General features: G+C 35.5%; 4 protein-coding genes across 13 annotated transcripts; 2 read left to right on the forward strand and 2 right to left on the reverse strand.

Moving 5' to 3' along the window:
- Positions 1-7,800: 7,800 nt before the first annotated feature.
- Positions 7,801-8,883, forward strand: LOC140875876 (probable glutathione S-transferase). The gene is made up of 2 exons (XM_073279699.1): positions 7,801-8,131; positions 8,403-8,883. Exons 1-2 carry the CDS (start codon positions 7,820-7,822, stop codon positions 8,760-8,762), a joined length of 672 nt encoding a protein of 223 aa, XP_073135800.1. The 5' UTR covers positions 7,801-7,819; the 3' UTR covers positions 8,763-8,883.
- A 2,895-nt stretch (positions 8,884-11,778) lies between these two features.
- LOC140867710 (cysteine synthase) lies at positions 11,779-16,515 on the reverse strand. 3 transcript variants are annotated; one of them, XM_073272763.1, is made up of 11 exons: positions 16,413-16,515; positions 15,863-15,916; positions 15,582-15,691; positions 15,375-15,432; positions 14,486-14,749; positions 14,107-14,244; positions 13,923-13,974; positions 13,253-13,332; positions 13,073-13,132; positions 12,863-12,943; positions 11,779-12,146 (listed from the first exon to the last, which is right to left on the reverse strand). In XM_073272763.1, exons 2-11 carry the CDS (start codon positions 15,893-15,895, stop codon positions 12,054-12,056), a joined length of 969 nt encoding a protein of 322 aa, XP_073128864.1. In that variant the 5' UTR covers positions 15,896-15,916; positions 16,413-16,515; the 3' UTR covers positions 11,779-12,053. The 3 variants fall into 3 exon arrangements, with proteins under 3 accessions (XP_073128864.1, XP_073128868.1, XP_073128875.1); XM_073272767.1 differs by lacking the exon at positions 16,413-16,515 and adding an exon at positions 16,137-16,198; XM_073272774.1 differs by lacking the exon at positions 16,413-16,515 and adding an exon at positions 16,059-16,081.
- Positions 16,516-27,837: 11,322 nt separating this feature from the next.
- LOC140891532 (tRNA-specific adenosine deaminase TAD3) lies at positions 27,838-34,028 on the forward strand. Of its 8 annotated transcripts, none has more exons than XR_012152560.1 (11): positions 27,838-28,128; positions 28,227-28,278; positions 28,394-28,467; positions 29,289-29,443; positions 30,023-30,105; positions 30,180-30,318; positions 30,746-31,195; positions 31,397-31,509; positions 32,692-33,602; positions 33,695-33,782; positions 33,901-34,010. XR_012152560.1 is itself a non-coding variant. In XM_073300062.1 (9 exons), exons 1-9 carry the CDS (start codon positions 28,026-28,028, stop codon positions 32,921-32,923), a joined length of 1,401 nt encoding a protein of 466 aa, XP_073156163.1. In that variant the 5' UTR covers positions 27,838-28,025; the 3' UTR covers positions 32,924-34,028. The 8 variants fall into 8 exon arrangements, 4 of the variants coding, with proteins under 4 accessions (XP_073156163.1, XP_073156182.1, XP_073156191.1 ...); XR_012152561.1 differs by having other exon boundaries at positions 32,692-33,488; XR_012152556.1 differs by having other exon boundaries at positions 33,695-34,028.
- Positions 34,029-36,792: 2,764 nt separating this feature from the next.
- Positions 36,793-44,930, reverse strand: LOC140875622 (uncharacterized). The gene is made up of 8 exons (XM_073279353.1): positions 42,544-44,930; positions 41,696-41,828; positions 41,454-41,536; positions 40,795-41,030; positions 40,003-40,089; positions 39,265-39,364; positions 38,753-38,945; positions 36,793-38,596 (listed from the first exon to the last, which is right to left on the reverse strand). The coding sequence occupies exons 1-8, from the start codon at positions 44,539-44,541 to the stop codon at positions 37,251-37,253; spliced, it is 4,176 nt and encodes a 1,391-aa protein (XP_073135454.1). The 5' UTR covers positions 44,542-44,930; the 3' UTR covers positions 36,793-37,250.
- Between the last annotated feature and the right edge of the window lie 27,159 nt (positions 44,931-72,089).

The raw sequence follows: 72,089 nt of genomic DNA on the forward strand, positions 1-72,089 counted from the left end.
CGAATAAGGAAATTCAAGAAGTTATGATGTACTTGAAGGAAGAATTTGAAATGAAGGATCTTGGAAAAATCAAGTATTGTCTGGGTTTGAAAATCAAACAAAAAGAATGTGAAATTTTTGTTCACCAGACAAATTATACAGAAAATGTCCTTAAACGTTTTAATATGGATAAATCAAATCCATTAAGTACTCCAATGGTTGTTAAATCATTAAATATAGAAAAGGATCCATTCCTTCAATGTGAAGATGATGAAGTTATTCTTGGTTCAGAAGTACCATATCTAAGTGTCATTGGTGCCCTTATGTATCTTGCAAATTGTACTAGACCTGATATATCTTTTGCTGTAAATTTATTGACAAGATTCAACTCATATCCAACAAAGAGGCACTGGAACAGAATTAAACATATATTTTGTTATCTACGAGGAACGACATATTTGGGACTTTTGTACTCAAAAGACATCAATCAAAGTATCATTGGTTATGCTGATGCAGGATATTTATCTCATCCACATAAGACACGTTTCTAAACCGGATATGTATTTACTCGTGGAGGCACTGCAATTTCTTGGCATCTACAAAAACAAACACTCGTAATAACTTCATCAAATCACGCCGAGATTATTGCGCTACATGAAGCAAATCGTGAATGTGTTTGGCTAAAATCAATGAAACAACATATCCAAACTTCTTGTGGATTATCAGTAGACAAGAAGCATATGCCGCTGCATGAAGATAATGTTGCATGTATTGCTCAAATGAAAGAATGATACATCAAAAGTGACAAAACCAAACATATCCACCCAAAGTTCTTTGCCTACACTCAAGAACTTGAAAAGAACAAAGATATTGATATTTGTTACGTTGAATCAAGTGAGAACTCATCAGATCTCTTCACAAAGACACTTCCTACGACAATATTCAAAAAGCATGTATATAACATTGGGATGCGCAATTTACGGAATATGTGAAGAATCACTCGTGTTAACATGAGGTGGAGTTACCTGGCTGCACTCTATTTTTCTTTCTATGGTTTTTATCCCACTGAGTTTTTCCTAGTAAGGTTTTTAACGAGGCAATATAAAACACGTAATAAAGACAGTCATCATATCACGATCATCATCACAAGGGGAGTGTTGAAAATATGATATTATTATTATTATTATTTAAAGTTTAATGTTGAATGTTGAATATTGAGTTGTAAAATATGAAAAATTAGTGTGTGATGATGTAGATGATGATGTTTTAATTTTTGGACTAATCTCCAAATGAGATCTATAAATAGATCTCTTCATTTGTGTAGAAAAACACAATTGAATTGAAAGAGAAAAATTTGTGAAGTGTAGAATTTGATATATTTTGAGTTTTGGAGTTTTTATTTTTTACCATAAATTTTTATTTTTTCACAACATAAGTCAATTTTATAGATAAAATAATATATAATTTTTTAAATATTATTTCTGTTTCCTATTAATTTTACCCACTTAAATTATTAATGTAAAAAAGTCAATTTGACCTTAAAAATATTGTCATCCTTATTTGAGCGCTATCCAAATAACATAAATAAACACCTCGTATCTCACACGGGGGACATATTAGTTTATAAGTAATGAAATTGTTGTGATAAATCATAAGTGTAATGATTTGTGTAATTACATAATCTTCACTTCTCAAAAGTCGAAAACATAAAATGTTATTGTTAGAAGTTTTAAAAATATATAATATATTGTGTATCGACGTTGTGAAATTGATGGTTATCGAGATCATGGGCTTCATTTTGAATATTTGTTTGGTTTGAGTAGAGTTGTCAGAGGATAAACCCATTGCGAAGCGGGAACTATCATTTGGTTGGGTGGAGTGGGTCGGTCCACCATCCCAGTAACACCTCAATTTTGTTGAAGTGTTTAGTTAAAACTTAAAGTTTATTTTAATTTAATAAATAAATCAATATATTAAATAATATGTATTATTTTATTAAATCTTATATAACATAATATAAGTTTCTTATATTTTGTTCCAGCACTTTTAAATCCAATTGAGTTGGTAGCACTTAGTCGTATCGCGTCCAAATTAACCCAACTCAGATTAACTAAATAAACATGTAGTAGCGAGAGCAGAGATCATTACCACGAGGAAAGCAAAATTTATCGTGTTTTTAAAAATACTGAAAATAAATAAAAAGTGGATTTTGAGATTTTGAAATTAACTACTAATAATTAAAAGCAAATTAAATAAATTTTATCACTAGCATGCAAGAATTAAAATTATGGAAAAACAATTAATTAACGAGTCTTGGTATCGGTCGATTACACCCTTGAAGTTATTCACTCGATCATCGATTCTCTAAAAATAATTAATTAACAATTGAATATTCATCATTGAAAACTTAATTCTTATCTCACATTAATTTTAGTTAATTAGACACAAGCGTTCTAAATTAACCCTTACCAATGAATTAACCAAAATACAAGCGATTAAGATTTAAATCCAAGGTAGCATTCAAACTAGTGAAATTGATGAAGCTAAACAACACAAGAACAAGCGGTTGTATTTAATCTAGTCAAGATATGTTCCTACGAATTAACAAATTCACAAGCGGAAATTATTAATCGCAGTTGCTTCGCAAATTAGAGGGATCAAACAATTACGGATTTGATATTTAATTTAGCTTTAGATTGTATGAGAAAATTATCAGGTGATCAAGCCAACAATCAAATATACAAGCATATCAATCAATCCCAAACAAATCATGATACTCAAATAAAAACTAAATGATGAAAATCAAAATATCACAAGATAAATAAACTTCAAGGATTCGTCTTTCTCTAACAAGAACTAAAACTTAGAAGAATTGAAGAAGAAATTGAATCTAAGAATAAGGAAGATAAAACCTAGCCGCTAAGACCTATTCTCCACTCTTCAGCCGTCAAAAGATGATTAAAAATCGGGTTCTAAGAGTTATTTAAAGTATAGAGTTCTTCCAAAGAAAGTTTCCTAATTAAAATATAATTTCCGAAAAGCACGTCTTGCTCGCTCGATCGGTGAAAATATGCGGATCGAGCGAGATATTCTGTGTCTCAAAATTCTTATTTTCACATCTTCTCCCGCTCGATCGGTAAAAAGTTACCGATCGAGCGAAAACTTTTCTGCTCGAAAACTCTTCTCACATACCATCCTAGCGTTATCGCGCTTCTTAAAGGCACAACAACGATATGCCAAGCGCTTCTCACAAGCACTATCGCGCTCCTTTCTTCTTCAATAACGCTTCACTTCTTCTTTCCCAAGAGCCCTTCACAAGCTCCAACGCGCTTCTCAATCCTTTCCTTCCTTTGCTACAGGTAGAGCCCTTCATTAGAGCGATAGCACTCCTCAAGGGTTGTTCGTTAGAGTTGTTGGGTAGAGCTATTCGTTAACAGCACTAACGAACCGCTCTACTCCATATTCTTTCTTTGCTTCTTTTCTTCAATTCTTTTGTACCATTTTTCTATTTTCCTATATCAAAACACAAATAATGATTAGAAACTATAAAATAAATTTAATCAATGCAAATTCTCCTAATCATACAAATTAACACAAATAAATATAGGAAAATATAACCACATCATGAGTATCAAAATGTGTCTATCTTACAATGGATCAAAGGGATGAGAACTTTCATATAAATAGAGACCTTTGGAAGATTTAATTTCATACATTTAAGAGAAATTTCGTGAGTTTAGAGAGTATAAGTTGAAGAGTCGAGTAGAGTAGAAAATGAGAAGAAAATAAAGGGAAAAATAGGAGAAAATATTCAAACCTTGTCCAAAAATTCTCAAAAGTTTCCACAACAAACCTTTCCTACCTAGAAACAATATTGTTTTGGAGGTGTATCAAAATAGTGATCCAAATCATTCCAAGAAATTCAAGTTCATGAAGAACAATTTCTAGAGAATTTCCAGAAAATCAGCTTTAAGGTAACTAGTTCTTGCTTGTTTTTCTCATTTTTTTAATGAATTTCACTTCGGTTTCAACACAAAAGTTGTTTAAAATGTTTTTTAGTTTTAAAATATGTCGACAGATCATCCAAAATGTTTCCGAAAGTATTGTGTTTCAAGCCCAAAAATAGCTTGATCATCATTCTGGTTTTTCAAAATCTGTGCAAAATCGGTCGGGAATTTCAAAATTATTCGACATGAAAGTGTTAGATAATCAGAAATTACATCTACCTGCCAAATTCCGGCCACGCACTGCCACAAGCCCCGATGCGGCGGCTCTCGGTGGCCGAAGCTTTCTGCATTGTTTTTAAGTATGGTGATTTTTGGACTTGTATTTTAATTGTTATGAATTTTTAAAATTTTAATCAAAACTTTCCGATACATGTTTTGTCTAAAAATGAGTTTTAAAAAGTCCTAACATCCACTCTCAGTACTAACCAGTGTAAAACCACTCAAATTATGTTTATAAAAATTTGCAATGGCTTGGGCTCATAGACTGAACATGAACAGTAAGTTATTGAGGTGAGGTTTACAACCGATTTCTTCAATTATGGCTATTTTGGCATTTGACCTAGAATCTACAATAAAATTCATAAAGTACCAATTTATTCACACAAACACACATACATATATGTATATATATATATATATAAATTTATATATATATACTACATCATATTGTGCATGTCAAATTCATTTATCATATTGTCATGCATATTTGATCTCTGATTTGTTATTGGTTCCTGACTGATTACCGATTGGCTACTGACTGAATGAATGAAAGATTGAATGAATTGATCCCGGACAACGTTCTATGTGCCAGATTGCTCAGCTTATGCTACCTCACCCGGACAGTGCCCGGATGGGGATCCAACGGCCCGGATCACACAACAGATCAAATGATTTGATTTGTCACGTGATTCGGGCCGTTGATGCTGGCAGACCGGGCAGTGCCCGTCTGCCAGCATAGACTGAGCCATATCGGATTGCTAGTCCATTAAACAACATGACTTCGGTTCAAAAATGTGAGTGTGCCCGTCTGCCAGCATAGACTGAGCCGTATCGGATTGCTAGTCCATTAAAAAACATGACTTCGGTTCGAAAATGTGAGTTCACCTTGACTCGTAAGCCATATCGGATTGCTAGTCCATTAAACAACATGACTTCGGTTCGAAAATGTGAGTTCACCTTGACTCGTAAATGATCGATTTTATGGATCCTACTTGAGTACGTGGGGAAAAATACCACACCGAATATTGATAAGAACCACCTTTTTAGCCTACGATAATCACGTCAGAATCCTAAGCAGTCACTACATTTCACTTGACAGATACGTCGTACTGATACGTTATTATTGATTCATGACATCTTATATTGAAATATTGTACTGATATATTATTTGTCTTGTTATAAATGTATAAAGTCAATTCATTCCCTCGCTAAGTTTTTAATTAAAGACTTAACCTCTATTTTTTTTCTATATATTGTAGATTCCAGATACAAGATTACAGGATCTCGAATAGGATTGATATTATGAAAAAAAAAAATATTGGATTAGCAAGATTGTGAAGACACGAGTTTCTGTGATTGTATTAGTATTTTGACTAGTATTTGTGTAAATTCAATGATTGTACACGCTTCCGCTAGTGTAATTAAGTTTCTCTTATTACAAGACGGGACCCACAATCTCGACGGACTGAAAATTCCCAACCCAAAATGGATTACGGATTAGGCAGGTCGGCTCACAAAAAATAACAAAAAATAAAGAAAACTAAAAAAATCATGTAATTAATTAAAATTTTCTTATCATATATAATATTTATAAAAAATATCAATAAAATTTATAATCATTGATTTACACGTATACATTTTATATAAAGTAATTAATAAAAAAATCACAATTTTAATTAAAAAATATATATATCACCATAAATCCATAATGCAACATTTTTTTTTCAGGCCCTGTGGACCAACCCAAGCTCGCCTCGGACTAGCCGCCTAGGCCCACGACCTACGTGGGTTGGCTTTCTTTAAATGGGTTGAAAAATTTTCAAGCCAATCCACTTAAATTGTGTGGGGGCTGGACCCGAAGTGTGTTAAATTTGTCCTACATCGGTTGGGTAAATAGCCGTCCATAGTTGGTCTCACCCGTCCCATAGTTGGACCACCCGTTAATGTCTCCACGCTCTAGTCGTTTCATTCCTTGGCATGCGATGTGTGTGTTGGTGTGTTAAGTTTGTCCCACATCGGTTGAGTAAATAACCTGGGAGTTTAATATATAGACAAGAGCAAACCTTCCCTCTTGAGCTAGCTTTTGAGGTTGAGTTAGGTCTAAATTTCATTTCTTAACTGATATCAAAGCTCGGGTTCCACTGTTATGTGTTGGACGACCCATAGTTGGCCTCACTCATCCCATAGTTGACCACCCGTTAACATATCCATGCTCCAGTTGTTTCATTCCTGGGTGTAAGAGAGGTGTGTTGGTATATTTTGTGTCCCACATCGGTTGGCTAAATAACCTGTGAGCTCTTTATATAGACAAGGGCAAACCTCCCCTCTTGAGCTAGCTTTTGAAGTGAGTTAGGTCCAAGTCAACCAAATTGACGACTCTATGTTTGATACGATCGCTTGGTATATTTTTCTCATTTCAAATTATTTTAATTTGGATGTATTTTGATAGTTTGAGGTAACAGAAAAGTTATATAGTCCATAATATATATTGGGGCAATTTTTGAATCGTTATTCAAGAAAATAACAAAAATCATCTAATAAGTTTGCTCGTTTGTGTTTTTATCTTGTAACTATTCAATTTTGGGTTAATTGTGTAAGTTAAGTTGTTTTTTTTGTTTGTTTTTAGTCTTCTTTTTTTAAAGAGTATTGACTTAACGCTAAGCAAATCAGTAATTACCGATAACCGCTGATTAAGAGGGTGTTTGGGAGAGCTTATAAGCTCTTGAAAACAGCTTATAAGTTATTTCAAAGCTTATAAGCTTTTTAAATTTGTTTGGAAAATTTTTTGCCAAACAATTATAAGCTGTCAAAATAAGTTGTTTGACAGCTTATAAGCTGTTTTAAAAAAAGTAAGGTCACCTTTAATTTTTTAAAAAAATATCTTATTTTGATATTTTACTTTTTCATATTATCATTATATATTTTATTAACATTTATGATAAATTTAAAATTATTTTTTATATATATTACTATTTAAATTACTTTTATAGTGTTTTACCCTTTTTGTTAATTTCGACAATAAAAAGATCTTATAATACCAAACACATGAACGTCTTTAAGTTGTTTAATATAAGTTCATCCAAACACTTTAACAACTTATTTTTAAAATAAGATCTGACAGTTTATAAGCTCCTAAAACTTATAAGCTATTTTTAATAAGTTTAGCCAAACACTCTCAAAGTTCTACCTTGTAAACTTAAAACATTTTTTACAAACTGCTCGACCCAATCGGATTGGATCACATACCCGTTAAAAGTATTCTTTCAAAACAGCGACACCTCTAATTTTTTTTTAAAAAAAACACCATAAGATTTCCAAAAAAAAAAATATATAAGTTGTGACGCATATAATACATGTACATGGACAAAAATGAGTTGAATATAATAATTAGTTCATGTAATGTTTTATGGAGCAAGTCATCTTCCCTCGATTATAAATAACCCACACACACATCACAATTTTTTTTAAAAAAATATATGTACATAAAAAACGAGTTGACTTCTCATATATCAGTGGGTGTAACGTTTCATAAACAATTCAACTTCCCTGTATAAATAAACCATACACAACCTAGATAAAACACACACAACAAAACAATTACCAAAAAAGAAAAAATGGCAGAAGTGAAGTTGTTCGGACTTTGGGGCAGCCCCTTCAGCAGAAGGGTCGAAATGGCTCTAAAATTGAAGGGGATCGAGTATGAATATTTTGAGGAGGACAAAAAAAACAAGTCCCCTTCGCTTCTAAAATACAACCCAGTGCACAAAAAAGTGCCTGTTTTGGTGCACAAAGGCAAGCCAATAGCTGAATCTTTGGTGATTCTTGAATATATAGAGGACACTTGGGATATAGGGCCTCCTATTCTCCCAAAAGATCCTTACGAGAGAGCCATGGCTAGATTCTGGGCTAAGTTTATTGATGAAATGGTATTGCAATATCCTTTAACTTTCTTTTATATATATCAACATATGTCTCTACTATCATTATTTTTGTACTCGGATTCTCTACTATCATTATTATTTTTGTACTCGGATAAGGGATATAAGTGTCAAATGTATTAACTATAAGGAAGGTGAACGAAAAGAACTCTATATCGTATATTGCCCTTGTTTTCTTACTGATTTAGCTGTAGTATGAGCGATTGGTACTGTTTCTATATCGGCTCAAACTTAGATATGACATTATATTTACTACTAGTGCATACCTACAATTCGGAGAGCTTATTGGAGCGAAGGAGACGAGCAAGAGAATGCGAAAAAGGAGGCGAACGAACTGCTTAAGATACTCGACGGTGAAGTTGAGGGCAAGAAATTTTTCGGAGGCGACACTCTTGGGCTAGTCGATATCGCCGCCGGTTTCATTGCCTGTTGGTTAAAAGTTATGGAAGAATGTGTGGGATTTCAAATTTTGGACAAATACAAGTTTCCCAACTTATGCGAATGGATCGATGTGTTCAATAATGATAGTTTCGTGAAAGAAAATTTGCCTCCCAAAGACAGGTTGACTGGCAAATACAATGCTCATTATGAAGCAGTCAAAAAAGCCCGAACTGAATAACTTTGGTCATCTATATTCTATATATGCTTTGATGAGTCAACTACGCCCTTCTTTTTATCTTCTCATATTTCATAAATTGGGATTGTAATTGTAGTTGCAGTTAGCCTGTTTTAGATTTTAGTTTTATCCGGATTAAGGGAGTGTTTGGTATAACTTTTATGAAGTGACTCTTAGATTCTAGTAGTACGTTAAATTTTATTTTAGCTTTTACAATTTTTACCCAAAAACAAGAAGCACAAATTTGATGTTTTTTTTTGCTTTCGCTTTTTTTTTTATGGTCTAAAATTACAAGTTAACATTTATACGCTTAATAAATGACATTGTTAAATTTTATTTGTATATGAGTTTTAATAGTTTCTAATAATATTTATAAAATTTCAATCATATTTTATTATAAGCATTTATTTTTTTGAAAAATATATTGCATTTTCATAAATATTTTTGTATATATCTTGTGTATTAGAATCATACGAGAGTCGATTTTCTTATATTTTTGTCATTTTTTATATTTTTATTTTTATTAATCTTATATATTTTTTCAAGCATTCATGTTATAAAAAATAAATTATTTTTGATATAAAATTCATAATGTAATAATGGTCATATACACACATTTTTTATGGTGTGAGTGTTAAAATTTAAATAATTAAAAGAGATCAATTTTATATAGTTTAAGGGTATGGTTGTCATTTAAATAAAAATTAAGTTTGTAAGCAATTATTCTCCAAGCACTCAAATTTTAGCTTGTATTAGTTTTAAACTTCTTGTCAGGATCGATGAGCTACTGCTGCTGAGGTACAACGAGTAATGAGTTGCTACTGTTCTAGAACTTGTTGCATGAAGCAGTAGCTGACTGCTACTAGTGAGTTCAGTAGTGTTAGCCGCTGAACTCTCTTTTCTCTTAGATCTCTTATAGTCAACCAACAAATATATGGTTGTACGGAATAAGGTAAACTGAGAGATTGAACTTGCATCAACTGGCTCTACTGGTTGTGTGTGTGTGTTCAGCAGAAAATTAACAACACAAGAATATGTTTGTGAATATTCGGAGACTTAACTGCTCCTATATCACCCTTTCTTCTGTTTCCAGAAGGTATCATTAGAAGACTTTGACACAATGGCCCACCTCAGCTAAGACTTATCCCACTATCAACTGCTGAGACTCCTAGTTACTCTATTGATTTCAGCCCTTTGCTGAAATCAGGTTACAGAGGTTTGCATTACTTCAACTGTTACAAATACAACATTTTTACAACTTAACACTTAGCACAATATGATCCTAAAAGATCTGATAGACTTGATGCGTGTGCTGGTGTTCTTCGGCTTCTGTATGATATTCTATATAAGCGTTTGAACTCTTCTTCTGTGGATATGAACAATTGAAAGTGTTCAATAGTTCTTTGATAAGTTGTAAGTGATTGTGAGTTCTTGGGAGCCGAACAGTTATTCTGTTTGGCTGTGATATCTATTTATAAATGCAAGATAACGGTCATCTTTGATTTAAATGCATCCGTCAATAACTAGCCTTTTTTTGTCTTTTATTTCACTGCATGAAGATACACTTTGGCTGCGTATATCTAAGTCTAATGAGTGTACTAGAAACTTTTGGTTAATAGCTTTAAGTGGTTCATGGAGAGCATCTGCTGATCTGCTCTTTTGCTTCTGCTCTTCTTCATACTTCTTCTGATCTGCTCTCTCTTCTTCTTCTTCTTCTTCTTCTTCTTCTTCTTCTTCTCAAACTGCTTCCAATTGTTTATACATCAAGTTGATGTCTGAAGTACATTTTGTCAAACACTAAAACTTAGATATTTGATATCCTAACACTTCTATTTACAAACACTCTCTACTTTAGCTTCTCAACAGCTTCAAAATAATCTCTACAAGAATCACTTTTAAATAAGCAAAAACTCTACAAAACACTCTCTAAGTAGCGCAAGCAGGCTATCACCCTCGAGCCTCTCGTATGATTTCAAAAATGAAAATATATTGTATATTTATGCTAATTTGAGTAAATTTTTTTAATTTTTATATCGAAAATATTATTTTCATTATACGTAAAGACTAAGTATACTTAAAAATTGAGTCGACTCATCTCACGAATATAAATCCATAATATCGTTGCACAAGAGAGTTAATATTTGATCAATATAAGACACTATGTTTGGTTTGGCACGTTAATATTGAGAGTAAAAATTAATTATATTTTCATTTGATGAATAATTTGTATTATAAAACGTCATAAGACAAAAAAAATTAATATTTGAAATATTATTGAGGATGGTTCCTCTTATTTTCTGTTTGATAAAAAATAATAATTGAAATACTAATATAAATACGAAAAAACTAACAAAATATTAGATAGTATTAAACGTCGCCTCTTCAAATTAATTGAGGATGGTTCCTCTTATTTTCTGTTTGTTAAAAATCAAACATTATATTGTAGAAAACTGGCTTGACTGATGTAAAACCGAACCGCTTATCACAAATCTGTACATACATTATTGATTTTTAAATTTACATAACATAAAAGTCAAAAGTTTAACATATGGATATTATTATCAACATAATAAATAATCATAGATAACTCACTCTATTCAAGTTGATTTAATATTCTATGTTTTTATTTCAAGCAAAAGATAGCATCCCTGATCCCTTTGTTTTGGCTTCATCTTTGCCTCTGGACATGGAAAAGAACTTGAACATACTACAACTAACACAAAGATTCATCCCAAATTAATTTTTGTACTACATGATCCACCAGAAACTATTCAGACCTAGAATATGAATAGATATAGGGCTATCCAAGGCGTACGGAGGGCGGGTGGACCGAACTGAGGGGACGGAGAGAGGCAGAGAAAATTTTAAATGTCACTCACCTGGGTTCGTTTTTGTCGCCTTATTTCGAATATTGGGTCTATCCTACCCAATATGAATATATAGTTATATTGTGATTCGCATCGTGTAAACTGTAGTAGCTACCATCAGACATCAACAGAAGTTGGAAACTTTTTCAGTGTGTATAAATACCATGAGACTTGTGTATAAAAAACATTCGGAAAACACAGGCAGTTTATTGGAAACACACTAAAACCCCGGACAGGAGCATTGAAATGGAAATAATGCCAGATTCTTGAAGAGTTTACAATGGCAAGGCAACATGATATGAGCCACAAAACGGATGAACAATACCATTGATTAAAATTCTCTAATTCGAAAGAAGCAAGAATTATCCCTCGAGATTCTCTGAAGTTTCAGGATGTCGCAAACAGGGGATGAATTTGGAAACCTTGATCAGGGTTCGAAAGTCAAGCTCTCTGCCTCTCGTCTGACTGATTCAAAGAGCACGGAAGAAAGATATCGTTCGCCAAAGCTCGGGAAGATGACCTGAATCCAACCAAGTTGATTGTCAGATGTGTGCATCAGCACATTTGATATCAAACTGGAATTTAGACTAGTTTACGCAAATCCCACTTGCCATAATTTAGAAAATGAAAATATAATAAAACAAGTCGCAAAATTCAAAATAACTGTCGGCAATTCTTCAACAATATCATCAAAACCTGGCCTTTCCAGATACTGGTTCTTCTATACTAAGTAGTAAATCTGCTAGCATCCCAATGCAAGAGCAATCCGATTAACACACGGAGAAAGAAATAAAGCAACAGAAATTGACCTCAGTTTTGGGAACAACGATTAGAAAGCTTTTGATCAACCAAGTTAACAAACAGCAAACAGAATTCGACATCAAGAAGTCCTCAAAACTACAACTATGATTCTAACCACGAATCCTGCACATTGGTAGGTGCTTTTGGATTCCGTAATCAACAACTTTAGTTCATTACATGAGCCTTTGGTGGCCTTTACAATCAAATCATGCCATTTGATATTATTGTTTTGACGCCCCTCAGAAATTGTTACTTCCTATGATACTCTCAGCCGTATCATTACCATGATTGGATCGTGTGATTAAGATAATTGATGTGTTCCTAGATTTAGCCACACACAATAATCAACAAACTATTACGTTACATTTTTTCTTCTGTTCGAGAATTCACAGTTCCCCCAACTATCCACACAAAATGAGGGGGGGAAAGACTTACTACAAAGAGCTTTCCAGCATTCTCTGGACGCTTTGCAAGCTTAATAGCAGCAACTGCTGCAGCACCAGATGATATTCCAACCTGCAGAAATAGAACACATCAGATATGCGCATTAAGAGGGTGAGGTGAATATTTTTAAAAAAAATTAAAATTTGAAATCATTGAACATGTCATACTACTCATATGGTGACTAAAGCAGGTTAAACTCACCAATAACCCCTCTTTCAATGCAAGAAGCTTTGCCATCTCTATAGCCTCATCACTTGAAACCTGGAATAAATCCGCAATTTGATATTGCATGAATCTCAATGATTTATTGAAGTAAACCATGATCATCGTATACTTCACTAATCAGATTGTTGAAAAATTTAGAAGAAAAATGAGTCTTACTTGAATGACTTCGTCAATGATATCAACATTCAGAACACCAGGGACGAAACCAGCACCAATCCCTTGGATCTTGTGTGGACCTTGAGAATTACACATAGTTCATTTGTCAGGTGGATAAACTCGTACATTTCAAGAAATTTTATAGTTCACCACAAAATGCAAGGTAACAGAGATGCAAAAAAAAAAAATGAAATCCCATGTTTGTTTGGTCGCTCATGAAAGCAGAATGGAAAATCAAACAAATATATAAATTTTTTCCCAAAAAACAGAGTTTGCAATAAAATAAAATAAAATACCAAGGCTGTCATCTGATTATTCTCAGTACTTAATTTGGAAAACAAATATGGAAGTTGTTTTACTTTTGTCTGGTTATAAAAAAATCCTCTCCCTAAACGGACTTAATCGATGAAGAAATAATAAATTCAACTTTCGCATACAAAGACAAGAACGATCTGAAAGAAAACACAACTGACAGAGAGTTTCCAAATATTGAGGTCACACAAAGAATCACAATAGAATGGTTACTGATTGGCATAATATAATAATCACTATCATTTTGGGGGAAAAAAAAAAAAAAGCAGGAACAGAAAATTGCTGGTGTTCAAATAAAGGGGAATAAACAAGAAATATAAATGTATCAAGCACAATTTAAATCATCAACAGCACTCACCGGGCTTTCCTCCAGAAAGAATCGCACTTTCAACTGGTTCTACTCCATAGAGCTACACAACAATATAGAGGGATGAATAAAAACCAATTAGCTTGTGAGTTAGATTAAACAGAAGAAACAAATCAACAATCACAATGGTCCAGTATTAAAATTAATTTAAGTACTCGAGAGCCCTCAAGTCAACCTTTATGGCGGAATTTTGTTCTTTAAGGAATTTTCCAGCACCAGTAATAGTGCCACCTGTTCCTATTCCAGAAACAAATCCATCAATCTTTCCGCCGGTCCCTTTCCAGACTTCAGGCCCAGTAGTTTCGTAGTGTATCTACATATATATTTCATGTGTGTCAATAAATTCTTTCAACCAGCAATAACTTCATTCAAAATTCTTCAGGGTTCATGTAGCTAATATAAAAAGTAGAAAAATTGATATCAGAAAACAACCATAAATTTTCATCATAAATTATAAATAACACTTTATCATATAAAAATAAGAGGCAACAATTGACCTACCACACTCGCTGGGTCCACCTGAAATTATGATAATGGAGGTTAAACTAAACTACCTTTGGGTTGGCAGGATTTTCAAATTGTTGAAGGATGAAGGAATTGGGTGTCTTATCCCGTATCTCTTCAGCCTTTTGAACAGCACCTTTCATTCCCTTAGCGGGATCTGTGAGCACCAGCTCGGCACCAAAAGCACGAAGGATAATTCTCCGCTCAAGACTCATGGAAGCAGGCATGGTAATTATAAGCTTGTAACCCTTAGCTGCTGCCATGAATGCCAAGCCTATGCCAGTGTTACCACTTGTAGGTTCAATGAGGACACTCTTCAGCAAAAATAGAGAATAATGATCTTCAGAATGTCGCAAAACTCATAAAAATAAAATAAGCAGTATTCTTGCTTTGTCCACAATCATTGCAAACTTTTTTGAAGAGGAAGATCTGGAGCGGGGTGAGGTGAGGTGGGGAGGGTTGGAAATTCTTGTGTAAATTTAAAAAATAAAATTAAAAAAAAATTCCCCCTCCCAAAACAAATCCACTAGTCAGGTTACTTTGCCACCTCTCATCCCCTCTAACCCGCTCGCTTCACTTACTAGATCTACCTGTTTGTTTGGATCCAAAATTTTGTTGATCAAAGTGAAAATAAAACGAACAATAAGAAAAAAACTTGTTTCAATGCAATTGTACTATTAACAAGATCAGCAAAAATTCACAGAGCATTTCTAAAGTAGTTGAACATAATGAAATAAAGAAATGGACTAGAGCAAACTTAATAAAGAACCACTGCCGATAGGGTGCTAGTTTTTCACTACGCAAGAATAAACTTTTACTGCACTGTTTGTACAATTGAATCCAATATCTGTTCATAACTTAAACACACGATCAGAGAACATATCATTGCCTACTTTCAGAAAAAAATTTACTATAGAGGATGACAACAGATGTGAATACCTCCCCTGGTGTAATGAGGCCTTGTTTTTCAGCATCTGTGATCATACTGTAACCAATCCTGTGTGATTAAAAACATTGTAGTTAAAAAAATGTTATTCTACACTCCAAAGTGTGCTTCGATACTACGGAGTAATGGAATAATGATCATACAAATTCAAGTCTTGAACATTTATAATATTATTAATATTAATTATTAATCAAGTCTACCTGTCCTTAACACTAGAGCATGGCTCCATGGTTTCCAGCTTAGCGGCAACACGTCCAACGCAGCCATCAACAACATTGTTCAAGTATACCAATGGGGTTTTACCAATCAACTACAACATAAGTCACAAAGTGAACCAGAGTTAACTTCTTCCTTTTTCCATTTTTTTTGAAAAAAAATACAACTTGGAACACATCGAACAAAGAAAAAATGAAAATTTAATCCAAGTCAAATTCAAACCATAAACAGACGACTATTGATTTGAATTTTGAGCAGAACTTACTTCGGTAACATCCTTTGCAATTCCATTCGCCATAATTGCTTATCAATATCAAATCTGCAATCAGATACCAAAGAATTTAATTCCCTTCAGATTCTAATAACAAAATTGTACTATTCAAAATGTCAAAAATGTGAAACAATCGAAATATGAACAGAAAGCAAGTATATCAAAATCATCACACAACGCCAATTCATACCCAAAATCAAACAGCAACAAAAGAATTATATCATCAAATTCCAGTAAAATTTCGAAGGGGAAAAAAAAGACGATTCACCAGCTTTCGGTCTTTTCACCAACTACAGCCATAATCACCGATGAATCACTAGCGAAATTATTATTTCAAAAAAAAAAATTTTAAAAAAAGAACTCTTTTCACACAATTATTTGTACCCCACAAGATTCAGTCAACAACTCGACCCAAAATTAACGGTTAATCAAATTTTCTTGCAGCAAATGCTCAAAAATTTCATTTTCACAGTAAATTACATTATCGATAAACCATTCCCGAGTACCACCAAGAAATCAAAAGGAAAATCAAAGCAATAAATACCTTTTCTTAGCGGAAATGCGAATTGTTTGACAAGTTACAGGAAATGACTTTGTAAGAACTCACCGCTGTATTTATATAGTAGAAATAGAAATAGAAATTCAAGGGTGGATTTGTTCTTGTTTATAGCACGTTAATCTCAATGATTATTTGATAATAATATAATAATTAGAGAAAAACTCATTTTCCCCCCCGGACCTTCTATTATTTATCATTACACTCTAAACTTAAAAACTTTTATATTAGTAGCCATATCATTAAAGTTCGTGTTCATCTAACGTCAAGTTCCTAAATTTTGGATAGAGTATAAATCTCGAAACCTAATTATAAAAAAACTTATCGTCCAAATTTTAAAAAATCAATTGTAACTTTGACATCATCAATTCACTGTATTGATTAGACATATTTCGTTGTATAAAAAATATATAAATTTTCAAAAAGAAAATAAATTCTTATCTATCGTTTAAAGAAACATAGTTATTATAAAGATTATAATGTTCACTTATTTAACATAAAAGGAACAAACAGTTAGAATCAACTTTCATTCTGTTTTTATGGGGAAAAACGAAATTCAGACCTTATTTCTTCCTAATATGTTATTTACTCTTTTCAATTTTTAATCTTATTTTTATTAAAAATTATTGTTGATTTCAAAAGAATTGAAATAAGATGGTCACTAAAAAAAACTAATAAACCTATCCGGGCGAATTAGTGCAAAAAATATAGGCTTCTGTGGCTATTTGTTAATCTTTTCAGTAAAATAGGAATTATATTCAAAACAATGCCAAGAAAGGGGGGAAATTGAGATTTTTCGTAATTAAATAAATAAGAACTGAATTTACTTATATATTTTTAATAATCCAATGAATATTGCCTTGAATTGGGCCCAAATACAAAAAGATTATTTCAATGTCCCCTACAAATTGATAGGTGGAAGTCACATGCTTGTTTTGTTGCTGACCTTCGTTATCATGACTTTCTGGTGAAAATAAAAATGGATTTTTAATTTTTTTTTAAAAAAAATTAAGTTAGTGTTTGACAGTGCTGTTAAGAAGCAGTTCTCAGCTTTTTTTCACAAAATTTCAAAAATATTAGGAAGTACTTCTCAGCTTTTTCTTCACAAAATTTCAAAATTTTTGAAATTTTGTTAATAAAAAGCTGAGAAAGCTTCCCAGAAGCTCTTTCAAACACTACCTAAATGAACTCTTTTGGTATCGGTGAAAATTATTTGAAAATGATAAAATGATACTCGTGAGATAGATCGATCAACTAACTAGCTCGTATTATTTTACTAATTTTATTTCGCATTTTATATTTTATTTGTACTCGGTTTTCATTCCATCTAACAGTGTGGTATCAAAATTTCAAGATAACAAAAAAGATCTATAAATTCTGTCCTTTCACGTCCTCAAAACTCAAAAGGGTGATATCCTAAAACGAAGATATTTTCTCAAAAAGATATGATTATATGTATGTATATATTAGCAATTGTCTCGTCTCATTCCTTCATACTTTTCCGAAAAGTTGATATTTTTTTATCACATTAAAGATTAATTTAGTGTAATTTGACTGGATATATAATATACTTTAAAAATAATCCAAATGTATAATTTAATATGTTTTTTGTTTTAAAAAATATTATCCCTCTACTGGATGTGACTCATACAGTCACGCCGGTCCTAATTTTATGTGCCTTCATATTCCATACTTGAATTATTATTATGACCAACAAAATGACAAAGAGCACCCAAACACATTATATTGAGCAAATTTTCCTCCTCTTGTTTTCAACTCCATGGATTGGCTTTTCTCAATATTTATTATATTGGGGATATTTTCATCGTTACAACACAATATACAAAATTAATATGTACTTTTAAAATCATATAAAATACTGTTGTGAAAAAGTAAAAATTTACGGTAAAAACTAAAAACTCAAAATTTATCAAATTCTACACTTTATAAAATTTTTCTCTCTTCACAATTGTGTTTTTCTACACAAATGGAGAGACCTATTTATAGATCTCAATTGGAGATTAGTCAAAAATTAATACATCATTAATTACATCATCACACACTAATTTTCAATATTTTACAACTCAATTTTCAACTTTCAACCTTCAACATTCAACAATAAATAATAATATATATTTATATATATTTTCAACACTCCCCCTTGTGATGATGATCATGATAGAATGACTATCTCCATTACGTGTTGTATACTGCCTCGTTAAAAACCTTACTAGGAAAAATCCATTGGGACAAAAACCATAGTAAGAAAAAAAGAGTGCAGCCACGTAAACTCCCCCTGATGTCAACATGAATGATTCTTCACATATTTCGTAGATTGCGCATCCCAATATTATAAATGTGTTTTCTGAATATCGCCGTGGGAAGTGCCTTTGTGAAGAGATCGGATGAGTTCTCACTTGATTGAATGTAACAGATATCAATATCTTTATTCTTCTCCAGCTCTTGAGTGTATGCAAAGAATTTAGGAGGAATATGTTTAGTTCTGTCACTTTTGATGTATCCTTCTTTCATTTGGGCAACACATGCGGCATTATCTTCATACAGTGTGATTGGATTCTTGTCCACTGATAATCCGCAAGAAGTTTGGATATGCCGAGTCATTGATTTAAGCCAGACACATTCACGGCTTGCTTCATGTAGTGCAATAATCTCGGCATGATTTGATGAAGTTGTAACAAGTGTTTGTTTCTGTGATCGCCAAGAGATTGCAGTGCCTCCACGAGTAAATACATATCCGGTTTGGGAACGTGCCTTATGTGGATCAGATAAGTATCCAGCATCAGCATAACCAATTATTCTTTGATTTGTATCTTTTGGATACAAAAGTCCCAAATCCGTCGTTCCTCGTAAATAACGGAATATATGTTTAATTCCGTTCCAGTGCCTCTTCGTTGGACATGAACTGAATCTTGCCAATAAATTTACTGCAAAAGATATGTCTGGTCTAGTGCAATTTGCAAGATACATAAGGGCACCAATGGCACTTAGATATGGTACTTCAGGACCAAGAACAACTTCATCATCTTCACATGGACGAAATGGATCCTTTTCTATATTCAATGATCTGACAACCATTGGAGTACTTAAAGGATTTGATTGATCCATATTGAAACGTTTAAGGACCTTCTCTGTATAATTAGACTGGTGAACAAAAATTCCACATTCTTTTTGTTCAATTTGTAAACCAAGACAATACTTGGTTTTTCCAAGGTCTTTCATTTCAAATTCTTCCTTCAAGTATAACATCACTTCTTGAATTTCTTTATTCGTTCCAATGATGTTTAAATCATCAACATATACAACAATAATCACGCATCCCGATGTTGTTTTCTTGATGAAAACACAAGGGCATATTGGATCATTTACATATCCCTTTTTCATCAAGTGTTCACTTAGCCGATTATACCACATTCGGCCGGATTGCTTTAACCCATACAATGATCTTTGTAATTTCACAGAATAAAATTCTCTGGGTTCTGAACTTTGTGCTTCTAGCATCTTAAATCCTTCAGGGATTTTCATGTATATATCACTATCAAGTGATCCGTATAAATAAGCTGTAACAACATCCATTAGATGCATGTCCAAGTTTTCAGACACTGCTAAACTGATCAAATACCGAAACGTAATTGCATCCATAACAGGAGAATATGTTTCTTCATAATCAATTTCAGGTCTTTGAGAAAAACCTTGTGCAACAAGTCGAGCTTTATATCTCACTATTTCATTTTTCTCATTTCTCTTTCGAATAAAAACCCATTTGTACCCAACAGGTTTAACACCTTTAGGTGTAAGGACTATAGGTCCAAAAACACTACGTTTATTTAGCGAATTTAATTCAACCTGGATGGCATCTTTCCATTTTGACCAATCCTTTCGAGTTTTGCATTCACCAAAAGATTTTGGTTCATTATCTTCATTTACGATGTCACATGCCACATTGTACGAAAATATCTCATCAATATCTTGTACATTCTTTCGGTTCCATATTTTTCCAGTATTAATATAATTGATAGAGATTTCATGATTCTCGTCAGTTTGTGGTTCTGACAGAATATTTTCATCATCGTGTGTTTCTTCTGGAACACCATTTTCTATTTTCTGATCATCATTTTTCTCTATGTATTTTCTTTTCCGAGGATTTTTATCCTTTGAACCGATTGGCCTTCCACGCTTCAGGCGTTTTATGACATCATGAATGTCTTCATTTTGTTTTTTTGGAATTTCAACTCGAGCAGGGGCATTTACAGCAGGTATATATGATTTTGTTACCCCTTTTGTGTCTACAAATGCATCTGGCATTTGATTTGCTATTCTTTGCAAATGCACAATTTGCTGTACATCTTTATCACATTGTTTAGTTCTAGGATCCAAATGTAATAATGATGGTACATACCATGTGATTTTTTTTTCGATGTGTTTCTTTTCTCCCCCTAACATTGGGAAGTTATTTTCATCAAAATGACAATCAGCAAACCGTGCTGTAAACACATCGCCTGTCTGAGCCTCAAGATATCTAATGATTGATGGACTATCATAGTCGATATAAATACCATTCTTTCTTTGAGGTCCCATTTTTGTTCTTTGAGGTGGTGCAATAGGCACATACACCATACATCCAAAAATTCTCAAATGAGAAATATCTGGTTCTTTGCCAAATATAAGCTGCAATGGGGAGTGTTTATGATATGCACTTGGCCTGATGCGAATCAATGCAGCAGCATGTAAAATTGCATGTCCCCATATAGAAATAGGGAGTTTCGTTCTCATAATCATTGGTCTAGCAATCAACTGCAGACGTTTAATCAATGATTCAGCTAATCCATTTTGTGTATGAACATGAGCTACAGGATGTTCAACAGTAATTCCCATCGACATACAATAGTCGTTAAAAGTCTGGGAAGTAAATTCTCCAGCATTATCAAGTCTTATTTTCTTGATCGTATATTCGGGAAATTGATTCCGCAATTTTATTATTTGAGCCATCAATTTTGCAAATGTCACATTCCGAGTGGACAATAAACATACATGTGACCATCTGCTAGAGGCATCGATCAATACCATAAAGTATCGAAATGGTCCACATGGTGGATGAATTGGCCCACAAATATCACCTTGAATACGTTCAAGAAATATGGGTGATTCCTTTTGGATTTTAGCTGGTGATGGTCTTATAATAAGTTTCCCCAGAGAACATGCCTTACACTGAAACTTATTATTCTGAAAGATCTTCTGGTCTTTCAGTGGATGACCACTTGTATTTTCTATAATCCTTCGCATCATTATTGAACCAGGATGTCCCAATCGATCATGCTAATTTGTTAGTATTGAAGAATTTCCAATAACCATATTTGATTCGATTGGACTTATATGTGTATAATGCAATCCAGTAGGGAGCATTGATAATTTCTCAACTACATATTTCTTTCCTGATTTATATGTAGTAAGACACATATATTTCTCATTTCCTTCGGTTATTGTTTCCGTATCATAATCATGAGAATATATATCATTAAAACTCAACAAATTTCTTTGTGATCGTGGTGAATATAAAGCACTATTTATCAAAAATTTTGTACCATTAGGTAACAAAAATTGTGCTTTGCCACATCCTTCAATCAAGTCTACAGGACCTGATATTGTATTCACCATTGTTTTTGTTGGTTTTAATTCCAAGAAATATTTTTCATTTCTGAGGATAGTGTGCGTTGTACCACTATCTGGTATGCAAACTTCCAGTGCATTATTTCCATCTTTGATCATAGCATTTTCCATAATGATCTTCAAAAACAATATGCAATAAAATGAATTAAGAAAGATACATGCAAACAATACATGCAAAATATAATATGTTTTATAAAATAAAAATTACATTGTTACATTCTTTTCCCACCAGTATATTTAATCAATATCTTCGAAATCATTCAAAAAGTAGGCAGCATCTAAATTCATTGAACCACTTGCATGGTCAATGTTTTCAGTAAAATTGGTCTCTTTTTCTTTCCCCTTTATTGAATCTTTATAGAGCTTACACAGATGCTCAGGGGCTCGACAAGTTCTTGACCAATGTCCTGGAGTGCCACATCTATAACAAACACTCTCAGTTCTTTTTGGATGATTTTCATTTTCACCCGTATTATCATGCTGCCTCTTTTGTGGGTGGTTCGTGACGTTTCTTTGAGATGAGTTATTGAAATAACTATCTCTTTTATTTTCAAATCCACGGCCTCGACCACGACCGCGATCATTTCTACGCCCACGTCCACGCCCACGTCCTCGTCCACGACCTCGACCAAAATCTTGTCTATATCTTTGATTTTGGTTTTCATTTTTACTTACGACATTTGCTTCAGGAAATGCCGTTGAACCAGTAGGTCTGGACTGATGATTTCTCATGAGCAATTCATTATTCTTTTCCGCCACGAGTAAACATGCGATGAGTTCTGAGTATCTTGAAAATCCACGCACTCTATATTGCTGTTGTAGAGTTATATTTGATGCGTGGAATGTGGAAAATGTCTTTTCAAGCAAGCATTTCCATCTCAGTAATATTATGCCCACAAAATTTCAGCTGTGAGACAATTCGATACATCGCAGAATTATAATCACTCACCTTTTTAAAATCTTGGAATCTTAAAGTATTCCATTCATCTCGTGCGGTCGGAAGTATAACTTCCCGTATATGCTCAAAACGTTCTTTTAACCCTTTCCACAAAATCATTGGGTCTTTTTTGGTCAAATATTCACATTTCAACCCCTCATCAAGATGTCTGCGTAAAAATATCATCGCTTTTGCTTTATCTTGTGAGGATGATATGTTATTTTCTTTGATAGTTTCGTTAAGACCCAATGACTCGAGATGCATTTCTACATCGAGGGTCCATGGCATATAATTCTTTCCGGTTATATCAAGTGCAATGAATTCGAGTTTCGCCAAGTTCGACATGGTGGTACTAGAAAATAACAATGCATTTTATTAGTTAATTTCCATAAATATGACAATACAAAATAATGGAAGAACGTAAATTACAAGTGCGTATACAAATAGAGAAAAAATATGTGTTGGAAAATCGCTGGTGAGTAAAAGACTCGTGAGCATGATGATCATAGTCGTTATGAAAAATATCCTTATAAATGTCATCATCTCCATCTTCGAAAAAACCGAGGATAAAATATTTTGAGAGAAAGAATGAATTTGGTGTGATTGAAAATGAGTTTGAGTGAACATATTTATAGGGCAAAAACTAGTCGTTTTGTTACCGTTTGTGACCGTTGGGGGTAAAGAAAAAATTGAGTATGTGTTGAATAAAAATTCGTGATAATCATGTAATGCATATAATGATAATCATAATTAAATAATTATGTATATCATATCACATTATTATAAGGTCAGTGTCGTAGACAGCTTTTTATATAATGTTGTGAAATTATACCAATATAGTTAGTATAAAGTCAGGTATAGTATATCATATCACATTATTATAAGATCGGTGTCGTAGACAACCTTTTATATAATAACATGAGATTATACAAATATGGTTAGTATATAAATACACAATAATATATCATATCACGTTATTATAAGGTTAGTGTCATAGACAACCTTTTATATAATAACATGAAATTATATATTAATATAGTTAATATATATATACATAATAAATATATATCACGTTATTGTTTAAAAACCTTAGAGGCTTTTATACTTGTCGTATCCCTTACCGGGAGTGTGGGATGTCGTCTTAACATCCTCCCAGGATTTATAACAAGTTTTGAAAAAAACTTATTTTTTCATAACATGATATTATATATTAATATATACACAATAAAAATATATAAACAGTAAAATAAAAATTCTTACTTGTTGAATATTTTTGACTTCTTCTTGTATTTTGGAGCGTCGGAAAATATAGAGAACCTTCGAGCGATCGTGCTGATAACGTGTTGTGAAAAAGTAAAAATTTACGGTAAAAAGTAAAAACTCAAAAACTCAAAATTTATCAAATTCTACACTTTATAAAATTTTTCTCTCTTCACAATTGTGTTTTTCTACACAAATGGAGAGACCTATTTATAGATCTCAATTGAAGATTAGTCAAAAATTAATACATCATTAATTACATCATCACACACTAATTTTCAATATTTTACAACTCAATTTTCAACTTTCAACCTTCAACATTCAACAATAAATAATAATATATATTTATATATATTTTCAACAAATACAATATTATTTATCTTATAATTTATTAATTATCTTTATATATCTTCCTTTTATCTTTATCGTTTTCATAATCAATCGATCGTTTATTTCACCTGACGGACTAAACCTTGCCTGATATGATAACTATTCCATTACTATGACAAAACATTTGAATCGCAAAAAATAGTCTAATTATGTGAGTCAGAAGATGTCAATCATATGGCGAAATGCTACATCCTATAGTAATTAAAACATACTACTAAATTTGCTGTCTTCCTTTTCATAGAGTATGTATTCCCATAAATCTTGATGACGGGTGCTGAGTGTGGAATACCAATAAAGATGCCGGAATCTTAAGAGATCTACCGTGTTTTGATGAGAATTTTTCTTATTTCATGCAGGGAAAATTGCACTTTTGATTAAATATATATATATATATATATATATATATATATATATATATATATATAATCACAACAAACTTAAAGATAAAATTTATAGGATTAAAATTGTCATTTTCCCATGCATATATAATTTGAGAAAGAATTTGCCATAACCAAGGAAAATTCATGTAAAATATCACATAAATGATCAATGATCTTAATTCATATTTCATTCTAATTAGTTTTGCAACAGAACTAGGCAATCAAGATCATTCCTGCATCCAACAAGAACTACAATTTATTTGAACACAAAGATGCAGTAACTAGCTAGCATGAAATTTACGTTTTTTGATATCGAGTTCTCAATCCAAAGACTCCACCATTTTTCGCTTTCAATCGTCTGTTTAATTCGGTTTCACCTTCACATCAATCCCACAAATGCCATCCACAATGGATTTAAGCACAATCCGAACCATCTTCTCCGATTTTTCCTCTCTTTTCGGAGTGTAGATCACATTAATTATATATGTATGTCATCGACCAATGCTCTTCGTGTCAACTCCGCATGCACCAACGTAGCACAAGCTAGCACTAATTCTGTTCTTAGTGGAGTACCCGGCCCAAGTCTTATTTCATGTCCTTGGAAATAGAATTTGACATGGCTACAACAATGCTAGTAGCCCGGTGAATATTGATGCTAGCACGTACTGAGCCGCCTTTCGATATGAATGCATCCAAGCAAAACGGCTCGTGATATGGAGCCGTTATATAGCTAGCTGGTTGAAAGTGCATGGGAACGATCTTTGCTTCTTCACGGCACTCATGAAGTCTCCCGGCCCAATTTATTAAACCGATCGATCCATCATGAATTTATTGTTGTCAAGCAACGATGATTCTTCAGTTTTATCCTTCTTTGATGCTTCTTCGACCACGGAAATGGATTTTGGATTTGAAATTTCTTTCTTCTTGTTGTTCTCTTTGTTTTTGTTTTTTTGTTTTTGTTTTTTTTATCATCAAAGATTTCCTCTTATGGAAATCAAATTTATACTCTTTGGAATCCTTTTAATTGGCTCATAAAACAAAGTTTGTCAGAATCCTCGTGTTAATTATTCGGATATAACCGAAAAAACAGATCGAAATTAAAATTTCGATTGGTTTTGAATCGATTTTCCGGTTTGTTTTTGGATATAAATATTGAGTTTTTCGGTTTTCCTATTTCGATTTTTGATACATAAGAAAGCCGACGAACCGGCCGTAAATTATGTTATATTACATTTAGTCCCTGGGTGGGTTGTTTTAATACACTTTAAAACTCGTGTCTCCTAGTTGGATATATAATTAATTTTCAACTTATGGATGGTTTATGTTTGCAGGTAATTATTTTTCATTTTCATTATTGTCTAGATTAGTCGATTATATGAGATTAATTTTACAAAATTTATGTGACTAAGAACACATTTAAACTTTAATTTGCAGATAATTGTTGCAAATTTCTCCCATCCGATTTTGTTAGACACTACACCAGATTATAACAAATGATGTATAATAAGAGGATGATTATAAATTGAAAATTGATCATAACAAAAGCATGTATTATTGTAGTATTAGAGCCAAATATTGGATGAAATAACCAAGAAACTTTATGTATATATCCTTGACGCTAGACTACTACTATCTTTTTGAAATGAAACGAATTTTACTGAATTTGTGGAAGAGTAGTGACATTTAGTTTACATTCTCACGATGAAATTTGTTTAAAAAAGTATTAATAATTTTTTTTATAAAACTAAAATTTCACTGCAGGGGAAAAAACCCAAGAAAGGAAAGAAATTATTTGCTCTTGCAGGTTCCTTACAGTCGACCTTAAATCTCACATCCAATTGTTTCTTGAGAAAATACAGAGTCGACCTTAAATCTCATATCCAATTGTTTCTTAAGAAAATAGAGAGTGCTGGAAGAAAACAAAAGAGAAAGGAAACTAGAAAAATTAAATGACCAAATTTGATTATTTGTTTGAATCTCTATTTCCCCCAAATTTGGTGCCTTTGAAGTGAAATAAGTTTTTTTTTTTTTTTTTTATTCTATCAAATCGATGAAACCGAACCGTATAAACCGGTTCGTTATATAGTATAAAACCGAACCGAAGTAAAATCGTTTGACTTCGAATTACATTTTTCATAAACCGAATCGAAATTGAACAAATTAAAACCAAAGCGACCGATAAACACCCCTGCTCATATCCTCAATATCATCAAAATCATGTTCATCTGCATTCAAATTCTAAATACCACCATGGTTCTCTTGATCGAAAAACAAAGGCCTGGTTTCAAATGCTTCAACCTTCTCATTGGCCATCCAAGCATCCTTTGAAACATGCCAGGTTTCATCATCCATGAGTTCGATCTTGCAGTCATCGTCATCCATGAACAATGGCGAAAGATGGATCCTACTAGTCGCAGAATATTCCCTTTCATGACCCAAAAATGCAGCGGCTCTCGCTGCAAAAAAATTGACCATAGCATGGGGACGAATGAGAATTCACCACCGATTTCAAGATTGCGATTCTTCTTGAGACTAGAGATACCATTGGTAACCGTAGAAGACTCGCTAAAAAGCCACAACTTTTATGGGATTTCTCTTTTCGACAATCTATCAAACAGTTGGTGGTCCAACAACACATAGAGCTCAATCAGATGTTGAAATAAAATACTTTCATCAATAAAATAAAATTATATAACTCCTCGAATGTAAGGAGTGATAATTTTCCCTTTTCTTAAGGTCGAGTGTTCATCAATAAAATAAAATTATATAGCTGTCATTTTAATTGAAGTTTATTTTATCCGTGTTTTTAGAAAATACAATGATCCCAAACAGAACTGTACAAGTCTAGCCCAAATCGGCAGCCCATGCACGAATAGCAAAAGCCCGAAGCCTTTTCAATTACCTAACTTCATTCTAAATCAGTCTCCCAGGCCCTCGGAGAAAAGAACAATGAACGGCGTAAGTGATGAAACGCCGACAGACTTATCGCAGAGCTGGAAAATCGTTCACGTTCCGGACAAACCCCCGGTTTCTCCTCACCTACAGGAGACTGGTATATATATAGACATGATGAGTTTCATTCATTTCAAGCTGCTATAATTTCTTTTCTTTTTTTTCGTTTTGATTGACAGTTTGAACTGGTTTCTGCAGTGACCATGTTTGCAGCTTCGATCGAACCTAAGTGCGCCAATCTTCTAGTCAGGTTTGCTGCTGCTTTTTGCTGAGTTGTTGAACGTCTTCTTAGATTGTGTGACTGCAAGTCTCCTTTTTATTTATTTATTTATTTTTTTTTGAATTTTTATGCTATTTGATTTTAGGAAGTTGAATCAGATTGCACCTTTAGAAAATCTCCGCCATGTGAAGCGTATACGCAAGACCTCTCTCGATGGAGGTAGTTCTTTTTCCATTTTCTTTGGTTTGTTCACCATTCCATGCATTTGGTAGTAGATGGCTGTTTTAGGTATGTCAAAAGTAAAATTTACTAACAGGAATTAAAAAATAAGATTCCACCTGAAGGAACTTATTGCAGAAATCAATAATGTAGAAAGAATTAATGATGTTTCTGCTAAGAATTTAACTGATATTTTCTAGCTCTTTGGCATTAGCAAAGAATTTCTAAAAGTTGGGTACATGACCATCAGATTTTCCCTTGTCATAAGCCTGGTTTCGAATGTGTCAACGTTGATTCCAAGCACATATCTTGCCTAAGCTATTATTTATGGAAATGTGACAGTTAATGTTAATGTATCTTATATGAGGTGCTCCTTCAATCATGGAAAATTTGATGCACCCTCACTCCAGATTCAGTGAGGGCATTAGGCCAAACATGTGGGATCCATGATTGACTCCACGAGAACAAAATTGGTCCGTCATGTGGGCCGTTGGATCTGGAGTGTTCTCTAGCGTCAAACTTATCTTCAATCTTGATAAATGTTCCCTTGCAAGTTTTTTCTTTTTTGTTTATGATATCTTAAAATGGAAACTAAAGTAAATATCATTGTGCAATCTATTCACACCTGAGATTCATGATTCCAATTAAGGGATTGAGTGAGCATGTATAGTTTTTGATACTCGAACCACTTTCTCGAAAATTTAAGCATATTTTGCCATGTCCCTTGTCTTTGTTTTACCTTTTTCAAGTCTTTTTCATGCTCAGTTTTGGAGTGTAAAGGTTTTTGTGAATTGGGCACTAACAGCAAAATTATCTGACAGGAAAGACTCAATTATCTGTAATCTTGTGCATTGCTTCTGGTGATAGTGAGTCCAACAATATGCCAAAGGAAGTGCTTGAACTTGTAAATATGTACCAGTTGAGTACTTTCATCGTAAAAGTGGGTTCTCCTTGTATTTTTAGCTTCATCGTAAAAGTGGGTTCTCCTTGTATTTTTAGCTTTTATAAATTGGACTACCTGTTTTACTAATTTGTTCCTTACTTCCTTATGCCTGAGTTGATACTTGCTTAAAATCATAACCTTTTCTCTAGGAAGGATTAAATCTCAGGGGTAGTTGCTTCTTGGTTATTCTTTTACTTTAGTTTAAAAGTTATGTCTGAATGATCAACTCTTTGTCCTATTTTTTTCATGCAATCTCTTCATGTTAGTTCATCTTTTGTTAAAAAAGAGATACAACGTATCCATCCAATTACTTGGCAAAAGCTCAATCATTCCAACAAGGAAGGAATTCCTAGATATTTTATTTAATTTTAGGTCATAAAGTTCTGGATTTGGATATTTGTATGATCATATGTACCTTTTCTCAATTGGTTTTGACAGGAATGTTCAATTGAAATTCATAACTCCACATTTCATGTGTATTTTACTTGAACTTTTAATAAACAGTGGTTTATTTATTTATTTTTTTTGTAGACATAATTCTGATATGTGATTGTATGTCTTATGATATGCAAAATGTTCCCAGGTTAAGTTACTATATGTCATATGATATAGGTATGCAAATATGCTGCGTTAACCAAAGAAGAATGGGAGGAACAATGCAAGTTGTGGCCAACTTCCTTCCATCCACCTACTTAGTAAGTTTGTGGTGATAATATTTCAAGGAAACCTATTTAATATTCATTTTCTTATCACACATTTCTAATTGCAGCAATATTGATGGCATATCTGGATTTAGTGAAGAGGAGTCGCTATTAGTCTTCAACTTCATGAAGATTGCAGTTTCTTTGGCAAAATCTGGCATTGTAGTGAGTAATATTAGCTTTCTGCGTGCTGCATCCTTAAATAAGGTTTTCTGCTTGTGCTGCTCTCAGAGTGTCTAATATGAGTTCCATAGATTTTGAACTATTTGAAAAAGACTCATTTCTTACCTTTAACTTAAAGTAATTTCAGCGTGAGCTTCTGCAGCTCAAATTTACTTCGTAGCTTCGTATTCTAGCTTACCTCGAGTGCATTTATATTTCAAACTTCTATGCAATTTCTGCGGTTTCACTTTTAATACTACTGCTCAGAATGTTAAAGTTTTCTCAGCTAATCCCAGTTGATCGATATTCAGGTTCAATCTGTACGGTCATCAACATTTCTCCATTTGTTTTTTGTTGACACAATATCTCATTATAATATTCATTTTTATTTGTCTTGTGACTTTTGTTGACTGATTCAATTTGTGTTAGTTATTATTTTAGTTATCACTTATCACCCAACTCTTTTTGGCAGGCTGTCAATGCTGCTGTTATAGTGGATCCTTCAACTTTCCAGGTTATTGCTTCCGCATGTGACGAGGTCCAATCTGGCAATGCTGCTTTAAACTTCACTGGCAAGAAAACCAGCCATGCAGAACAGCTTGAGGCAGCTACCATGCATGAACCCATTGAAATTGAAAATGAACCATTATTTCTTGCCAAGTGCTCATCAGATGAATCTAAACTGAAATATGACCGTGTTTCTTGTTTAAATCCTTTGGGTTGGCTTGATCCCCGATTTCATTCAAGTTCTGATTCTTGGCACCCTTTGCATCATGCTGCCATTGTGGCAACTGAGAAAGCTGCTGCGAGGGACAGATATCTTTTTCCTTTAAATGGACATTCTGTAGATTTCAGTAGCAAGGGTCACGAGTTGTCTTCTCCGACAGGTTCTCCTTTGAAAAGACTGAAGACGAATACAGATGTAAGATCCTGAATTTCTCATTGGTGACAGGCATTAGCTTGTATGGCATTTGACGGTCTGCTTTTAATGTGAGCTGATCTTTATTGTACTGAATGCTTTCGGCCAAAGCCTTAGAACTGTGGTAATTTCAATGTGCATGTGTCGTGTGTAGAATCTTTCCATCTAACTGTTGGATATAATTGTGGTACGTTGATAATTCAGGTCAAAGATGACGCAAACATGAATGAGGACGTTGATGGGTTCCATTGTGATGCAACAAGACCTTACTTATGCACTGGCTATGACATCTATTTTGTGTGGGAACCATGCATCATGTAAGTTTCTTTATCCATATTACTGGCGCCTTGTATGTATCATATCCAGCCCCACTCTCCCCCTCATGTTTTGTGTGTGTTTGCAGATGGATCTTTCACGAGAGTTAAATAAATATGTCAGGGTGTTAGGTAGAATCGTTTTTGAATGGTCGCCTAGTGGATTCAAATTGAGGGTCTCAAGATCCTACCAAATTAAAATTAACGCCTACAATGCAACATTTCTTGTGAAAATTGCACATTTACATATCACAAAGACTCTAATTTATCATTTCAAAAACGAAATGTGGGGAGAACATTTCTTGGGGACATTAAATGCCCGGACACAAAATTTGTGTCCAGGCATTTCATTATATTTGAATATATATATATATATATATATACATATATATATATTATTATTAAACTGCTGCATGCAGCGTGAGCTGCACGTAGCAGCTCACAGCGCTCGTGCTGTCACGCGTGGGTGGGTGGCTTTGGCAGCCACGCTGCTTGCAGCTTTTTTTTTTTTTTTTTAAAATAATAAAATATGAAACATTTGATAAAAATGGGTTGTGGCAACTAAAATTGAACCGAATGAAAATGGTAGCTGTTGTTTCATTTCATATGATGTAGTTTAGTTTATAATTTGTCAAATTTTCGGGTTGTCATGTTGTGCAAATTTATTTTTAAATAAAATTTTAATATTATATAAAAATAAAATTTTATTATTATAATTAATTATACTAGGCCTTGCATAATAAAATATTACATCATTTTATTTAAACGAGAAATTAAATTAATAGTAAGAAAGTGAAATTATGGGCTCTACAAATGTTTGGGTGGTGGGATATTTAATTGTGTAATGTGAGATCTTTGAAGAGTGTGATATTTGATTGTGGAATGTGAGATATTTGAAGGGTGGGATATTTGATGACGAGGAAGTAGGAACAATGTGCCCACAAAGGTTTGGAAGAAATGTCTCGATTGCTGTGGATGCTCTTAGTTCATAGTACATCTACGTGAGTACATGAAAAGTAGGGAACTGAACTAACATATTTTTCTATGTATTTCCTGGCGATCTTACCTAGTAACCTTGGTCATTGGCTACATCTCTATTTTTTTTTAATTTTTTTTTGAAACAACTACATCTCTATTTTACATTCCTACATGGACATAATCATCTTCCTCGACTCCGTGAATCAGGTGCGCAATGGCGGTTGTCCATCAAAGAATCAAACGCGTGTTTTACGCATTCCCGAATCCAAAGGAGGGTGCTCTGGGCAGCGTACACAGGTTGCAAGGGGAGAAAAGTTTGAATCACCACTATGCTGTTTTCAGAGTCTTGTTACCTGAACAGATCCTTAAAGATGATACAGATGCGGCATTGACAATATCTCCACAGAATCAATCTACTTCGACTCAAGTAATATTGTAATTTTACAAGATATCATATAATCGATCCCAGGACATCAAAATGTATCATTTACATTTGGTAAATTAAGATTTCTTAGTTCTAAGTGTATTGCATTGCTTGATTGGTTTTCTTGGGAGGAAAATGCGGGCCAAGCAGGGCTTGTGGCATCATTCTGATGGAAAAATACTTGAATTGTGTACAGTTTTGAAAAACAATTCATTTGCCTGAGTAAAGTTATTTTTCATGGCTACGACTACTCACTCTTTGTTTTTCTGTTAAAAAAGTCGGCAAGTTTGGAAAGGAGGATTGTATTGGTATTTTCTTTGTAGTTGGCGTAAGTGTTATTTTTTGGATATTATCTTTGGCCTTCACTTTTAGGGTGTCGAATGAGGAGCTATGCCTGTTTGCTGTGTAAGTGTTAACATGGGCTGTACGGAGCAAAAAAATGTATTAGAAGGCATGATGAGTCACTGATTGACAATCCCATTGTGATTACTTGGTCTTCGGCTCTGCTCTCGGGATTTCATATGGCTTGCCAAGTTAACTTGATGCTACCCAGAAATTCGGATATGATATTAAACGATAGGTGGGTCAAACTCAAGCCTCTCCCTGATTTTTTCGATTGGATGTGGATGTGGGTTTTAACAAGATACTGAGACGTTTCTCTGTTGGAGTGATTATCGTGAACTGTCGTGGAAAGGTGATGGCTGTCATGGCCCAAAAAATTTGCAACCCAGGTTCGGCCTTTAGGGAAGAGCTAACTGTTCTCTTATATGGTTTAAATTTCACCAGACATTGCGCCATTTCTAACGTTTGGATCCACCGACTCTAAAGAGGCGATACAAGCAGCGTCTAATTCTTCTGAATTCTTTGGGCCAGAGTATGTTTTGATCAGTCAAATTAAAGAGCTTTTAGTCTTTGAGCCAGAGTATGTTTTGATCAGTCAAATTAAAGAGCTTTTAGCGGAGGAACGCTGATGTGGGATTAAACATGTGCAGACAAGCTAACAAGGCGGCTCACAGTCTAGCTAGATTTGCCTCATCTTGTTCGAGGGGTGTTTCTTGGATGGGTTCTGGATTTCCTTCTTGGCTTCAAGTAATAATATCTGATTTTCAGTAATAATGAATTTTTTTTTTTGAGAGTGTAATAATGAATTATGTTTTCTTAAAAAAGAAGTTATTTTTCATGAACGTTTATATCTATTAAAAATTATGTACATATTTGTGACTACGTGCGAGATCAATTGTTAGAAATTCGATTCCTTTTGGCGACATTTTCTCAGGTGAATTTGTTGCACAAGGTTTGCACTTTTGTTGCACAGGATTTGTCAAGTGCAGTTTACCTTATTAATGTTTTTTACAGACCATTGCATTAGTCTAAGATTTACTTAATGTGCGGTTAAAGGTAATGATTGCAGGTTCCATCGTTATAAAATAAAATTTATGTTCAATGCTATTAAAAAAAAACTAATAACAATCTAATTTTGGCCCTAATTTTTAAAATAAAAATTAGTAGATGCTTAGTGAAATTTTTTAACAAATAGTGTTTTATGAAATTTTATGTGCGGACATCTTTAATTTAAGACATATGCAGGCCTTTGTCTTGAAGTGCTGTATTTTTTGTTTATATATATATATAAAATTAAATTCATAATAAATAAATAAATAAATAAACACCACTCGTGAAATTAAGATAACGAATAAATTATTAATACAAGAATAACCGATGGAAGATGTAGACACAATGAGGTACCATAAGTATGTATAACGAGGCAATAGCCCACTAGAAAATTGACAGCATTGCATAAATAGATGTATTAACTGGAGCAACGTTATATATCATATTTTGATATATATGAACTATTGTAAATAATAAAATAACTTAATTGATGCATGATCTGGCTAAAAAATTAATTTTATCTTTTAATAAAATTATTTTTAAGTCCAATTATTTTTAATAAATTTAACAATATTCATATTTTATTTTTCAAAACTATTTTATCTGTTAAAAGGTGCAAAAAAATTATATTTATTTAAAAATTATCTTACTATTTTTCAAATATATTTTTATATTTTACTATTAATAAATTATTTACTCAAATATAATAAAATTTCAAAACATTAATAAATATACAATAAATGGTAAATTTTTTTATCTATATTAAAATATTATCATTTTTCAGCAACAAAATTGATATGAAAAATATATATTAGTAAAATTATACTCGATAAATTATATATATGGCTAAAATATATTTTAATATATCGAAAAAAATATAATAACTCAAATTTTTTTATTATATTTAAATTTAATCATTGATTTAAAAAAAATTAGAACCACAAACTTATCAAGAATGTTTAAATCAAGTGCAAAAAGTTAAAGCTCATCAGAATCACGCAAATCAAGGTAATGAGTAAGATTTTTTTTCTTGAAGATTTATTTTTTCATGATCTATTATTTTAATGTTGAATATTTTCTCGAGTCTCTAATGGATCGATATTCATAAATGTTAAAACTATATTAAAAATAAAACTATTTAATATTTTAATTTAGAAATAAATTGTGCTATTATGTAAAAAAAAATTAGTGGAAGACATGATGATTATTTAAGAAAATATATAAGGATAATATGGAGAAGTAAAAATATTAAAATAAGATATTTTCTAAAAAATAGAGGTGTTTCTACTTTTTTAAAAATAGCTTATGCTGTCAAACAAATTATGACAACTCATAAGCTATTTGACAAACTTTGTCAAACAAATTTAAATATCTTACAAGCTTTGAAATAACTTATAAGCTATTTTGTCATTTACAATCATTCATGTATCAATTTATCAATTTATCAATAGTTCGTGTATCAAAATGAGTTTTATTCTTTTTATATATTTGGAAATGGAAGAAAGTTTTATCCGAGAGTTGAAAGAAAAAAACTGCATTTGCAAAAGTTATTAATTGAAAAAAAAAATACAATTGCAAAATTCGATAACTGATATTTGAATGCTTGGCAAAACAACACTGGATCGATATATTCTAATTCTTTTTATTTTAGAATTTAATTAATTATGCTGAAAATTTGATTGAATGATGTATTTTGATCTTGTGATTTAGTTTCTAAGCTTTAGGAATTTGAGTGACAAAAAACTTGTGGATGGAAATATGGTATACGAATTATTGATTTACTTGAAGAAAACTTCATTCAGTAATTTTAATGTGTATGTATGTTTATAAAACATTTGAACTAAATTGTCCTCTAAATTAAAAATTCCTAATTAAGCCCTATATGGATAACATTATTATTTTTAACCCCAATATCTCGAACCAAACACCAGATAAATTCTCACATTAGCATTGCTGGTCTTTTTTCCTTTTTTTTTTTTTTTGTGGGTTAAGTTTTATTTTTGTGCCATTCTCTTCTCTGCTGGACATCTCTTATCACACATGAACTCTTCCTACCTCTAGCACGGGTCCGGTCCAGTCCGTCCGCGGCTAACGGACTGGGGTGCTTACTCACCATGACACGAACATGCCTTGCGTTTACACGCCCCTCCCCACCACGTTGAATACACGTACATCAAGGGGTGTAGACCTGTAGGACCTTTGCTCCACAACTGTACGATCCAGAAAAATACTTAAAACTCAAATGTTTACCCAGAATTATAGGAGCTTTGTTAAAGCTCTTCTTTTTGGATTTTAGTTTCCTCGTTGAAGGATTAGGAATCATTACTAGTTACTTTGTAACGACTTTCTCACAGTCGTCGTTCTTGGTTGAATCTATGACTATGATTCCACCAGCGCAAGGGCGAACGAAATAGCTGAGTTCACAGTCAGTGAGTGATAACTATAACCAAGTAGAGACATATTTCTTCACTGAAGAAAGCTGGCTTGGTCCTAGAGGATCAAGCCGATTAACACACATCCAAAAATTACCTGCTTCTACAGACGGTATTTGCAGTTAGACTATCCATTGGAACCAAATATTAAAATCAAATATCCCAAAAATATTATGTAGACGCATACGCCATCAAAACACAACACAAATACCTACCTACATCCGTTTTTTTTTTTTTTACCTCAGTCGATAAGGATGCTACTATTCAGGCTTCTTTTGTATCTTATTTGATCTGAGTGTGGTCATCCCGCGGGCAGACAACCTGCTGGAAAATCAAAGAAGATAAAATTGTATGCACCAGACCTCAGAGAACCGAGAAAGTCGGTCGGTACATATCAAGTATTGGTGTCTGATAGCAGGAAACCCCATCAGTCTCTATTTGCTCGCTACGTTATATCTTCAGAATAAAACAATAGCCAACCAGTAGACAATTTACAATCATAGCAAAACACAAACCGTTTAAGGTTGCAAATGGTTACTATCTGAGATTCCACTGGATTCAGGCAGATTCTCAGTGGTAGCTGTATTCAGAGCCAACTGTTCGTGCGAAGTAACAGAACAGGAAACTCCGATATTGACAGCACGAGAATTTTCAATTTCTCCATTCGATTTATCAGTTTCAGGACAAGCAGCAACTTCCTTCTGAGCAATACCTGAAACCATATTGTTTTTCACCTCACTTTCTCCGATATCAAGAACTGTAGAATTTGTGGCTGGATTTTGATTCTCACTAATTTCTTCAGCAGAAGCAATTTTAACATCACTCACTTTCACGTTATCTTTGATGCAAGAAGGTGAAAGATCATTAATTTTATCGTCACTGGTATCAGTGATTGTTGAGGAATCCACAACACCTTTGGTTACATCAATTTTCGAATTAGCGGCAGCAATAGCATCAGTTGAAGCTTCTATAAATGAATTAGTCATACTTTTCATGATAGGCGGGGTCGTTTGATTCAAGCAGGGGTCAGGCTGAACGGAGGGATCATGATTGACAACTGTTGGAGGAAAAGATGCAGGATTTGACTCCCCGTTGGCATTAACTGTAGTATTCTTTACTGATGGTTCCAAGGTTGAAGCAGGCAAAGATTTAATACAACAATCTGTCACTATAGTTTCAGGGGCAGCATCCTCAGAAATCTTCACCAAGGAATCCACGGTATCCTCAACTTTCGCAGATATGATGCAACAATCTGTCACTAAGGTTTCAGGGTTGGCATCTTCAGAAATCTTCACCGAGCAATCCACGCTATCCCCAACTTTCGCAGCAGGAAAAGATTTAATACAACAATCTGTCACTATGGTTTCAGGGGTCGCATCCTCAGAAATCTTCAGTGTGGAATCCACACTATCCTCAACTTTCGCAACTTCACCGCTAGAATTGATAGGTTTCGGATTTCCAACATCTGCAGCTTTGTCTAGAGATTCATCTAAAGAATCAATAATATCAGAGTTTATATTACCCACGGGGATAGAAGGATTTTCTGAGCAGGAGATGTTGCACTTCAAGCCAGTTGAGGACTCTATTTGCTCCTTTGATACAGCAGTTCCCTTGCAGGCAAGCTGGTTATCAGGTTCGCAAAGAGCATCAGGCGCACTAGCTGATGCAGTATCACTGCAAGGAAAGGCTGATGCTGGAGAATCAGAATCCAGTGCACCAACATTTTCATCAACACTGGTTTCGTGACATGCTCCAGAATCATTCTCTACCCTTTCAGAGTCCTCCAATGATGAATCAGCAGGATGATTTTCCAACAAAACAGGCTGCTGAATTGGATTCTTGTTCGATTCAGAACCTGTCATGCCTACCACAAAAAAAGGGGGAATGGAAAAGAAAACCAAAATGGATTAATTAGAAAAGAACAGATTCCAAGGAAACTTCAAAAGTTCAAGTTTCTTATGTTTCAAAATAAAGAGTAAGACCAAATATAATTATTATCATTCAGTAAGCAATTGTTCACCTTCAGAAATCTCTTGCTTTATTAACTGCTTCTGCAGCATATCTGTCCCTGGAAACACCAACATGTTCATAGACTTTATTTCCTTTTTGAGTGTATCTTCAAGTGGATGGAAAGAAAAAACTGTCATCCAGGTGTTCATATGCTCTGATATGGCAGGAATAATCAATTTCTCAACCCCGAGAGAGACAAGTGCCTAAAATCATAAAAGTAGATGTTAAATCACTAATTCAGTAAAATGGACCTGGGACAGGGTGCTCTTCTCAGTCTAGAAGATCCAAAAGGAGTCAACAGGCTATGGTTCATGACAAAGCATATTTTAAATTTCCAAGATAATTATTTTCAAGAACTCATAGATTATCATGACCAGGAAGTCTCACGTGACATTAAGCATACCATTGGTTTACAAAAATGTATAAACTATTAATATTTGATAATGTTAAATTCTAATAGCGCATCAAACTCTTCTCTCACTGCCATCGATAACAGATAAAAATAGCATGTCAAATTCTTACTATCTCAATAGCAGACAAAAGCCGTCGGCACATCCCTTGACGCCTATAGATCTCACGGGTCCCAATAAATGGCATCTCAGCTAAACGCGTTCCATGGATCCTAACCAGGAACCATAAAGAAAACAATTAGATTTGCTACCATTGGTGGTCAATACACTTAATGAACCAGACCACCATAAACAACAAAATCATACGAGTAATACTCCAAATAATCAAATAAAAATAGGGCTCAAATACAGAACTGCAATTTTACTAGTTACAATTATAAACAACAATCATACTAGTAAGATTTCAAACAAACAAACAAACTAACAAAAATGGGACTAAAAACTAAACCGCAGTTTTACAGGTAACAGATATTGTAATCCGTTGAAACATTCCATGGTTGAGGGGAATTTGATCTAAAGTATTAGACATGGAAAAGGTGAATATATGCTTAAATGCTAGGAAAGATTTCACTTAGTGAAATTATGGTTAAATGCACAATATATACGTTAAAATACAGAAATGGTGGCAATCTGACTTCCATCATGGATTTACAATGGTTGATTTCCTTCTTACTTTGAAAGTTGGATTATTTGGAAGTGTGCAATCAATTCAGTGGTAATGAAATGCTAGTTGATGAAAATGTTATTCTCAGAACTTGTTATACAGAAAGATATTCTTCAAAATTACGTAGTTGCTCCATATCGGACTACTGCTTCACCAGCTGCAACCTCAATTTTCAAATTCTATTACCTGATGGATGCTGCAGCTATTAACTCATCACCCCTTTCCAGAATTGCAGTATAAAAGCCACAATAATTCAGCCGATTGAAATTTGATCTACAAGATTAGAGACAAACGTTCAGTACCAGCAGTTGCGGACTTCCCATCATTTGCTCTAAAAAGGTGTGTGGTTTGAGTTCGTGTCACATGCATGTGAGACAGAGAGAACAGAATATGTATGTAGTTTGTGTCGCGTGCATTAGAAAGCAAGAAAAAAGAGGGATAGAGAGAACATAATAGTGAAGAAATGAGAAAAAGCAAACAATAAAACAAGTAATATACATGGGATGAGGAAAAAATGAATAACAAATAAATGAACTATTAAATTAGAAAGTGCATAAGAAATAAAACAAATAAATAGAGATAAAAAAAAAAGAGCAGAAAGGAAAATTTCATATAAAAGCGTTTTAGTGATGAACAATAATATTCACACATGTTATTGTGCTTGGAAACGGTAATTCCACAAAAGCACAAGTTTTCTTGCACTGTAAGTTCAAAATACTTTCGGCAGGATTGGTAGCCAAGCAAATGTAAGAATAAACGTAACTTTCACTTTATAACAAGCGAATACATAAGGAATTTAGTTCCTATCAAATATTGGAAACATGCAGGAAGATATAAACTCACTTTAGAAAAAACACAATTTTAAGCGCCCAGAACGACAAAGATCTAGGTGTAAATATAGATAAAGGCGACAGACCCTGATCTGGAATCACATAACCCAAAAATAACCTTTAGCTTGGTAAGTAATTAATTGCTTACCCACAGTTATAAACAACATTATGCATCATATTAATCCCACTCCTACGATCAAAGATTGGTAAAAAACATTCATTCATCACAGATAATGCAACCGCTAGCTTAGAGTTGCATTCCACCCTTTGAGGAAAATTACGATGCGATGTATCAGATACGTCCATTCTTTGAATAAGAGACCATGAGAATCCTGCTTCCAGTTCATGTTTGACTCCAAGCATTTTCTGCAAGTGATCATAGATCTGCACCGACGAAATGAGAAAGATGTACTCTCATGATGCACAATAAATTCTAATAGCAAGGGACAATAACACTGCTGATATAATTGAACAAGTAGAGAAAGCAAACAACAATAGTCAATAAACTAAATAATTTTTTTTTTGGAACATTTATGTATTATCCAATGCAAAACTTCTTATCATCTAATGTAAAACAAGGAGAGATCAATACGAGGGCTAAATTATAACTGACAGAAGTAAAATTTTATGCAGAAAATAGAGATTAGAGAGCTAAGACGGTGACTTCGCAAAATCGTAGTAAAAACCAGCTTCCTAGGCAAAGACCATGCGACCAGTTAAGAAGCAGCAAACTTACGAATGCACAGAAGCAAAAGCTAAAATCAAGTATGTAAGCAGAATGGTAAACTGAAACTTCACTGCTATTACCTCTTGGCACTTAGGTCCACAGATAGATATATTGTTAGAACTCAGAGAAGCAGAACACACTTTCTCCCTGCAGGATCTGTGATCTGCAAACATAGGATTCAGACTCAAAAATGTTAAAAACAAAACATGACAAAATCGGGGCAGAGAGAAGAAATACGACACATATGAAAACAAACAAGAGACAGAAAAGGATAGTAATGAGAGATGAAGCACTGGTGAAGAATAACACACTAAAAATTTACATTTCTTCTCACACAAGCTGCATTTGATAGGTTCATCAGTAGCATTATCACTATGCAGAGCAACATTTCCCCTTGTATTCCCACAATATTTGCACGTACAATTTGGGCAGTGCCAATCACCTGAAGGAAGCATCTGCGAGTATAGAAAAGATATGAAAATATCAAATAGAAAGAAAAGAAACGTGGCATGCTACTAATATAAAAAATGCCAAACTAAGCATGAAATAATGTTTCTAGCAAATCGTGTGTCACTAAAATAACATTACCAGTTTCCAAGATACTCTCATCTCATACACACGGTGACACGGTATCTTTTCCTAGACTCTCCTTAACAGAAAGAGATGGATTGATGAAGAGGGGAGGGGATGATAATATAGAGTTGAAGAAAAGATTTGTTTCAAAACAAATAGTCCGCGAGGTTATCATTGACAAAAGCTCAGAAGCAAATCATCCATTTTTTCCTAAGAGGAAGAGCAGCATCTTGTATGAAACATCAAGGAGCAGAACTATGTTCATTTACAGTTTAGATATGCTAACCGGCACCAGAAATGGTCACCCTACGAGTTCAAAGTTCTGGTGGGTGGGCCGGAATTTCAAATATTCAGGGTATTCATGTGCATAGCATATCGTAAAGAGGTACATACAAAGAAAAGATTAAATTGCACAAACAGCTATGAAGAATTATGTCATCAGTTTATTTATTTATAAATATATATTAAATTCACAAAATAAAAGAGAATCAATAAATGCCTCATTATTAGTTCCAATTTGACTCTGTAATAAACATAAACAACAATTTTGTGTTCAATTATAAAAGCAAATAAAAATCATTTAAGCCAGATAAGTACCTTTATTTCTAAACAGACTTGGTGGAAAGTTGATGGACAACTATCACAACAGATCAAATCACCTCCATCACCGCAAATGCCACAGGTATCATCGTCCGGATCACCACCATCAACATCTATGCTGTAGAAATCCTGACGTACAGAGTCCTCCTGCTTGTTCCACGCATCCATTTGGCACTGTAAAAGTGAGACTCCAGACTCCAAAATTATATTTTGGAATGGCTGGCGAAGCTTGCTGCCAGCATGCAACTCAAACTTTGAAACTGTGAGAATTTTACTGCAGCAACCGCAGTGGATCCCATCTTTTGTGATCCAACCTTCTAACATTACACGATTCCTTCTGCGGTTCATATACTGTACTTTTTCACTTAATTTTGCAGCTCCAGAATCAATCAGCCAGGACAATACAGTTCTTTTTCCATTATATGGTACATATCCATCAGAATAAGAACTTTCCCCTTTATCAGAACCACGGGCCAGAAGGGTGCATCTCCCAATTATTTTGCTTGTTCGTCCCTGTACAACACTGGAGCCGAAAGTAAGGGAGGATTTTTCACTTCGTATTTTTCTGGGCCTCCGTTTGAGCGATTCATCACTTAGATCGTCCCCACTCTCTTGGTCTACTTTTCTCTTCTTTTTCATTTCTTCCTTTATCCTCTTTTTGGTTTGTCTAGTAAGTTTATTCAGCAAATCTTCAGAGAGCGGAGTAAATGAGGGTGAACCAACATCCACCTTCCTTTTATCACCATCTTCATCTAACTGCTTCCGAAATGCATCATATGCCTTAATAATTGACCAATAAGCTGTTCCACTAGGACTAATATACACAGCATCTAAGTAATCTCTGTTCCGTCTAGGCCTATAATCTATATTCCAACCGGCATCAACTAACATTTTCCTTATTTTCTCACGCAGCATTTGCTTCTCTGTGCTTCCACCTCGCTTAGATTTCTCTCCTTTTACTTCTTTGCCTTTGACTGGAGTGACCTTTACAGGCGAGGAAAACCTTTCTTCCTCCTTTTTTGAACCTCCTTTCTTTGAGCTACTAGCTTGTGAACCAGGTGGTGCCAGCTTTAATGTGGTATCAGTCCCATCGATTGTTAAATCTCTAGCCTTGCTTACTTCAGTCACGGATGGTTTTGCCCTTTTGAATTTTGCTTCTTTTTTGTCTTTCTTAGCACTTCTACTCTTTTCAAACAAACCTTGGTTTTCAGGCAGCTTCGAATCAGAATACAATGGCAACCTTGCCAATGCATCCTTCTTGACAGCATTTTCAGACCTGTAACCCTTTCTTTCTTCAACTGTCCTGTGATCATAACTCTTATGATGAGAAGTCAAATCTATCTTTTTCTTCTTATTGACCATAACCTTCAAAACCCCATTCTTTCCCTGAAACCTAACTGGCTCATTAGCCGTCTCATGATACTTCAACTTCAACAATGAGATGGGCATGTGAGTCTCATCATCCTCCAGTTGAAGTCCTTGATCACCTACAAGTCCCTTATTCCTTCCAGCACTAGAACCATCAAGATATTGACCATGCTTCCGTTTCTCAACCCCCTCATTTCTATTTGATGCTCCAACGCCATACTTCTTTAAATTGCCACTGCCACCCTGTGCAACCATCTTGAACCTATTTTCCGAATAATGATCATTCCTCATCTTCTCTCCATCAAACTCATCGTATTCATCGAATTCAAATAAATCCAGCCGATTATCTTTCTTCCGACCACTAATCTCTTTCCCACCATACCCCATTGAACCATTGCTAATCCTTTTGTCTATAACTTTCCTTCTCATAAACTCCAATGACTCGTCCTCATCACTTGAACCCGAGTAACTTGCAGGCAATCTAGGCCTCTTCTTTTCCTTACCACTACTAAAACCCCCCGCAGCCCCAGAATTCTTACTTCCATCTTTCTTCTTAATAATTAAACACCCTGATGAACTTTTCTTCTTTATGACACCTCCTGATCTCACACACCCATCCATCTTCATTCACAAGCTACATAAGAAGCCCTTAAAGCCCAATTAATTTCACATGAAATTCAATCCCATAGCACTCTTAGTCAACAGGAAAACTCGCTCTCAAACATGGATTCTCAATTCTGCAGTCTAACATCAACGGATCTGAAGCAACGCATAAAGCCCACCTCATATAATTTCAAAGTGGGCAAATCTGGCAGGAAAGAGTCCTTTTTTTTTTAAAAAAATATTCGCCTCAACGGAAATCCTTGTTGTCACCGTCGAATCGAAGATGAAATGGCGAAGGAATCGTAATCCGGGGATGCAATTCTTCAGCTAAACAAAGAGAGAGGGAGAAACTGAGAGATTTCTGGGAGAGGGAAAGGGCTTCTTGCGTGTGTGCATACATATGTATACATGTATTTTATGTTAGAAGTTTTATGTACCTTATTTATTACTCAACAAAGTGCAACTCCTAATGGAAATATAAAGAATGAATATTCACACTTAAAAAAAAAAATTGAATTGAATAATCTTCCAAAAAAAAAAATTATTTGAATTGAATAAATCCAATTTCAGTAAATATATATATCTATATATAATTTTCAATATATATATATACTGAATAAAGTTTTTTTTAAGGTTAAATTAAAAGGCTAAATATAATCATGAACACTTTATGTTAAAAAATATAGGTTCTTTTTTTTTTTTTTTTTAAAAACAAATTTTATTTTGATTATGTATATTTGTCTCAATGAAAAAAATATGTTGGATTAAAAACGGTAATTTTTACTTTTTTATGTCGAATTTTAAAAGTTTGGTAAAGTTGTTTGTGTAAAATAATGGGTACAAAATTATTTATATATTTTAGTTTATATTCTTACGTTTTATAATCTAAAATAAATTTAAAAATAATCATTACATGATATATATATATATATACATACACATTAGAAATAAATATAATAATAAATTATAATTATCGATTATTTTAAATAATTTGTATTCCTTAAAATTAGTGTTCTAAAAAGCTCGCTTAAGCGACGCTTAATGTCGCTTAATCTTTAATATGCTTAAGCTCGATTAAACGACCACTTTTTAGAACGGAAGATTTCATTTGTTTATTAAAATAAAAATATTTTTATAAATATGTATATTTATAGTTTAAAACTTGAATTATCTATTAAATCATATATTTATAATTAATTTAACATTTTGTTTAATGTTTGTCTTAAAATAATTAAATTATAGTAAAATTGAAAATGTTTTTTCACGCTTAAGCTCGTTCTAAGCTCACTTAAGCTTGAAAAGCTTATAGCTTGACCTCCACGCTTCGACGCGCTTCGCGCTTTTTAGAACCTTGCTTAAAATAGTATAAGAAGTTTAAAAATAATAGATCTATTTAGGTAACTGTAAATTACCCAAAAATTCTTAACTTTGTAATCAATCCCTAGATGAGAATAAATTTATTATCATTTCCCGACAGAACTCATTTATATGTTTTAACTCTCTGATGAAGTTCAAAGTAGATCTGGCCACGGGTCGGGTCCGGGTTGGTATTTCACCAACCCTTAACCGGCCCGGCCATGGGCGTTTTCGGTCTGGGTTGGTGAACCGGCGGTTTCGGTCCGGGTTTGGATCCGGGCCAATCCTTAAAAGTACAAAAAATCTTGGCAAAGCCACATATCAGCGCTCAGCGCCTAGGTGCTGATCTGCCTTTCTTCAATTTTTTTTAAATTTTTTAAAAAACAATTTATTTAGAATAAACTCAATCAAATATTTCATAATTCATATCTCAATTAAAAAAATCTATTACATTGATTCAATAAACAATATATTAAATTTCAACATCTTATATTAAAAATGTATTACATTTAATTCTATTTATTCACATTCACTTGTATTTCCTTCCGTCGTAGTTCCGGATGTTCTTTCGGTATCATCTTGTTCTTCTTCATCACTTTGAATATGTTGTGTTCGGCTAGCGGCTTTTGACCAATCATTGAGAAAACATTGAGCTTCCAAATTTTCCGGCCTTGAGCTAGAACGTCTCTCGTCCAATGTGAAAGAAGGGGGTGACGTATGAGTATTTAGCTTCAAGCATCCATAAACAAACATTTGTGTTCTTTCCTTCCAGTTTTACTCATATTTCAGTCGAGTACACTCACTCACTCACAAACTTAGTCTAGTCATTTAATTATAGTTCTAATCTGTTAGTTGACATCATTTTGCACATAATATTTGTTTTTCAATTAATATTGACATATGAGAAAGGAATCAGTTCAGTTGACCAACCTCAACTGAACTCAGTCTAACATATTGAGGAGTCAACTGCTATAGTACATTATGTGGGAAGTTCACGTATTCACCCCAACCGATCCTTAACAATTGTTGAATCATTTTACTTGTTTTTCAAATACCAAAATGTTGCATACAAAGTGTTTGATAATATGCTTCAACCAAACGTTTTTTTACACATTCAACTTGCATATCTTTTAAAATGATTTACAAATTGATTAATCAGTTTCTTCGAAGGATTACTTTTATTGTCTTCTGCTTGGTTTAAAAACTAAACTCGATTTAATCTCTTGGTGCTCGGTTCATTTTTGAACATTTTAAGAACGAGCTATTGTAGTTCAAAGAATCTCACCAAATCGATCATATCAGACTTAGTTTGGAGGAAATGTTCTAAATGTGAGAGAGAACAAGCTGTTTGAATTGCTCTGCATCTGATGGAGTGGAAACTTTATCGGTCTGAAAGCTTTCCCAAAGCAGTTATAAGCAGACTGGTTTCCTTGGGAATTTGTTCAGAAGCCTCAACTTCTACAATTACCAAGTTTTCACTTTGGGGCTCTTTCTCCCTTGATTCCAAAGTATGATCTTCAATCTCGTGAGTAGTGGTGAGAGGCTCAGGATCAGGAATTTTATCTTCTGTGTGCTTGGTCTAATCTGAAGAATAAATTGCCATCTGATTTGGTGCAACAAAGTCTTCTGGTAGAGTGATGATGTTATCAGACTTGGAGGAGATCATATCGACTCGTGGTATAACAACATCTTAAATAGATTTCAACATCTCAGCAGTAGAAGTAAGAGACAACTTTGCCAAGTGCTCTGATTGGTTTGTGTGAAGCACTTCGGACTAAGACACTTTTTTCTGAGGTACGGATGACTCAATAAGAGGAACTTGTGCTTCAAAAACATTTACCAACAAAGATTTAATATTAATTTCCTGAAGTTTTGGAACTTTATCCTCAGTGAGAATTTCCTCGACTGGAATATCTTTTGAAACGGAGTCAGTCTGATTTTTTGATTGGGCATCAATCTGAACTGCTGTCTAAACAACAAGATTCTTTGAACTAAATGGTTTTGTGGAGTGACATGTATGGAATTCGGCTTGAAATTAAGAATCATTGAACTCAAACTGGTCTGGATTGGTAGATGGATTTCCTATTTGATCTTGGGCTTGCTGATCTATTTGGAGAGACAGATTGATATCTTGTCTCATTGCTTTGGATATCATAGCAAGAGAAAGTGCATCCACCTCAAATTGACTGATTACTGGAGAATCTTCATATGATGTTTCACGATGTAAATTGAAGTTAGATCTCTTGTGTACCAACACTTGTCTCAGCACACTCTTCTTCATCATAGTTGTTATGAACTATCTTCGTTTTAGATCCTTAGATATGTCTATTGTTTCTGCCCATTCCAAGATCTTTTGCTCTAAGGACGCCAGATGGTCAACATTTTTGTAGTCTTAAAATCACTGAAATGTACTTTGGGTCTGTAATGGACCCATTTGTCAAGACATTTCATCCTCTCTTTGATCCGATCTTCAACTATCTTCATAGCATGATTGAATTTCATCTGGATGCTGGACAAGAACTTAGATTGAACTTTCTCATTGGATTCTTTATCTTTCTGAACTCCTTCAAGCCAGAGTCCATGCTTTCAACATACACTTCTTCAACTGTGATTCCAGACCTTACTTTGGAGATAAGAACTTCTGGAATGGGTGATGGTTGGATCCGAGGTGTCACCACATGCTTGACCAGATGAGATCTCTTTCTCTTCTGTACTTGAGGGGAGGCTGGAATTGTTCTGGACAAAGGAATTTGATATGATTCTGATTCCTTGGACTCAGACTCATGAGTGATCAATTGTATCTTCACGTTCCTAAGCCTGGCAGTCTCGGCATTCTCCTTTGGAGAAATGTGTTTGGAAATAAATTATCAAGTTTTGGTGTTAAAAAAATACTTTAAAGCAAAAATAATAGACTAAGTTAGGTAAATCAACTTGATGAAGTTATACAACTGAACTAAGTTACTCAACTGGACAAGTCAATGGAAGTCAGTGAACTAATCCTTACCGCAACTAGAATTATTCGACTGGACTAGACGACTGAAACTATCAAGAAATCCAAGACTGGATAAATCAGAGTTTTTGACGACTGAAGACTGCGACTGAACTAGGCACCTTGACTGAATCTTAACTGGAAGACATTCTCGACTAGTCAAGGTTTCTCAACTGATCTACCAGAACTGATGTTAAAGGCGACTGAAACTTATCAAGTATATTCAGGAATGTCAGTCTCGATCTTTAAACATTCACAACTCACTCAGAAGACTTTAGATTTGTTTGTTAGCTATTTTGGGGATATAAAAATCCATACACTGTAGACGCCACAACAGTTATAGTGCGCAAAGTGTAATTTCTATCAGAATTTTTCGTGTTAGTGCGCAAAGTGTAATTTCTATCAGAATTTTTCTACACGAATTTCAACACAAGACAACGGATATTTATTGTGAGGAATGGATATTTTTGAATGCATTTATGAATGTTACAATCAGTGCCTATACATATGCTTTAAGATCAGTTGAAGAAGGCTCTCCAACTCTCCACACATACTAAGCTAGCTTTGCATTCAAACTTTCAGTCACAATTTCAAGATCTTAAGTTTACAACAACTGATATAGCACTCATTTAAGTTACTTAGCTGATAAAGTTAGGATAAATTTGTGCTAAGTTTTTCAAAGTGAAAAAACTCATAATTGTAAAACCAGTCGAGGAATGTGTATTGTATTTGAGTTTAGTGCTAGAAGTTTCAGTTGACACAGTGCTAAGTCTGATTGAATCGAGGTCTTTAAAATCCCTTGTAACACTCAAATATTCTAGTGAATCATTCCCAAAAGGAAGAAGGGGCGATGTAGGAGTCATTAATCTCCGAACATCCAGAAAAACATATTTGGTGTTTTCTTAATTTCAATCGAGCAGTCATTATTTTGTTCTATCTGTCAGTCAAAATCCTTCCTCACATTAACTTTGTTGGTTTTTTGATATTGACAGTCAAGAAAGAGCAAGTGGTTCAGTTGACATCTCAACTTAATTATTTGAAGAAAAAAAAATTGAAGTGGTATATTCACCTCCCTCTACACGCACTAAACAATCCAACAAATGGTATCATAGCGAAGAACTTTCTTGCTTTGAACACATAAATCAAGATGACTTCATTTAGTAAAATTATCATGTTCTCCAAAGAAGATTTTGACAACTCGAAGATTCGTATGCAAGCTCACTTAGAAGCGCAAGATGATGGCATGTGATATGTCATCACTGACGGACCAATCACCATTACCAAAGCCAAAACAACCATTGCCATCAACAATGGTGCTCAACAGATGAAATAGAAACACATAAGAGAATGAAAAATAGAGGATAAAAAGAAAGCAAATATGGATAATATTGCCAAGACATCCTCTGCAAAACTCTTGACAAGAATACCTTCAGCAAAATCAAAATGTGTAAATATGCCAAAGATATATGGGAGAAGCTCATCCAACTATGTTAAGATAATGAGCAGACAAAAGAGAACAAACTATTCGTTATTTAAAAGTTTGACAATATCAAGATGAATCCAGGAGAGTCAATGATTGAGTTTGATGAAAGGGTCAGCAACATTGTCATTGAATTGACTGCTCTTGGGAAGATTTATAGTAATCAAGAAATCATTTTAAAGGTCATGAGAGGACTGCCCAAGGAGTGGGACGTGAAGACAATGGCCATGAGTGAATTTGAATATCTGAACAAACTAGAGATACATGATCTCTTTTCTGATCTAAAAGCTTATGCGTTCGAGTTGCAAAGCAGATAGGGTGATCAATAGACCACCTCAGTTACCAAAGCCTTAGCAGCTGTAAAACTAGACTCACCCTGTCTAGTCGAATGTTCATGAATAAGTTCGAGAAGTTCTTGAGGAAGAACCAAGAAAGCTTTTATAACAACAACTACTCCATACTCCAAGAAACCTTACCAGAAGAAATAATAAGTTGAGGATGCAGGTGCTTGCTACAACTGTGGAAAGACTGGACAATTTATCGCCGACTGCTCTAAGCCCAAGAGAGATTACCAAAGAATAGTCGAGAAGGACAAGAATCTAGTTGAGAGAAGAATAAGTTTCAGAGACGAGAGAAAACCTCACAAAAAAATATGAAGGACTTGTAGTAGAAGAGAGCAAGCCCAAGTGGGCCGAGACTGATAGTTACTCTTCTGAGTCAGACCACTCAACTATTTCCAGTGATGATCAAGCAGTCACTTGCTTAATGGCCAATGATCAAGAACTGGAGTCTACCAATGAACATGTATTTGACTTCAGTTTTGAAAACTTTACATAAGATGATCTAATAAATGCACTACACAAAATGGTAAATGAGCACCAAAGACTTTCCTTGTCATTCGAGGAAGTCAAAGCAAAGCAATATGATCTGCAAGACACCTCAAGTGAGCCTAGTTGAGAACAGTCAGTCTATAAAATTAGTCTAAAAACAGAGATTGCTAAGCTGAAAACTGAGAATGAAAAGACATAGGCTGAACACCAGAGGCCAAGTACTGAGAATCAAAAGTTAAGCGACCTGGTAAGAATCTGGAATAATTAATCAGTTACCCAAATTGAGATGCATGAGTTGCAAAGCCCCGTGAGAGAAAAAACTGGTTAGGGCTCTAGTAACAATGAGTGCACTGCTGAAATGAGTACTCACCCAAAGTTAAATATGTGCAAAAAGAAATACATTCACTTTGTGAAGTCCAGCATGTGAAATGAACATGGTGACCATGCCCAAAGACTGATAATCCTATAGAAGTTCAAGTTCCTGGAAGGAGATGTGAGATTGGCTGCATGCCAGAGAGCTCAACTGCTAAGTACGACTGGAAGCCCCCACATACCAGTCGAGCTAGGCATAGGTCAATAAATGGACCACGTTGATGATACCACAACTCAAGACCAATTCTGGAAAAAGTTATAGGCAACTTAAGGACCTGGGAAGGTCAAACAACACATGGTTTCAAGCACACACCGAACACAACACTCAACTGCACCTGCACAAGCACACACCCCATGGGATTCACGCAATGGTCGCTCAGTTAGAGTGATCAAAGTGTGGGTTCCTAAAAGATTAATCCTTTTTGGACCCAAATAGATGTGGGGACTGTGTTATTCAACTTTGTGATAGCAGGTAATAGGAGCAAGAGAATTGAACTCTTCAGTGTGGTACCTTAATAATGGTTGCTCCAGACACATGACTGGAGAAGCACGAGTGATCACTCAACTGGATTTTTACACAGGACCAAAAATTGAAAGAGTGGGTGCCCGGTTAGCCAACTTGTGGCTAAAGGCTTTTATGACTCTATGTAAAACAATCTTTTGTTTAATATAATTTACACTTTTATAATGACATTGACTTTATCTTTCTTCATATTATTATATTATGATATACTATTGTTGTTTTGATAAAGACCTTGAATATACTATAGTGTATGTAAGATGTGGTAGCACATGGGGATGACTATCATGAAACACATCTTATAGTCACTGTATATTCTAAACTGTTCCTAGTCAATTGAGCCGTCCGCAAATAAGGATAAGGATCGCTCGAGATTGAGACTAGCATTTGCGATGCCGAGTACCACGTTTCATTGGTATGGAACATAGAGATGTTCAAAGCATGCAAATGGATATTCATATGATGAATGATCGAACTACCCTATTCGGACTTTCCAAGTGGTTATCACTTATCGAGTGGATAAAGTCCGCGGTTTTGGTTGTACACCATTAGTCCTTATTACTTGAAACATCATTGAGACTCTATATGCTAGTACTGTATTTTGACTCGTTTACCGACTCTATTGGGGTCATCAGGTGTCGGGATTGGGTACAGTTACGACACATATAGGAGTCGATGCTTTGTTGTCAAGGATTCACCACATACTTGCGAGTGTGGATATCCTATGCGATATGAGGAGATATTAGTGTGACGAATCTCTGGCCAGAGTACATGATGTGTTTTAGGTTAATGGGTTATCCTAGTAACACATGCGATGTCACTATTTGATCTCCAAGATGTTATGCATAGTTATCGAATCTCGAACGACTCTCGATGCACCAATGGTTGTTGATTTGATCGGGATATATGGATGAAGGGACCGCACTGTAAGCTAACCAAAATCTACTGGTTCTTGCAGGCACTATCAGTAATACCTAGGGAATCATGGGGCGATGTTGCTAGGCGCTCTTACCATGATTCGATGGGTAAGTCGGAAATTGTTGTTCCGAGTCACAAGGAGTTGTGAGCCCACGGCTAGCTGTATTCCTGAACCATTGAGGGTTACACAAGTAATGGATTACTAAAACCCCGTAGAGATAGTTAAATTTAAAGAGTTAAATTTAATGAAAGAGAAGTTGGACTTCTTAACTAAAGGGAGTGGGATTTTCTAAAATGACATAGGGATGGACATTTTGGAAATCACTGAATTCGGATTCAGAAAAATTATCTTGACTCTAAAAGATGCAGAAATGGTTTCTGTGCACATTGGTGAAATCAGTTTATCAATCGGAGTCACGATGAATTTTATATTAATTTTTATAACAACAGGATTGGCTTGTTGGGCTTAAGTTATGGATTGTGGGCTTTAAGGAGTTAGAGTCCTGATACAATTATAACTTAATCTAGTCTAGAAATTATCTATAAATATATGTGCAGTGTTCGAAAATTACATGAAATTCATTATTAGAATTTTCGAAAACACTACAAAATATTTCAAGAGGATTTTCGAAATCTTCTGTCCCTTTTGGAGAAAAATTCGGGTTGTGTTTTTGTGAAAAATTACAATCTGAATTAACAGATCATATCTGTTTATTCTCTACGCAAACTTCTGATTGATTTCTAGTGCAGTAAATCAGAGGGTTTTTGTTTTCTATTCGTGGACCTGATTGAAGAAACGTTCGTTCATCAGTTCCGGAGATATACAACAAGAGCAGATTAAATTCTGTTGGTGTCCATAATCTCGCTTCGAGATTTTAAGGTAAAATATTTAGTTATGATTATTTATTTTACTTACACAAATTTAATCGTAAAAGTTTTGATACCCAGATATGGATTAATAAAATAAATTTTTTAAACTTCCGCTGCACCGGGTATCAATTCTAATTGATCTGAACACCGATTTCCAACAGTGGTATTAAAGCCAGGTTGCTCAGATCAAACGATTAAATTAATCGATTGTACAAAATTTTTAAGCCTCGGTTTTTGAAACAAAACAAATTTTTTAAAATCAAAATTTTGACGGGCAAAACACGGGCAGCGATCGTCGTTGCCCAGCCCGAGCCTCGGTCGGGGCACGGGCTGCCCAGGATTGTCCCGGGCAGCCCGGAAAATTAAAATTTTATTTTTTTAAAAAATTTTGAATTTTTGAAATTCTAGTGTTTAATCCGATCGAAAATTGTTTTTGATTAGATCACGAGGCATCGGATCGAATTGTTCGAGTCCGAAATTTTTAAAATTTATTTTTGGATAAATTTGAATTTTTGGAAAATTTATAAATTTTATTCGTTAAATTAGATTTTATAAAATTAATTATTTTGGTACAATTGATGATAAGATATGATCTTATGGATGGATAAGATAAAATATGATTTTATCTTTTAATTATGATGCCATTGCATGTTTATCCAATTATTTAATTATTGAATTAATTAATGGATAAAGGATGATCGATTGCCATGACCAATGTTTTAGGTGTATGTTAGGTGATTTACATTTGTCTTATTGTTGTTGGTGTTTATTAATGGGCTTGGTTTATAGCCCAATATGATTGTCATATGTAATAAAAGTAGGCCTGGTTTATGGCCCGTTCCCACCCCTAAAAATGTATCCCATATTTGTCATCGAAATTTATTGTAAATTTATTAGACTTAGTGGGAGACAGATTTGAAGAAATGGTGGGCTCAGCAGACAATGAAGACCGAAGAAATGTAAATTGGAGGCTCAATGTAATAGGATTGCATTGCATACTTGCATATCACCTAGGATTGGACTTAGACTCGTGATTGGCAACCACGGGTCGATTAGTAAATGGGATCGATCATCCTTAAATAATATATGATATTATTGATGTATGCATGTTTAGACTAAATTGTATGAATCCCGCAAGCATACATAAATTTTCATGATGAGACAAATTTTCAAAATAAAATCCCTCATTTTAAATATGATTTAAAATTGATATCAAGATAAACAAAAGGAAATTTTAAATATTGTTTAAATATTCCTACCTTCCATCAACGATCAATGTATGTGATGCTACCCGCGGATACGGTCCGACTTATATTATTGGGGGGGCCCGTTCGTCGAAAAGCTGTACATTGGATCGACACATGTTGTAAGTTGGGTGGAACTCCCATGGGATTGGCTCATATTATTGGGGATCCACATGGCGACCGTCCATCACAACTTAATATTGATGGGTCATCTTGACATGTCACAATAAACGGCGTCATATTATTGGGCCCTTATTGGACATGAGGTAAAAACATGGAGGTTGCTTTGGAAGCAATTGGGTTCTACCTTTTGAAAATTATGGTTGGCTGATATTATTTGGGACCATAGTTTGTCAATTGGACTCCATGTTCCCACTAAAAAAAATGTTTCTCGTTTTCACTAGAGGGTAGTGAAATCGTCAAAATAGTGGGAGTGTAATTCATAAAAATAAAATTCGCCATATTTTATGTCTTAGTAAATTAATTAAACAATAATTGATTATTGTCTGTTTCCTCTTCAGTATTATATTATGATGAATCCACGCAATCCACTGTTTTCAATTCTCGAACAAAACAAATTGACTGGCGCAAACTATACGGAATGGTTCCGTAAGTTGAAAACTATTCTAAACTCGGAGAAAATTTTCTACGTGTTAGAAAATAATCCTCCGAAGGAAGCCCCGGCTAATACAAGTCCGGAAGAGTTGGCCAAGCTTGATTTATGGTGGGACCATGATATCAAGGCCAAATGCTACATGCAGGCTTCGATGTCTAATGAGCTTCAAAGGAGATTCGAGGATGCCGTGAATGCTACTGAAATTCACAAGAACCTCAAGGAACTCTTTGAAGCTCAGTCAAGGTCGGAGAGGTATGCCACCGTCAGAGAGCTCATGACGAGCCACATGCGAGATGGGACTTCGGTCCGTGAGCATGGGGTGCACATGATTGGGCTCATTGAAAAGTTGGTAACACTCGACTTGACTTTGGAGCATGAACTTAGCGTGGACTTGTTGCTTCTATCACTTCCTTCATCGTTTGACGGTTTTGTGATGAACTTCAATATGAACAAGATAGAGGCCACCCTTGAAGAGATGGTCAATATGCTTGTCACATATGAAGCCACACTAAAGAAGGATAAACCGGTACTCTTGGTTGGCTCCTCTTCTAACTCTAAGAAAGGACCAAGTGGAAAGGGTAATAAACGTTCTGCCCCGCCCAAGAAGATTGTACCAAATAAGAAGGGAAAGGCCAAGGCTTCAATTGAGATAAAAGATGAAAACGTTTGCCATTACTGCAAGAAACCCGGTCATTAGAAACGTAACTGCAAGGAATACCTCGAACAGTTGCGAACTGCAAAGGGTATGTTTTACATTGAAATAAATGTTTCGCTTAATACTTCTTCTTGGGTATTGGATACCGGATGTGGATCTCACATTTGAAATGATTTGCAGGTGATGACAAGAAGTCGTAAGCTAAGGATGGGTGAGACCCAGCTAAGGCTCGGGAATGGTTCTAGAGTCGAAGCCAAAGCTATAGGAGACATTTATTTAGTTTTGCAGAACAATTTTAAGTTATTTTTTAGAGATGTTTTATATGTTCCGGATTTGGTCAAAAACATTATATCTATTTCTATGCTTGATAGAGATGGTTTTTCTTGCAATTTTGTGAATGAGATTTGCAATATTTACAAGAATGAATGTTTGATTGGAAATGGACAACTTGAAAACAATCTATATAGCTTAAAATTAAAAGACGTTCCAATTAATTATGTTGATAAACCGGTAACAACAATTAAAAGGAAGGATGATAGTCAAAACCCGGCAAACCTTTGGCATGCTAGGCTAGGTCATATTTCCTCAAGGAGGATGAACAAGCTAGTGGGAGAGGGCATGTTTGATATGTCTGATATTAACTCTCTACCTACTTGTGAATTCTGCCTAAAAGGAAAAATGACTAAATCTCCTTTCAAAGGGAAACCTGAGCGTAGTCAAAATCTGTTGGATTTGATCCATACAGATGTTTGCGGTCCATTTAGGATTGGTACTAAATGTGGCAACACCTACTTCATTACCTTTACTGATGATCATTCTAGGTATGGGTATTTATATTTAATGAAATATAAGTCTGAAGCATTTGAAAAGTTCAAAGAATTCAAGGCTGAAGTAGAAAACAAACTAGGTAAAAGTATTAAGGCACTTCAATCGGATCGAGGTGGAGAATACTTAAGTACCGAGTTTTTGGACTATCTAAAAGAGAATGGGATTCTCTCTCAGTGGACTCCTCCTATGACACCTCAGCTTAATGGTGTTTCGGAGCGTCGCAATCGAACTTTGTTGGATATGGTTCGATCCATGATGAGCTTCACTGAGCTCCCACCTTCGTTTTGGGGCTACGCGCTTGAAACGGCGGTATTGTTGTTAAACAACGTCCACACTAAAGCAGTAAATAAAACACCATACGAGTTATGGAATGGAAAAGCTCCTAAGTATTCGTATGAGGATTTGGGGATGTCCTGCTTACGTGAAGCAGACAGTGGGAGATAAATTGGATAGTCGATCCACTTTATGTTATTTTGTAGGGTATCCGAAGAATTCAATCGGATATTATTTATATCATCCTGCTGAAACAAAAGTGTTTGTTTCAAGGAATGTCACCTTCTTGGAGAAGGAGTTCTTATTGGATAAGAAAGGCAAGATGATGGAACTCGAAGAAATTCGAGAAGAACCCGAGATACAAAATAGCGATCCTACACCTCAAGAATCATCACAAGACACGCCTATTACTAGGAGATCCGAGAGGACTTCTAGGCCTCCTATTAGATATGGTCTTCTTCTTGAAAGGGATCAAAGTGAACCCGTCATTGGATGTGATCCAAGAAACTTCAAGGAAGCAATTTTTGATGCGGATTCGAATTTATGGCTTGAAGCTATGCAATCGGAAATAGACTCGATGCATTCTAACCAAGTTTGGTATTTAGTAGATCCTCCCGATGGAATTGTTCCAATTGGGTGCAAATGGATCTACAAGAGAAAGCTTGGGCCTGATGGAAAGGTATTGACCTACAAGACACGATTGGTGGCAAAAGGTTATACTCAAAGACAAGAAGTTGACTATGATGAAACCTTTTCACCAGTCGTAATGTTCAAGTCCATAAGAATTCTTATTGCCATAGCAGCATGGTATGACTATGAGATATGGCAAATGGATGTAAAAACTGCATTTCTTAATGGAAACATTAAGGAAGAGATCTATATGACGCAACCTGAGGGATACACATCCATGGGAAGCGAGCATAAGGTATGCAAGCTTCAGAAATCAATCTATGGTCTCAAACAAGCATCAAGAAGTTGGAACCAGAAATTTGATGAAACGATAAAGGATTTTGGTTTTATCAAGAACCCGGAGGAACCGTGCGTGTACAAGAAAGTAGTTAAGAATGCGGTAACATTCTTAGTACTTTATGTTGATGACATCCTACTCATGGGGAATGATGTAGGGATGTTGCAGTCAACAAAAATATGGTTATCAGGTAGATTCTCGATGAAGGATTTAGGTGAGGCATCCTATATTCTAGGAATTCAGATCTATAGAGATAGATCTAAAAAAATTATAGGACTCACTCAATCAACCTACATCGACACCATATTGAAAAGGTTTTCTATGGATGAGTCCAAGAGAGGACATCTACCTATGTGTCATGGAGTTTCTCTATCCAAGTCTATGTGTCCCAAGACTGACGAAGAGATAGAGAAGATGACACACGTGCCATATGTGTCAGCCAAAGGTATTATCATGTATGGGATGATATCTACCAGACCGGATATGGCCTATGCTCTGAGCGTCACGAGCAGATACCAAGCCAATCCCGGTCAAATGCATTGGAAAGCCGTGAAGGATATTCTTAAGTACTTGCGAAGGACTAAGAATTTATTCATGGTTTATGGAGGGAGAGAATTGAAGTTGGAAGGCTATACCGACTCTAGCTTCCAATGTGACGTGGATGACTCAAAATCAACCTCTGGATTTGTATTCGTGCTCAATGGCGGTGCTGTCTCTTGGAAGAGTTCCAAGCAGGACACCACAGCGGATTCCACCACTGAGGCAGAATACATTGCAGCATCAGCTGCTGCTAAAGAGGCGGTTTGGATAAGGAAATTCATCCAAGAGTTGGGTGTAATTCCTGAAGCTGTTGGTCCAGTCCCGGTGTACTGTGACAACACGGGTGCCGTTGCTCAGGCAAAGGAACCAAGGTCTCATCAGAAGTCCAAACACGTACTGAGGAAATACCACATCATCCGGGAGATCGTGGAAAGAGGAGACATCAGTGTCGAGAGAGTGGCCTCTATAGACAATATCGCTGATCCGCTTACTAAGCCCTTGCCAGGACCATTGTTTGACAAACATCGCGAAGCAATGGGATTACGTAGTATGACTAGTTGGCTTTAGGGCAAGTGGGAGATTGAAAGAGTGGGTGCCCGGTTAGCCAACTTGTGGCTAAGGGCTTTTATGACTCTTTGTAAAACAATCTTTTGTTTAATATAATTTACACTTTTATAATGGCATTGACTTTATCTTTCTTCATATTGTTATATTATGATATACTATTGTTGTTTTGATAAAGACCTTGAATATACTATAGTGTATGTAAGATGTGGTAGCACATGGGGATGGCTATCATGAAACACATCTTATAGTCACTGTATATTCTAAACTGTTCCTAGTCAATTGAGCCGTCCGCAAATAAGGATAAGGATCGCTCGAGATTGAGACTAGCATTTGCGATGCCGAGTACCACGTTTCATTGGTATGGAATATAGAGATGTTCAAAGCATGCAAATGGATATTCATATGATGAATGATCGAACTACCCTATTCGGACTTTCCAAGTGGTTATCACTTATCGAGTGGATAAAGTCCGCGGTTTTGGTTGTACACCATTAGTCCTTATTACTTGAAACATCATTGAGACTCTATATGCTAGTACTGTATTTTGACTCGTTTACCGACTCTATTGGGGTCATCAGGTGTTGGGATTGGGTACAGTTACGACACATATAGGAGTCGATGCTTTGTTGTCAAGGATTCACCACATACTTGCGAGTGTGGATATCCTATGCGATCTGAGGAGATATTAGTGTGACGAATCTCTGGCCAGAGTACATGATGTGTTTTAGGTTAATGGGTTATCCTAGTAACACATGCGATGTCACTATTTGATCTCCAAGATGTTATGCATAGTTGTCGAATCTCGAACGACTCTCGATGCACCAATGGTTGTTGATTCGATCGGGATATATGGATGAAGGGACCATACTGTACGCTAACCAAAATCTACTGGTTCTTGCAGGCACTATCAGTAATACCTAGGGAATCATGGGGCGATGTTGCTAGGCGCTCTTACCATGATTCGATGGGTAAGTCGGAAATTGTTGTTCCGAGTCACAAGGAGTTGTGAGCCCACAGCTAGCTGTATTCCTGAACCATTGAGGGTTACACAAGTAATGGATTACTAAAACCCCGTAGAGATAGTTAAATTTAAAGAGTTAAATTTAATGAAAGAGAAGTTGGACTTCTTAACTAAAGGGAGTGGGATTTTCTAAAATGACATAGGGATGGACATTTTTAGAAATCACTGAATTCGGATTCAGAAAAATTATCTTGACTCTAAAAGATGCAGAAATGGTTTCTGTGCACATTGGTGAAATCAGTTTATCAATCGGAGTCACGATGAATTTTATATTAATTTCTATAACAACAGGCTTGGCTTGTTGGGCTTAAGTTATGGATTGTGGGCTTTAAGGAGTTAGAGTCCTGATACAATTATAACTTAATCTAGTCTAGAAATTATTTATAAATATATATGCAGTGTTCGAAAATTACATGAAATTCATTATTAGAATTTTCGAAAACACTACAAAATATTTCAAGAGGATTTTCGAAATCTTCTGTCCCTTTTGGAGAAAAATTCGGGTTGTGTTTTTGTGAAAAATTACAATCTGAATTAACAGATCATATCTGTTTATTCTCTACGCAAACTTCTGATTGATTTCTAGTGCAGTAAATCAGAGGGTTTTTGTTTTCTATTCGTGGACCTGATTGAAGAAACGTTCGTTCATCAGTTCCGGAGATATACAACAAGAGCAGATTAAATTCTGTTGGTGTCCATAATCTCGCTTCGAGATTTTAAGGTAAAATATTTAATTGTGATTATTTATTTTACTTACACAAATTTAATCGTAAAAGTTTTGATACCCAGATATGGATTAATAAAATAAATTTTTTAAACTTCCGCTGCACCGGGTATCAATCCTAATTGATCTGAACACCGATTTCCAATAGTGGTATTAAAGCCAGGTTGCTCAGATCAAACGATTAAATTAATCGATTGTACAAAATTTTTAAGCCTCGGTTTTTGAAACAAAACAAATTTTTAAAATCAAAATTTTGACGGGCAAAACACGGGCAGCGATCGTCGTTGCCCAGCCCGAGCCCCGGTCGGGGCACGGGCTGCCCGGGATTGTCCCGGGCAGCCCGGAAAATTAAAATTTTACTTTTTTAAAAAATTTTGAATTTTTGAAATTCTAGTGTTTAATCCGATCGAAAATTGTTTTTGATTAGATCACGAGGCATCGGATCGAATTGTTCGAGTCCAAAATTTTTAAAATTTATTTTTGGATAAATTTGAATTTTTGGAAAATTTATAAATTTTATCCGTTAAATTAGATTTTATAAAATTAATTATTTTGGTACAATTGATGATAAGATATGATCTTATGGATGGATAAGATAAAATATGATTTTATCTTTTAATTATGATGTCATTGCATGTTTATCCAATTATTTAATTATTGAATTAATTAATGGATAAAGGATGATCGATTGCCATGACCAATGTTTTAGGTGTATGTTAGGTGATTTATATTTGTCTTATTGTTGTTGGTGTTTATTAATGGGCTTGGTTTATAGCCCAATATGATTGTCATATGTAATAAAAGTAGGCCTGGTTTATGGCCCGTTCCCACCCCTAAAAATGTATCCCATATTTGTCATCAAAATTTATTGTAAATTTATTAGACTTAGCGGGAGACAAAGATTTGAAGAAATGGTGGGCCCAGCAGACAATGAAGACCGAAGAAATGTAAATTGGAGGCTCAATGTAATATGATTGCATTGCATACTTGCATATCACCTAGGATTGGACTTAGACTCGTGATTGGCAACCACGGGTCGATTAGTAAATGGGATCGATCATCCTTAAATAATATATGATATTATTGATGTATGCATGTTTAGACTAAATTGTATGAATCCCGCAAGCATACATAAATTTTCATGATGAGACAAATTTTCAAAATAAAATCCCTCATTTTAAATATGATTTAAAATTGATATCAAGATAATCAAAAGGGAATTTTAAATATTGTTTAAATATTCCTACCTTTCATCAACGATCAATGTATGTGATGCTACCTGCGGATACGGTCCGGCTTATATTATTGGGGGGGCCCGTTCGTCGGAAAGCTGTACATTGGATCGACACATGTTGTAAGTTGGGTGGAACTCCCATGGGATTGGCTCATATTATTGGGGATCCACATGGCGACCGTCTATCACAACTTAATATTGATGGGTCATCTTGACATGTCACAATAAACGGTGTCATATTATTGGGCCCTTATTGGACATGAGGTAAAAACATGGAGGTTGCTTTGGAAGCAATTGGGTTCTACCTTTTGAAAATTATGGTTGACTGATATTATTCGGGACCATAGTTTGTCAATTGGACTCCATGTTCCCACTAAAGAAAATGTTTCTCGTTTTCACTAGAGGGTAGTGAAATCGTCAAAATAGTGGGAGTGTAATTCATAAAAATAAAATTCGCCATATTTTATGTCTTAGTAAATTAATTAAACAATCATTGATTATTGTCTGTTTCCTCTTCAGCATTATATTATGATGAATCCACGCAATCCACTGTTTTCAATTCTCGAACAAAACAAATTGGCTGGCGCAAACTATACGGAATGGCTCCGTAAGTTGAAAACTATTCTAAACTCGGAGAAAATTTTCTACGTGTTAGAAAATAATCCTCCGAAGGAAGCCCCGGCTAATACAAGTCCGGAAGAGTTGGCCAAACTTGATTTATGGTGGGACCATGATATCAAGGCCAAATGCTACATGCAGGCTTCGATGTCTAATGAGCTTCAAAGGAGATTCGAGGATGCCGTGAATGCTACTGACATTCACAAGAACCTCAAGGAACTCTTTGGAGCTCAGTCAAGGTCGGAGAGGTATGCCACCGTCAGAGAGCTCATGACGAGCCGCATGCGAGATGGGACTTCGGTCCGTGAGCATGGGGTGCACATGATTGGGCTCATTGAAAAGTTGGTAACACTCGACTTGACTTTGGAGCATGAACTTAGCGTGGACTTGTTGCTTCTATCACTTCCTTCATCGTTTGACGGTTTTGTGATGAACTTCAATATGAACAAGATAGAGGCCACCCTTGAAGAGATGGTCAATATGCTTGTCACATATGAAGCCACACTAAAGAAGGATAAATCGGTACTCTTGGTTGGCTCCTCTTCTAACTCTAAGAAAGGACCAAGTGGAAAGGGTAATAAACGTTCTGCCCCGCCCAAGAAGATTGTACCAAATAAGAAGGGAAAGGCCAAGGCTTCAATTGAGATAAAAGATGAAAACGTTTGCCATTACTGCAAGAAACCCGGTCATTAGAAACGTAACTGCAAGGAATACCTCGAACAGTTGCGAACTGCAAAGGGTATGTTTTACATTGAAATAAATGTTTCGCTTAATACTTCTTCTTGGGTATTGGATACCGGATGTGGATCTCACATTTGCAATGATTTGCAGGTGATGACAAGAAGTCGTAAGCTAAGGATGGGTGAGACCCAGCTAAGGCTCGGGAATGGTTCTAGAGTCGAAGCCAAAGCTATAGGAGACATTTATTTAGTTTTGCAGAACAATTTTAAGTTATTTTTTAGAGATGTTTTATATGTTCCGGATTTGGTCAAAAACATTATATCTATTTCTATGCTTGATAGAGATGGTTTTTCTTGCAATTTTGTGAATGAGATTTGCAATATTTACAAGAATGAATGTTTGATTGGAAATGGACAACTTGAAAACAATCTATATAGCTTAAAATTAAAAGACGTTCCAATTAATTATGTTGATAAACCGGTAACAACAATTAAAAGGAAGGATGATAGTCAAAACCCGGCAAACCTTTGGCATGCTAGGCTAGGTCATATTTCCTCAAGGAGGATGAACAAGCTAGTGGGAGAGGGCATGTTTGATATGTCTGATATTAACTCTCTACCTACTTGTGAATTCTGCCTAAAAAGAAAAATGACTAAATCTCCTTTCAAAGGGAAACCTGAGCGTAGTCAAAATCTGTTGGATTTGATCCATACAGATGTTTGCGGTCCATTTAGGATTGGTACTAAATGTGGCAACACCTACTTCATTACCTTTACTGATGATCATTCTAGGTATGGGTATTTATATTTAATGAAATATAAGTCTGAAGCATTTGAAAAGTTCAAAGAATTCAAGGCTGAAGTAGAAAACAAACTAGGTAAAAGTATTAAGGCACTTCGATCGGATCGAGGTGGAGAATACTTAAGTACCGAGTTTTTGGACTATCTAAAAGAGAATGGGATTCTCTCTCAGTGGACTCCTCCTATGACACCTCAGCTTAATGGTGTTTCGGAGCGTCGCAATCGAACTTTGTTGGATATGGTTCGATCCATGATGAGCTTTACTGAGCTCCCACCTTCGTTTTGGGGCTACGCGCTTGAAACGGCGGTATTGTTGTTAAACAACGTCCACACTAAAGCAGTAAATAAAACACCATACGAGTTATGGAATGGCAAAGCTCCTAAGTATTCGTATGAGGATTTGGGGATGTCCTGCTTACGTGAAGTAGACAGTGGGAGATAAATTGGATAGTCGATCCACTTTATGTTATTTTGTAGGGTATCCGAAGAATTCAATCGGATATTATTTATATCATCCTGCTGAAACAAAAGTGTTTGTTTCAAGGAATGTCACCTTCTTGGAGAAGGAGTTCTTATTGGATAAGAAAGGCAAGATGATGGAACTCGAAGAAATTCGAGAAGAACCCGAGATACAAAATAGCGATCCTACACCTCAAGAATCATCACAAGACACGCCTATTACTAGGAGATCCGAGAGGACTTCTAGGCCTCCTATTAGATATGGTCTTCTTCTTGAAGGGGATCAAAGTGAACCCGTCATTGGATGTGATCCAAGAAACTTCAAGGAAGCAATTTCTGATGCGGATTCGAATTTATGGCTTGAAGCTATGCAATCGGAAATAGACTCGATGCATTCTAACCAAGTTTGGTCTTTAGTAGATCCTCCCGATGGAATTGTTCCAATTGGGTGCAAATGGATCTACAAGAGAAAGCTTGGGCCTGATGGAAAGGTATTGACCTACAAGGCACGATTGGTGGCAAAAGGTTATACTCAAAGACAAGAAGTTGACTATGATGAAACCTTTTCACCAGTCGCAATGTTCAAGTCCATAAGAATTCTTATTGCCATAGCAGCATGGTATGACTATGAGATATGGCAAATGGATGTAAAAACTGCATTTCTTAATGGAAACATTAAGGAAGAGATCTATATGACGCAGCCTGAGGGATACACATCCATGGGAAGCGAGCATAAGGTATGCAAGCTTCAGAAATCAATCTATGGTCTCAAACAAGCATCAAGAAGTTGGAACCAGAAATTTGATGAAACGATAAAGGATTTTGGTTTTATCAAGAACCCGGAGGAACCGTGCGTGTACAAGAAAGTAGTTAAGAATGCGGTAACATTCTTAGTACTTTATGTTGATGACATCCTACTCATGGGAAATGATGTAGGGATGTTGCAGTCAACAAAAATATGGTTATCAGGTAGATTCTCGATGAAGGATTTAGGTGAGGCATCCTATATTCTAGGAATTCAGATCTATAGAGATAGATCTAAAAGAATGATAGGACTCACTCAATCAACCTACATCGACACCATATTGAAAAGGTTTTCTATGGATGAGTCCAAGAGAGGACATCTACCTATGTGTCATGGAGTTTCTCTATCCAAGTCTATGTGTCCCAAGACTGACGAAGAGATAGAGAAGATGACACACGTGCCATATGCGTCAGCCAAAGGTATTATCATGTATGAGATGATATCTACCAGACCGGATGTGGCCTATGCTCTGAGCGTCACGAGCAGATACCAAGACAATCCCGGTCAAATGCATTGTGTAACGCCCCGTTTTTATCTTAAATGAGTTTATTTGAGTTAATCGGAGATTGCAGAGTTCACGAGCCGACTTGATTTTGATCAGGGTCCTTTTTGCAAATTTTGGAAATTTCAGGGACTAAAGTGCAAATTTGGAGTTTAATATATCATCTACACTTAGATTTGTAATTAAATCACTTCTCCTCCTCCACACAACCGAGCTCCACCATTGAAGACGCCTCCAACTTCTTCCAAGCTTTCTGATTTCAGTCCGAGCTCGATCCGGCCGTTGGATTTTATTTCGGAAGGCAGATTAGTGATCACTGCAGTGAGAGCTCTGTTATATCGTAAGTTCTTCTTCGATCCGATACATTCTAGTTTTTGGATGTTGTTAGAATCGTTTGAGATTCGAGTATGTTGTTCTCTACAGAGTTCTGATCGTTTATTATCTGTCGGTTTTGAATTAGAGCGACGTTCGGATTTATTATGATTTTTGGAAGCCATTTTCGAAAATCATGGTTTTGAGATTTGTTGGGTTTGTCTTGTTGTTGTTGTATTAGCATTGAATTGAGTTGTTATCAGTATTGAACTGCTGTCTGCATTTGCCGGTTGTTCAGTTATAGCCGTTATGCCGTCGGTTTGAGTTTTTGGAGATTTTGAACCGTTTTTGAGTTTGAAGTCTTGGTGTGTGAGTGATCGTGGTTGTTGATCAACTCTTGAATTCCTACAGATTCGTTGGAGTTTGTCGAGCCCTGTGTTAGCAGCATTGTTCGTCGAGAGTTGGACGAAGAACGGTAAAGAGATTTCCTTGAACCGTTGTTTGTTGTTTAGGTTGTCTAGTTGTTGATACAATCTTTTGTTGTAACTTGTCCGGAGTTGGATCTACGACATTGAAAGGTAAAAGCAGTCATCGTAGCGGGATAGCATACTCGGGACTGTTGGTTCTCGAGTTTCCCTTTTTAAATCACATATTGCATTGATACTGGTTCTAGCACGTGGAACTTGTAATTGTTGATTGATTGAGTTTTTGTTATGTAGCTTATGTTTATGTTTCTGTTATGCATTCATCTTGAGCCTACTTTGATTTTAGCGGGCAGAACCGCCCTTTTTGTTAGACGTTTGGGAACTATGATTGAGTGGCCTAGGTTGTAGTATTTCGCCTAGTGCTAGCATACTCATTATGGTTGCTCAAAGTCTAGAGGAGTGGGATACGTGGCACCACCTCGATTGGGAGAGTCGGTGAGTCGTTACGTGATCTCATCCTCGGGATCCCAAAAGCAGAGCAATACTCCCGTGTTTATCAGAATCGATATCCTGGTTTTAAAGACATGCATATCATTAACTTCGACTTGAATATGTGGTTTGATAGCATGTTGTATATTCATTACTTGATATGTTGCTTTTACTGGGATTATCATTCTCACCGGTTATCCGGCTGTTGCTTTGTTTTGTATGTGTACTTGGCAACAGGTGGGGCAGGAACAAGTCAGAAGAGGCATGGTTAGCTTCGAGGGCAAGTATTAGAAGTGAGACTCGGTTTAGAAGTCGAATTAGCATGTTTATCTAGTTTAATATTGAAGCATGTTAGAACTCGAACTTGATATGTTTTGTTATTCGAATTAGTTTGTATTCGGATTGTAATCTGAAATCGAAGTATGTTGTTGCTGTATCGATTTAGACTTCTGGTTGTTTTTAGGCCTTCTGAAAGCATGACTTGTTATGGCATGTTTCCCTAAACCCTGTTATTGCATTTGTATTTGAAGGCATGTCGGACCAAGCGCGGAATTCTTTTCTTTTTTTCTGCAGCCTGAGCATTTCTGCCCAGGCCTTCCGCGCGCGGGCAAGGCGTTCCTCGCGCGCGCGCGAGGCCTCCGTTGGGCCTCTGAATCGTTTGCCCGCGCGCGCGCGAGCTTGGTACCTCGCGCGGGCGCGAGCCTTTAAAAAAAAAAAAAAACTTTGAATTGTTTTACTCTTGGATTCTTGTTCGCTTAATTGTTGTTTAATCCGAGATTAGTGGTTTAGAATCGAGGTCTCACATTAAGTGGTATCAGAGCGTTAAGATTCTTGGTCGAACTAGAGTGAGCGGGGTAGATCGAGTCTGTGTGTAATGACTCCTCGCATGTGTTTGAATTATTTAATTGTGTACTTAATTCCATGCGAGCATGCTTTATTGTTTGAGCATTATTTGAATTACATGGTTGTGTGATTTAAATTAATAAAGCATGATCTACTTGAGATATAACTGTTTCTGTTCTCGACTGGTATTCGGTATTCCAAGCGGTTGTAAGGGCACTGATGGTAGCGATTGAGATATCTCGTGTGCTAACCTTTGATTATCAGATGGGTCCTCGTCGAGTGATAAACAGAAACACACCACCAGTTATCCCTGCGACTGAGCAAGCTAGCACTGAGGTTGATCAGTTGGATGCTTCAGCGACTCCTATGGAAACCTTGCTGAAGAGGTTTCAGTCGTTCAATCCGCCATTGTTGATGGGTTCAGAAAATCCAGTTGACTGTGAGAGTTGGTTGGATGATATGGATCAGTTGTTTGATTCCATTGACTACACAGATGACCGCCGAATCAGGTTAGTAATTCATCAGCTGCGTGGTGGTGCTAAGAGCTGGTGGATCATGACAAAGAAAGCATTTGAGAGTAGAGGTACAGAGGTTACTTGGACTCTTTTTAAATCTGAGTTTTATAAGCGGTTTTTCCCTATCTCGTATCATAAGGATAAGGGAGCAGAGTTTGCAAATCTGAGGCAAGGGAATCTGAACATTGAAGAGTACGTGGCTAAGTTCGATAGTCTGTTGCGTTTTGCACCGCTAATTGCTGGAGATGAAGAAGCTAAGGCAGATCAGTTCATCAACGGGTTGAACCCCGATGTCTTCACGTTGGTTAACACCAACAGGCCTAGCAACTTTGCGGATGCCATGAATTACGCAAAGGGAGCAGAAGCAGGCTTGTGGAGGCAAAGAGGTAATCAGGGGGCACCTCAGCAGCAGAGGCAGTATCAGAACCAACCATCTCAGTACCAGAATCAGCCACCTCAACATCAGAACCAGCAGCAGAGGTATGAAGGTGGAAACAGTGGGGGAAACAGAAAGGACCAGTACAAGGCAAGAGGTAAACAGTTCAAGAGACAGGGGAACAGTTCGTCCAGTTCCAGTGGTTCGAAGCAATTCGGTTCAGGACCGAGTTCTGGGTCATCATCCTTGTACTGCAGCAAGTGTGGAGGAAGACACTCACCGGATCAGTGTGTGGGAGTCTTCGGCAATTGTAACTCATGTCAGCAACCGGGACACTTCTCTAAAGTGTGCCCTCAACGTAATAGAGATAGAGCTTAGAGTGGGAGTTCGTCTAGACCTGCAGCTCAGCCGGAGAGGCAGTCGTCTGCAGTGCACTCTTTCCAACCCCAGCAACAGCAGAACAGACAAGGAGGTAGCTCTAGTGCAAATCAGCCTCCGAGACAGCAAGCACGAGTCTTTGCATTGACAGAGGATCAGGCTCAGGCAGCACCTGACGATGTCATAGCAGGTAACTGCTCGATTTTCGGTCATTCTGCTCATGTCTTGATAGATACAGGTGCTTCCCATTCCTTTATCTCTGAGAAATATGTGTTATTGCATGCTTTGCCAACTGAATTGTTGCCTACAGTAGTAGCTGTTACTTCACCTTTGGGTGGAGGAATTGTTTCTGTCCGACTAGTCAGGAACTGTGAATTTTGTTTCGAGGGGAATTTGTTAGAATTCGACTGTATTGTGCTTGGGTTGTCAGATTTTGATTGTATTGTCGGTATAGATGCTTTGACCAAGTACAGGGCGACAGTTGATTGTTTTCTGAAGGTTGTCAGGTTCAGACCTGAAATGGCAGACGAGTGGAAATTCTTTGGTAAGGGTTCTCGATCTAGAATTCCTTTGATTTCAGTGTTATCTATGACTCATTTGTTACAGAGAGGTGCAGAAGGATTTTTGGTTTATGCGGTTGATGTACTGAAATCTAGCCCAGCTTTGGTTGACTTACCAGTGGTTAGAGATTTTGCTGATGTGTTTTCGGAAGATGTTCCTGGATTGCCACCCATTTGAGAGGTTGAATTCAGCATTGACTTAGTGCCAGGTACTCAACCTATTTCAAAAGCTCCTTATCGTATGGCACTTGTTGAATTGAGAGAGTTGAAGAAGCAGCTTGAGGATTTGATTGCCAAGGGATACATCAGACCTAGTGTATCGCCTTGGGGTGCTCCTGTTCTATTCGTTCGGAAGAAGGATGGTTCTATGCGGCTCTGTATCGACTACCGTCAATTGAATCAGGCTACAGTTAAGAACAGGTATCCTTTACCCCGAATAGATGACTTGTTCGATCAACTGCAGGGTTCTTCTGTCTACTCTAAGATTGATCTGAGGTCAGGCTACCATCAGCTGAGAGTGCGAGAGGAAGATGTTCCTAAGACCGCATTCAGAACGAGGTATGGTCACTTTGAGTTTATAGTCATGCCGTTCGGTTTGACTAACGCTCCAGCTGTTTTTATGGGTTTGATGAACCGTATCTTTCAGCGTTATTTAGATGAGTTCGTCATTATTTTCATCGATGATATTCTTATCTACTCGAAGAACCGTACTGACCATGCAGAGCACTTGAGAATCGTCTTGCAGATTTTACGAGTTGAGTAGTTGTTTGCCAAGCTATCGAAATGCGAATTCTGGTTAGATCGAGTTGTCTTTCTCGGTCATATTATTTCTGAAGATGGGATTTCTGTCGATCCCAGCAAAATCGAAGCGGTTATGAATTGGCCTAGACCGACATCAGTACCTGAGATCCGAAGCTTCATGGGTTTAGCTGGTTATTACCGTCGTTTCATCGAGGGTTTCTCGTCTATTGCCAAGCCTATTACCCAGCTGACTCAGAAGAATGCGCCTTTTGTCTGGACTTCAGATTGTGAGGCTAGCTTTGTTGATCTGAAGAGGAGACTGACCAGTGCTCCAATTCTTTCTATTCCGAAGGGTACTGGAGGTTTCACAGTGTATTGTGATGCTTCTAACCGAGGTTTGGGTTGTGTTCTTATGCAGCATAAGCATGTGATAGCGTATGCATCGAGGCAGCTGAAACCGCACGAGACTCGTTATCCTGTTCATGATCTTGAACTTGCAGCAATTGTATTTGCTTTGAAGATCTGGTGTCACTATCTTTATGGTGAGTCTTTCGAGATCTTTTCTGATCATAAGAGTCTTAAGTACTTGTTTTCACAGGCAGAGCTGAATATGAGATAGAGAAGATGGTTAGATCTGTTGAAGGATTTCGACTGTGAGATCAAGTATTATCCAGGGAAGTCGAATGCAGTTGCAGATGCCTTGAGCCGAAAGCTTTGTTCTTTATCTCTTTCAACTATCGGTGTTTCTCAGTTGGTCGATGATTGTTGCACTTCTGGTTTAGAGTTTGAAACAGATAGGGAGACTATCAGAGTGTTTGCTATTCAAGCCGAGCCGGAGTTGTTTGTTGCAATCAGAGAAGCACAGAAGTCTGAGCCGAGCATTCAGGTTTCGGTAGAGAAAGTCAGAACTGGGCATCAGTCAAAATTCCAGGTTAGAGATGACGTTTTGTTTGTGAATAAACGTATTGTTGTGCCTGATATTTCGGAGTTGAGACAGCGTATTCTCCGAGAGGCTCATTGCAGTCGGTTTAGCATTCATCCTGGAGGTTGTAAGATGTACAACG

Source organism: Henckelia pumila, chromosome 1 (genome assembly GCF_033568475.1).
Source record: "Henckelia pumila isolate YLH828 chromosome 1, ASM3356847v2, whole genome shotgun sequence".
Taxonomy (NCBI): domain Eukaryota; kingdom Viridiplantae; phylum Streptophyta; class Magnoliopsida; order Lamiales; family Gesneriaceae; genus Henckelia; species Henckelia pumila.

Bases quoted from the DNA above. Each gene is read 5' to 3' on its own strand.
- LOC140875876 (XM_073279699.1), top strand. From the start codon at position 7,820: ATGGCAGAAGTGAAGTTGTTCGGACTTTGGGGCAGCCCCTTCAGCAGA. The intron at 8,132-8,402 runs GTATTGCAATAT...ATTTACTACTAG, and splicing joins CTAAGTTTATTGATGAAATG to TGCATACCTACAATTCGGAG.
- LOC140891532 (XM_073300062.1), top strand. From the start codon at position 28,026: ATGAACGGCGTAAGTGATGAAACGCCGACAGACTTATCGCAGAGCTGG. The intron at 28,279-28,393 runs GTTTGCTGCTGC...ATTTGATTTTAG, and splicing joins TGCGCCAATCTTCTAGTCAG to GAAGTTGAATCAGATTGCAC. The intron at 30,319-30,745 runs GTTTTCTGCTTG...TCTTTTTGGCAG, and splicing joins GTGCTGCATCCTTAAATAAG to GCTGTCAATGCTGCTGTTAT.
- LOC140875622 (XM_073279353.1), bottom strand. From the start codon at position 44,541: ATGAAGATGGATGGGTGTGTGAGATCAGGAGGTGTCATAAAGAAGAAA. The intron at 41,031-41,453 runs GTAATAGCAGTG...TCGTCGGTGCAG, and splicing joins GTGGACCTAAGTGCCAAGAG to ATCTATGATCACTTGCAGAA. The intron at 38,946-39,264 runs GTAAGAATTTGA...TTATGATTTTAG, and splicing joins TTTTGTCTGCTATTGAGATA to GCACTTGTCTCTCTCGGGGT.
- LOC140867710 (XM_073272763.1), bottom strand. From the start codon at position 15,895: ATGGCGAATGGAATTGCAAAGGATGTTACCGAA. The intron at 13,133-13,252 runs GTAAGACTCATT...GATTTATTCCAG, and splicing joins TCATTGACGAAGTCATTCAA to GTTTCAAGTGATGAGGCTAT. The intron at 12,944-13,072 runs GTGAGTTTAACC...CTATTTCTGCAG, and splicing joins CATTGAAAGAGGGGTTATTG to GTTGGAATATCATCTGGTGC.